We start from the raw sequence: 72,089 nt of genomic DNA, 5'->3' as shown, positions 1-72,089 counted from the left end.
AAATGTTGATTCTTACAATTTTACGATTTTATGATTTTGGAAAAAAAATGAGGTTTTTGGCATATGATCTCCAAATTTCTTTATTTGCACTAAAACTAAAGTAGGAGATGCTTGAAGTTTTTAATAGCAGTAGAAATGATATTTTACAAATCAGTTTATATGAAATGTATATTTGATCAAATAGGTGTGACATATTTAATGAAATGACATGAAGTGGAATATACTGAATTGTTTGGTATATTTATGAAATAGGAAACTAAAGTTCCGAATGATTTTCAGGAAAAGCAGAAAATAGGTCCGGTTAGATACCGTGCCAAGTATGAGAAAAGGGTAAAACCGAGAGGTCACGAGCTAGTTTTTACCACAATATGAATGAAAGTATGCATAAATGAGATTGTGAAAATGCTAGAATTGCACACATTATTATGTTTTAATTTACATTATAGATATGATATTGGGACTGTAGCTTGTTACTCAAAGCATAAGAAGCTCAATAGTATATGAAGCCTTAAAAAGTTTATATTAACTATAAGCGCGGTACCGTTGCTAAAACAGATAGGTATAGTGCGACCACACGCAGTTATTTTTTAGTGTGGGTATCTAGTAGTCGGCTTGGTAAGAAGGGCCATCGGTTAAAAGGGATCAGGGTGGTGATAGCCAAGTTGAGCTGCAGTATGCTATGATGCTTGACAATACCTGCATGAACAAGGTTCGATCAGTGCATAGTTATCGCACAACCCTTGCTATAGGGAGTTACTGGTTTAGTTATGATTGTTTCAAAGATGGACGGTGTTGTAATTATGCATATACATGATTTAAAAGTTTTAATGGGCAAAGTCACAGGTTTGAGTACCGGGTGGAGGGACTATGCAGAGTATGGACCTGTACCCTTCCCTAACTTCCGAAACTCTTGCTTGTTACAATGCTGAATTGTCTATTGCAGGAGCTATATTTATGTATCTCCTATATTATAGGATTAAAAATGCTTAAAATATATAACTACTTTCTAATGGTTAATCACAAGTTGTCACACAGTGATATAATATCTTCGTCCTTACTAAGAAGTGTCTCACACCAATCTTACAACCTTTGTTTCAGGAGTTACAGGAAATCGGTCCTAGTCTTCTAAAGAGACTGTGAAGCCTAGAGTCTTGTTAGCTGACGTAAGTTTTGTATGAGTTCTGGGTTTTTAGCCAGGATGGGTTTCTCTGAATGTAATACAGTTTATGTTTTACATATGGATGAATGTATGCAAGGAACAGTTAGATACTCTGGTACATCTATTAGAATCCATATGGATGTTTTTGTTTTCCACAATATATGAAAGTATAGATCAGTATGATATACCCGTATGTCCTTATTTAGGGCAGGTATTTGATGTATGTTATATGATTGAACATGTTATGTATGTATAGTAGCACTCTGGGACCATATAAAGGGTCGAGGAGTTATAGACACAGTCAAAAACATCGAAGATTCGAATTCCTAATTTCTCACAAGTCTTAACCAGGGCGCACACAAGGGAAGCATGGGAGCGACTTGGTCGACAGTGATGATCTTCGACATGAGATTTGCTATAAACTTTTCTAAATTGTAAAACAAACTTTGTAAACCCTAGAGCCTATAAGTATTCGCTATGAACACGAGCTTTGGGTTCCTCTTTGGCCTCTCTTATGTTAGTGATAGACTTAAAATGTCATTGAGAGGAAAGTTAGATTAGGAGTAGTCTAGATTTATGGATTGTGCAAGGTGTATTCGACTACTTGTGACAACCGGTGGAGCTCTTGTGTTTTCTAGTTTATATTACATAATCATTCAGTTGTATTTTCTAGCGTTAGTGACAGACATATTGATTGCAAAAGGATGATCTTTTTACATGCTCTCTTTCTTTACTGCTTTCATTTACTACTTTCATTTATTGTTTGGATGGTGATTATGTTTAGTGACAAGATTAGCACCTTTATTGCTTCAATCAGGTACACGTATCCTATAGAGGTTCTCGTGATCATTTGTGATATAGTATACTTTGGTTCCTGACCATGCTCCAGACGGCTGGTGCACCCTTGCTACTCTATGCCATCAAATGGCTCCTTAGATTATTTAGTTGGATTCTAGTTAGTTTAGTACGATAAACTCAATGAACTTAGATTATGCAAAAAATACATCCTAAATTATACTCATGTCTAAACATTGCTTTGTAGGAGTAGAAAAACTTAGATTTAATTGCTTTCTTTTATATGCTTTCCAATAGTTAGTTATATTCCATCCATTTACCATCTTTTACTTCTCTTTTTTATAAGGCTATAGTAAACTAATTTGTAAGTAGCTTAATAACTGCGCTTTAAGTGTAGTAATCGGGAAAAATAAAATTTTAAATAATAATAATAATAATAATAAGATAATAAAATAATAAAATAAGATAAATTAATTAAATTAACAAGTAAAATGAATAGTATGATAAAGAAAATATATATATATGTGTGTGTGTGTGTGTGTGTGTGTGTGTATATAAGTAAGTTATTATGATATACATTTAATATATAATATAAAGTTATATATATATATATATATATATATATATATATATATATATATAAAGTGTAAAAGCTTCTCCAAGAAGCTTTACTTTAATTAATAGTTAGTATGATATTAATATTAATATATATATATATATATATACATACATACATAATAATGCAAGCTTCTCCAAGAAGCTTGCTTTAATTTGGAAGTGCTCTCTCTCTCTCCTCTCTCTCTCTCCTATGACTCTCTCTCTCTCTCTCTCTCTCTCTCTCTCTCTCTCTCTTCGATTTCAGGCCAGTTTTACACCGGATCGACAAACCGAAGCCACCACGACGCTCCTAACAAAGTTCTCTACAAGTCTGTCGGAGCGGATCGTCAAGAAAACGAAGTTGGATTTCATCCCAAATCCATGGTAAGACTTTATACTCAATATTTAGATTTTTGACAGTTGAAGAAAGTGATATACTTGTTGAAATAATAAAGTTTAATGCTGGAAGTTTTCGTTTCCAGGGGTGTTGATTGGGAACGTTGGGAATCATCCCTAAGTTGAGGTAAGACTTTTTAAACCGAATTTGACTTAGTGGTAGTTATAGAAAGTGTTGTACGTACGAAAATACTGAACTTTAATTCTGTGAGTTTTCATTTTCAGGGTGTTGAGTTAAGAACCCTGCAGGTGCAGGGGAAATTTTCTTAGGGGCATTTTAGGAATCAGGTAAGGGGATAAACTAAGCTAGTTTTTTTTTTTTTTTTTGAGAAAATATATGTGTACATATATATTTAGCATCTGATTTGCAGAAAATGTATATATATTTATATATATGTTTTATATTTGCAAAATACTGTGAAAATGATCATATGATTAAATATTTGAAAATCCGTTTATGTGGCATGAGTATAAAATGTATGAAAAACTGTTTTCTGGGAATGTGATTATGGCACGGGTTTATATGATGGGAAAACTAGCATACGGGCCGAGATATTTTTATATGTATATATGATTTGCCAGCATACGGGCCGTGCAATGTGGATGAGATTTGCCAGCGTACGGGCTGTGCTATGTGATTTGCCGGCATACGGGCCGAGCTATGTGATTTGCCAGCGTACGAGCTATGCTATGTGGTTTGCCAGCGTACGGGCCGAGCTATGTATTTTGCCAGCGTACAGGCTGTGCTATATGATTTGCCGGTGTACGGGTCGAGCTATGATAAAATGTGTAATACCGATATACGGACCGACAATTTTCATGATGCATGTATATATGCAAAATGATATGATTGATGTGAAAATAAATGATATGAGATATCTATGTATCACGATTTTAGTATATGTTATATGATATCAGAACCTGGTTAGCTTGGTGTTGGCTAGCACTTGCACGGTACCGTTGCTATGTCCATGGTCCTCGTGATCATGATATCTGTGTTAACGCCTCTATATGGAGTGGTGTGAGATTTGATGGTCAATGTGGTTATTTTCAAGAAGTGTGCTGTTATCGCCCCTAGTATATGGACTAGTCTGGGTAGACCCATCAGACCTATAGACTAGACTATTGACTTGGTAGTGGTCGGGCAACCATTGTCAGGTCCTGCCTTCGGGCCACACAACCCAATCATGTAGGGGTAATACATGACAACAGCTAGCTAACCTACCAGGACAGTTTTTATGTTATTATTATTGTGATATGAGATGAGAAATGTTTATGAAAATGCAGTATGTTCTGCCATGTTTTGATATACTTATGTTTTCCCTGATTTGATAAACAGTATTGATTATGTTATGAATGTTATATATATAGAACACGGATTACTCATGTTGCCACACACTGGTATTAGTTTATTTTCCTTATTGAGAGATGTTTCACCCCTAAATCTTATACATTTTTTAGGAGCCCCTGATAGGAGAGTGGGAAAAGCCCCGCTGATCTAGAGCAGTGTTTACCCTCTTTGGAAGGGTAAGTTTTTGGTAGGGTCAGTTAGGTTTTGTGAGAATGGTCCCTAGATTTTATTTTTGGGATGTATTTATGGAAGTACAGTGATTGTAGTAACTATGGTACATTGTGATGTATGATATGATGGTATGAATATGATTGTACAGTTTCTGCTACATAGGTTTCTGCTATATGCTTTGATGTATCCCTGGTACCTATGGGTCCAGGTGAATTGTGACCTGCTGAGCTGGAATGTGAGATGTGTAGTATTGATTTTATGATGATAAAAAAAAATATATGGAAAATGAGCAGGTTGTGACAGCTTCAAGTCCCTCGGGATCGACGCCCAACTTCCCCACTTTCTACTAAACTTGGGATTGTTAGGTAGTATAAATTTTATCTTTGGTAGTTAAGGACCCAAGTCTTGGCGAGCCTACCAAATTTTGGCGCCATTGCCTTGCGTTTTTTATTTGCTCTCCTTTTGTTTTCATCTTTCTTTATTTAATTTCATTTTTTCTTGTTCTCTCTGAAATCTTGAATCCTAAATTGTAAAACAAACTTTGTAAACCCTAGAGCCTATAAATATTCACTATGAACACGAGCTTTGGGTTCAACCTTTGTGAATATTCACCAACTTGAAAATTTGAAAGCATAACCGCTGCTCCTCCCAGACCTATAGATTGTGTCTATCTCCTATCTAACACTTGGAGATATTGATCAAGTTCAAACAATGCTTGAACTTGTCCATCATAACCGTCTTTGTGAGCATATCAACTGCATTGTCATATGCATAGACCTTCTCAGAAAGAAGTTTCCCTAAAGTAATCAGTTCCTTGACCCTCTGTTACAGCACATCAATGTGCTTCGTATTCACATTGTACACCTGATTCTCCGCCAAGTAAACGACACTCTTACTATCACATTGTACCTGAACTCCATCTTGCTGGACACCCAGCTTTCTAACCAATCCTATAAGCCACAATGCTTCCTTGGTAGGCACAACCACTACCATGTATTCCGACTCAGTAGTAAACAATGCCACGAGTGACTGCACCATAGACCTCCAACATATAGGTCCTCCCACAAGGGTAAATGCATACCATGTGATGGACCTTCTGTCATCCAAGTCTCTTGCGTAATCAACATCCACATACCTTACTACCAACGAATCACTCTATTGTGCATTGAACTTTATGCCATACTCAATTGCACCCCTCAAGTACCTGAGAATCCACTTCACAGTATCCTAGTGTTGTCGACCAGGATTTGAGAAGAACTTGCTCCCCATGCTAACAACATGTACTAGGTCCAACCTCATACACACCATGACATATATCAGACACCCCACTGCATTTGCATAGGGGACCCTCGACATATCACAAACCTCGTCCTCTTTCATTGGGCATTAGGCTGTAGATAGCTCGAAATAACTTGCCAAAGGCGTCCTCACCGGCTTAGCATTGGCCATGCTAAACCTCTTTGGCACCTTCTCCATATAGTCGCCCTGAGATAACCATAGTCTCTCTACAACTCTGTTGCTGCGAATCTCTTTGCCAAGTATCCTGTTGGATGCACCTAAGTCTTTCATGTCGAATTCCTTTCCCAATAGAGTCTTCAATTGATTTATCTTGGTCATGTCTTTAACAGCAATCAGCATATCGTCAATGTATAATAGCAAAAATATAAGATACCTACCCATAAGTTTCCTCACATAGACGCAGCAATCGTACTCACACTTCCTATAGCTGATATAGGTCATATAGGCATCAAAACTCTTATACCACTGCCTCGGAGACTGCTTTACCTCGTACAGTGACTTGTTCAATTTACAGAAAAAGTGCTTTTGTCCAGGTTGGCTAAACCCTTTTGGTTGTATCATGTAAATTAACTCCACCAAGTCACCATAGAGGAACGTCGTATTTATGTCCATCTGCTCCAGATGCAAATCATGTTGCGCTACTAGTCCCAACACTACCCTGATGGAAGTGTGCTTGACCATAGAGGAGAAGATTTCATCATAATCTACTCCCTTCCTCTACGAGTACCCATTCGTTACCAAGAAATCCTTGTACTTCTCTTTTTTCCTTCCTGAAACTACTTCTTTTTTCCTATAAACCCACTTGCATCCAATTGCCCCCTTCCTAGCTAGAAGCTCCAAGTCCCATGTCTGGTTCTTATGCAATGACTGCATCTCCTCCACCATAGTGTCTGTCCAGTTATCTTTCTCTTGGCTATGAATTGCCACTTAATAGGTAGTAGGATCCCCTCTACTCGTGAGAAGTGTATAAGACACCAAATTGTAAAAATTGTACCTGAGGTGTGGCTTGAGGACGCATATGGGTCTGTCTACAGCTATGCGCTGACGCAGTTGCTGGTCATCCAAGCTAGAACTCCTTATGTCATCTCCATGCTAGGTTTCTCACTCCACCTGGACTGCTGGTTGATCTATCAGGCTAAGACTCATTACATATCTACCCAGAGTCCTTAACTCCACCTGAGTCCCACGCTTATTGCTGCTGTGATTTTTTGGCATATGTTTCTCTACTTCTTCCTAAGTACACTGCAACATAGTTTTCTCATCGAAAACTACATCATTACTAATCACCACTTTGTTTACCACTAGATCCCACAACATGAACCCTTTCACACCTTTCTAATATCCCAGAAAGACGCACCGTCTAGATTTCGCCTCAAGCTTAGATCTCTCCTTATAGAGAATGTGTGCATAGGCTGGACACCCAAATATTCTAAGTCCAGAGTAGTCTACCTTTTCACCGATCCACACCTTCTCAGCAACTTTCCCATTCTGTGATGCCCTAGGTGATCCATTTACCAAGAAACACGCTATATTAACCACCTTGGCCTAGAAATTCATGGCGAGCCCAGCTTGAAACCTGAGGCACTGAGCCCTTTCAACCAAGGTTCAATTCATCCTCTCTGCCACATCATTTTTCTACAATGTCAGACCCACGGTAAAATTCCTCCTTATGCCTCGCTGCTCTTAGAACTCTCTAAATCTCGAGTTTTTGTACTCGGCCCCATTGTTTGTCCTAAGTAATTTGAACTTTCTTATGGTCTGGTTTTCCACTTAAGCTTTCCACACTTTGAAACTGCCAAACGTTTCTAACTTGTGACACATGAAGTAAACCCAGACCTTTCGTGAGTAGTCATTGATAAAAATTAGGAAATACATATGTCCCCCTCGTGATGCCACTCTCACTGGTCCCCAAAAGTCAAAATGAATGTAGTCCACTACTCCCTTAGTCATATGGCAGGTTGTCATGAATTGAACTCAATTCTGCTTCCCAAGTGCATAGTACTTGCAAAACTCAAGTTTGCATGATTTTACCCCCTTCTGAAGATTTCTTTTGTGAAGTTCCTACATCCCACGCTCTCCTATATGTACTAAACATGTCACGCCCTGAACCCCGAAATGGGACCTAGAGGTGAGAATGTAACCTAACCTGTCCCTGTATCATACAATCATCAAAAGATACAGTACAATGGATGAGGGTCGGACCCTGTGAGGTTCCCAGGCACCCTAGACGCATCCAAACATAATCATGTACGCAGCGGAAAAAAGTCATACTAGAGTCTATACAAGAGCAGAACATGGCTCTAACAAAATGTACAAACTGGGTGCCCAAATGCAACTCAAAATGGCAACCTAACAAAACTACAGTCTTAGCACTAACGCAGTACACCAGCCACTACGCTCCCCACAGCAAGACGCTAGTTCTGGTTACTCGAAGGACCTGTAAAAATGTACGTACAGTAGGGGTGAGACACCTCTCAGTAAGGAAGAACACAGGTTATATCGGTGTGTGGCATTTGAGTGTTATCATGATACAACATACACGTAGTTAAATACATTCCAGTACTAATTTACCCAGTGCATACACTCACACATACGAAGGCTATTTATACGCAGCCCCGTCATAATACACACACATGATCAGTAACTCGGTGTCGTCACACCCATCGGCCTAAAGCCAGTCCGACATTCCGGTGTTGGCTCATTCCCAACCTGCGAAGCACGGCACCACCGGCACATGGCGAGTCCTCCACTCCCATGGCATCGTACCGGCGCTAACTGATGGATCCACACCCTTCGGCCTGATCTGCTGAAATAGGCTCACGCCCTCAGATATAGAGCCGGCCACTCTTGCCTATGTGGCAGGCGATAAACACATGCCCTCGGATATAGAGCTGGCCACTCAGTACCTGGAACAATTTCAGAACCGCGTTCCTACTAGCACTTCAACATCTCACACACACATGCATACTCATATAACCAAACAAACCACACTCATTTGGTAATCTAAATCCTGGTTTTCCAAAAAAATACAGTTTAAACAAAGTCAAGGTACGGTCATCCCAATATCACAGTATAAATCACACATATACTCAATTTTCAACAAAACTCGAGATTCAGCTCGTCGCCCCCCCCCCCTTTTTTCCAAAACTATAATAATGAAAAACCCATAGTTTTCCCCATTAGATCTCCCCAAATGAGTAGCCAAAACACACACAGAAGGGTGGACCACAGTTCCACCGAATCTGATTTCAAAAATAACCAATATAAACATAGTTCCCCTTACCTTAACCCCGTAAGCAAATCCCAAACTCCAAGGTCCCTAAACAGCGAACCGAGTTTCAAAACCTACAAATCATAGTACAGAATATACTTACAAGACTGATACCTACAAAACTACCAGATCAGAATTAAAAACCGAACCTTACCTCGATTTTACACCAAAACCCAAAAATCTCTGAAACGAGATTCCGATCCGTAGAAGTTGTAGAGAATCCTTCCACGATCCTCGTTGTAGCTTCCTTTTTTCGATTCCTATCAACAATCGGCGAAGAATTCTAGAGAGAAGGAGAGAGTAGAGAGAGTTTAGAGAGAGAGAGAGAGAGATAGGATTGAGTTTACTTAATGAAATGTAATAGAAATTTCCTTATATAGCCCTTGACCATAAAATTTCCAATTTTTCCCTTCTTAATATTTAAACCCATTTTTCATATTTTGGGTTTTTACAAAACGTATATGCCACAGAATAATACTTTCAGACTTAGACTCTACGGTTGTAGCTCCACCTACAATAGTGGTACCCAGTAGTGTTTAAATATTACCTGACACTCTCTTCCCTTTCATCATGGTCAGAACTCCCTTTCTCACCTTCATTACAATCCAAGGTGCCCAACGAAACTAGATTCTTCCTAAACTCTAGGATGTGCCCACATCACACAACATTTGCACTATACTGTCACACATCCTCATTTTGATATTCCCTATCCCGATCACTTTGCACGTAGCATCATTCCCCATCAGAACGAAACCAGAACTGACCAATATGTACATTGTGAACTAGTCCTTATTCGGTGTCATATGATATGAACATGCACAGTCCAAAATCCAAGAATCTGCGAACTCATCTGACCCCGATGAAATTGAGAGCATATCACCGTCGCTACTCTCAAAGTCTCCTTCTTCTACTACATTCGTCATTGTTGACGAACCTTCTTTGTTTTCAACACCTCCCTTCCTCCTCTACGGACATTCAGGTTTTATGTGCCCTTATTTTACGCACTTAAAACACTGCACGTCCTTCTTCTTCCTACAGTTGGACCAAGCCTTATGGCTACTGGATCCACTTCGTAAATCGCTCCTCCCATAATCCTAATTTCTCTTTTCCATGAGCCCTTCATTATTTTGACCCTCGTCGCTCGCCTTCTTCCTTTGGTGGAACCCCAGCAACACACTTATGATGTCCTCCAACTCCAGGGTTTCTTTTCCTCAAGTCAACGCTGTAGTCAGGTTTTCATATCCTCTAGATTCTGAGTACACCAACAAACTTGGGGACGACCCTTCTAATTGTAAACACCCCATTTTGTTTGGTTATTATATAAAAAAAAATTTAGGGGTTTTAATTTTCATTCTTCAGTCATTTAGTTAGTGGTTCCACCGAAGGTCTTCACCAAATTGGATCTTTTATTTCGATTCTCTAGGCCTCCTAATGTTGAAATGTGTTTCCATTAATTGGGCTTTCATAAAATTTTTTTCTTTTCACGTTCATTTCATTCATAAGTATTTACAAGTATAATATGAAAGAAATACAAAAAGAAAAGTGGATCTTCATTTTGAGGCTACTTGCATTGGACCTTCTTCATCACCTGCATGCACAAATAAGCTTTCAAGTTAGTTTTATGGCAAAGCATTTTGGGTCCATTTTGGGCTAATTTTGTAATTTAAAGCCATTGAGAGCCTATTACTTGTGATGTATCCCAATTTGGGCTAATTGGTGACTTAAGGCCCACTTTCGGCCTTATTTTGAAGTGGTAGCCTTTATGGGCTCATTTTGAGTGAATTAAGGCCTTTTATGGGACTTGCTTTTGAATTAAAGCGTAGTTTGGGAGCCACTAGTTGAAATTGGTAGCCTCTCATTTGAGTGTTCCCTATGAACAACCTTGGCACACCTTCCCCTTTCCCATGCACTATTTTCCAATATGTTTGGTTTACAAGGCTAATCATAGTCTGTATTTCCCATGAAGTTGGTTCCTAAGCTAGCTTTGCCTATAAAAGGGAGGGACTTTGGATTGAACAAGCCAGCAAGCTAAAAAGGAGAAATTAGAAGAGACTTCGAGTAGAAATCATTAATAGATTTGAAATAGTTTTTGGGTAGAAATTACTAAAGAGGAAAAAAAAAAAAGGTAAGAAATCAGCATAAGAGACATTTAGAGAAGGAAACAATGGAAAATTTTTAGGGCACAAGACATTCAGAGAGAAATTAAGAGGAAGAAGAGGAAAGAAGGGTGTGACAACCCAAGTAAAAATGGAATTTGAATAATTAAGAAAGAGAGAGATAGAAATAGAAATAGAAGGAGGTCGTAGACTTCGTCGACGAATAGAGGGGTTCGTCGACGAGTGCATAAGAAAATTCGTCAACGAATACAGGGCCTCGTCGACGAGAAAATACCGAGAGGGGTTTGAGGTAGCCTAAATTTCGTCGACGAATACAAGGTCTCGTCAATGAATTTAATGAAGGACTCGTCGACAAGGTGACGTGTCTCGTAGACGAATCTGGCCCTATATATATCAAAATCCAATTTTTATCTTCATTCTTAAGCAATCAGCGCCTCTCTCTCTCTCCTTCTCACTCCTACGTCTCTTTCTCACTTCTCTCTTCGATTTTGGCCCCACCAATCACCAGATCAAAGATTTGAGGCTACCACAACGTTCCAGGCGAAGTTCTCTACGAGTTTGCCAGAGCGGATCATTGGGAAAACGAAGTTGGAAATCATCCCTAAATTGAGGTAAGGCTTTTTAAGCCAAATCAGACTTTATGGTAGTTATAGGAAATAATGTACGAGTGAAAATACTGATGTTTAATACTGGGAGTTTTAAGTTTCAGGGTATTGATCAGGAAGTTATACAGGGGTTAGCCTAAGATATTTTAGGGGCTTTCTCAGTAGACGGGTAAGGGAATAAACTAAAGCAGTTATTTTCCACACAAATTATTATTAATTATAAGTAAATTTATTTTCAGAAAAGCATGTGTTATATTGATTATTACGAATGAAATGTATGATTGGGAAAATACTGCTATGATGATTAACAGCACATGTGTGGCACGAATATTATTTTACATAAAATGTAATATGATATGAAAGATTTTACGAGCAAAACATGTTTTCAGGTATTATGAGAAGATGTGTTAAGTTACGATGATTTTGATGAATATATATATATATATATATGATGATTGATTTATCTTCGGAATGTATATACCTGAAATGATTTCGGTGCGAGGCCGTATATATATATATATATATATATATATAATATATATGTGTGTGTGTGTGTGTTCTGCACAAGGCCGTATTTATGCTATAGGCACGAGGCTGTATTTACGTTATCGGTACGAGGTCGTATTGATGTTATTGACACGAGGCCGTATTTATGTTATCGGCACGAGGCCGTATTTATGTTATCGGCGCGAGGCCGTATTTAAGTTTTTGGCACTAGGTCGTATTTATAAAATTATGAAAGATGCTATATTACCATGTACTATATGTTATCAGAACCCGAATGTTAGTTTAGTTCAGTTCAAGAGCTTGGTACCGTAGCTATATTGTATATCAGATATCTACGTCAGATTAGCGCTAACCATCCCACGAGGGGATGGGAGATGGATAGTCGATGTGGCTTTCAGTAGAGTGTGGACGTCCACCTAGCAGTCTGGACCAGGGTGTGGCGAGCCCATCGTACTTACAAACATATTTGACTCGGCAGTGGTCGCCCAGCCATTGTCGGGTCCCACCTTCGAGCTGCACAAGTCGTCATGGGGGGTGATACATGACACCAGCTAGTTATTCATCCTGGGTATATGTTTTCAGTATTATCAGTATAACAGATGTTTTATGTGTGATATGATTTACTAGAAAATACGAAAGCATGTGATTATTCAGTATGATATGATGAACATTTGTAAAATCTGAAATGTACTGTATACGTATAATTGCATTAAATATTCATGTTGCCAAACAACTGTATTTAGTTTATTTTCCCTTACTGTGAAGTGTCTCACCCCCAAACTTAATTAATTTTTCAGGAGCCCCTGAGAAGCTAGTGGGTCAAGGCCACCGTTGAGCTAGTGAGATTACCCTGTGAGGAGGGTAAGACTTTGTAATAGGGTCAGAGTTATTTTGTATTTGACCCTAGAGATATTTTGATGTATATAAGGATGTATAGAAGTACAGTTTTATAATGTTATCAAAAGCTCTGGTATTATGCTTTATGGATGGATGTTTGGATTTTATGTTTACTACTGCTAGGTTTTCCGCTATGCTTGACAGGTGTCCCCGCTACCCACGGGTACGGGTTGACCACCATTTTATCTATTATGTGACATTTTATGTTAAGAAATTGAGAGACATTACATTTGGTATCAGAGCCTAGGATACTAGGTTCTGTAGACTCTAGTGCAGCAATAATAATACCAGAGTATAGGATAAGGGGATTTGAGGTCTGGTTTTGTAGTCTAGATGCAGGACTTCCATGGTGGTTTGTATGATTTTCCTGGGGTGACGACTTTAGGAAATTCATTATAAACTATTGTAGGGTTGGGTATCTAGGTTGCAGGATTGAACCTTGAATTGAGATCAGGAGAGATGAATTGATTAGGAGAAAATACTCTATAAGTTGGATGATATGTATAAAGAAGAAGGTTTTGAGTTAAGTTACATGTTTTTCAGGATAGACCTTGGTGGCAATAGTGCCCATGCTAGTGGGAGTGAGGGTGCTGGACCCTCAGGCACTGTGGGTAGTGATTTAGATGCCGTTTTACGCAGTGTACCACAGCAAGTGATGGCAGAGATTGCCAGAAGTTCGAAAGAACAGGGTGGTCCATTGACAGGCCGCGGTAGCTTGAATGAGAAGTTCATAAAAATGAATCCTCCAACTTTCTCAGGGGGAACGGATCCTGTAGTCACTGAGAATTGAGTGCAGGAGATAGAGAAAATATTTGCAGTGCTACAGTGCTCAGAGGAGCAGAGAGTACTGTTTGCCACCTATAGACTGACTGGGGAGGCCGAGAGATGGTGGTCAGCAGTGAGATTGTTAGAGCAATTGAGGGCTGTTCCTATGGAGATGACATAGGAACGGTTTAAAGAGATATTCTTTGACAAGTATTTTCCAGCCTCTTCTAGGGAAGCTAAGATTGCAGAGTTCCTGAATCTGAAATAGGGACCGCTATCAGTGCAACAGTACGCGACGAGGTTCATTGAGCTATCTCGCTTCGCCCCATATATCATCCCAGATTAGGCGAAGAAGGTACAACAGTTTGAAAGAGGCCTGAGCAGAGAAATTTATAAATAGGTATCGATTTTGAAATTGCAAGACTTCACCGAGCTGGTTAACCAAGCCACTATAGCAGAGATTGGTGATCGATTGGAGGCTGAAGAGCAAAGGCAGAAGAAAAGATTCACACCTTCTGGTTCCCAGCAGGGAGTCGGTCGTGCTGCATGGAAAAGAGGTGGCAATTATAGGGACCGAAGACGGGAGACCGGGAATCGCAGTTTCCAGGGTGTGCAGCCATCTCCAGCTTGCCCATCTTATGGGAAGAGACACCTGGGGGAGTGTCGTGCCAAGCAAGGTCTTTGTTACACGTGCGGGGAGCCAGGGCATGTGATGAGGGAGTGTCCGACACAGATGGGTACTGCTCCTAGACCTGCACGAGGAGGTTACCAAGCACCACGAGGAGGCCAGCAGAGGAATACAGCCCTAGCCAGAGTTTTCACTTTGACGCCGGGCGACACTGAGGTGGCCGGTGACGTGGTGACAGGTACTGTTAGTATGTTTTCATTTAAAGTTATTGCACTTTTTGATTCTGGTGCCACACATTCGTTTATGTCCTTGTAGTGTGTTAAATTATATGGGGTAGAAATGCAACCATTAAATGTCGAGTTATTAGTGGCTACATCGACTGGGTCAGCAGTGAGATGTAGTAGAGTACTTTGTGGCTGTCCAGTTGATGTTCAGGGGAAGATTTTATCTGTTGATTTGGTGGTATTAGATATGCATGGATTTGACATTATTTTCGGCATGGATTGGCTAGCGGCTAATTCTGCTATTATAGACTGCCGTACTAAGGAAGTGATATTCAGACCTTTAGGGAAACCAAAATTTAGATTTATAGGGTCACGAGTCCAATCCTTACCTCAGATGGTCTCACCTGTTCAGGCGAGAAGACTGCTCCAGAGTGGCTGTCTGGGATTCGTGAATTTTGTGAAAGAGATGACAGAAAATGAATTGAAGCTTATGAATACGCTTGTGGTGAAAGAATTTACAGATGTGTTCCCATATGAATTACCAGGTTTGCCACCTGATCGTGAAGTAGATTTTTCCATTGATCTACTTCCAGGTACAGCACCGATTTCTAAGGCACCGTATAGAATGGTGCCGGCAGAGTTGGCAGAATTGAAAGACCAGATGCAGGATTTGCTTGATAAGGACTTTATACGACCTAGTGTATCGTCGTGGGGAGCTCCAATGCTATTTGTGAAGAAAAAGTACGGGTCTATGAGGATGTGCATAGATTACAGAGAGATTAATAAAGTTACTATCAAGAATAAGTATCCTCTACCCCATATCGATGATTTGTTTGACCAGATCCAGGGTACACGGGTATACTCTAAAATTAACCTCAGATTAGGTTACCATCAGGTGAAGGTGAGAGCAGAAGATGTATCAAAAACGGCTTTCAGGATCAGGTATAGGCATTATGAGTTTCTTGTTATGTCATTTGGTCTGACGAATGTTCCTATAGTATTTATGAACTTGATGAATAGAGTCTTCCACCAATACCTAGATCAGTTCGTGGTTGTTTTTATTGATGATGTACTGGTCTATTCGAGGAGCTATGAGGAGCATGAGATACATTTGAGGCGGGTGTTATAGATGCTCAAGGAGAAGAAGTTGTATGCAAAATTCAATAAATGTGAGTTCTAGCTCGAGAAAGTTGTATTTTTGGGACATGTTATCTCAGGAAACGGAATTTCTAGAGATCCCAGTAAGATTGAGGCGGTAGTGAATTGGGTTAGACCAAGGAATGTCCAGGAGATTAGGAGTTTCTTGGGGTTAGCCAGTTATTATCATCGTTTTGTTAAGGGATTCTCAGCTTTGTCAGGACCTTTGACATGACTGACGAAGAAGAATGTTAGATTTAAGTGGGACGACAGCTATGAGCAAAGTTTTCAAGAACTGAAACAAAGATTAGTCACAGCACCAGTATTGATTATCCCATCAGGGGGCGAGGGGTACGTTATTTATAGTGATGCGTCCCTAAAGGGACTTGGCTGTGTATTAATGCAGCATGACAGGGTAGTGGCGTATGCATCCAGGCAGTTGAAAGAATATGAGAAGAACTACCCTACATATGATCTTGAATTGACTGCAGTGGTGCATGCATTGAAAATTTTGGAGACATTATTTGTACGATGAGCAGTGTCAGATTTTCTCCGACCACAAAAGTTTGAAATATTTCTTCACCCAGAAGGAATTGAATATGAGACAGAGAAGGTGGTTAGAGTTGATTAAGGATTTTGACTGTACTATCAGTTACCACCTAAGGAAAGCAAACGTGGTAGCTGATGCACTGAGCAGGAAGTCTGGAGTATCAGCGTTAGCAACTATGGAGATCCAGCATCCGATCATGACGGATCTTGAGAGACTTGGCATTGAGTTGATAGAAAGTAATACCCCAATATGTATTGCCAACCTAGTGGTACAGCCTACTCTGTAGGAAAGAATTAAAGCTGCTCAGAAGAAGGATCCAGAATTGGTAAAGGTAATCGACAGAGTGTAGAGTGGTCAAGGAGATGAATTCTGCATTTCAGACGACAGAGCTTTGCGGTTCCGTTCTAGACTGTGTGTTCCTGCTAATATGACATCAGGAGGACCATTTTAGATGAGGCTCACATATCCTTGTACACAGTTCATCCAAGTAGTAGGAAAATGTACAGGGATCTGCGAGAGTTTTACTAGTGGAGTGGAATGAAGAGGGAGATTGCTGAGTATGTAGCCCAGTGCTTGACGTGCCAACAGGTAAAAGCTGAGCATCAGAGACCAGCAGGTCAGTTGCAGCCGCTATTTATCCTAGAGTGGAAGTGGGATAATATTTCCATGGATTTCTTTTCAGGGCTGCCATCGACATCACATGGCCAGAATGCCATCTGGGTGATTGTTAACCGTTTGACGAAGACCGCCCACTTTATTCCTATCAAGATCAATTATTCCCTCAGCCATTTAGCGGAGATTTACATTCAGGAGATAGTCCGTTCTCATGGGGTGCCTGTATCTATTGTGTCAGATCAAGACCCACGATTCATATCATGATTTTGGAAAAGTTTGCAGGAGGCTATGGGGTCTCAGTTATCGTTTAGTGCGGCATTCCATCCTCAGTCAGACGGGGAGACTGAGAGGAAGATACAGATACTTGAGGATATGCTCTGAGCATGTATATTAGATTTTGGGGGCAGTTGGACGCAGTTCATGCCACTGGTAGAGTTTGCGTATAATAACAGTTACCATTCTAGCATTGGCATGACATCGTTTGAGGCTTTATACGGTAGGAGATGTCGTTTTCCTCTGTTTTGGGATGAGGTGGCTGAGCGGCGAGTAGTGGGGCCAGAGCTTGTGTAGCAAGCATATGATAAGGTTCGTTTTATGAGGGATAGGATTAGTGCAGCACAGAGCCAACAGAAAAGTTATGCTGATAATCGCCGCAGGAATCTGGAGTTTGATGTGGGTAATAATGTGTTTTTGAAGATAGCTTCAATGAAAGGGGTTATGCAATTTGGGAAGAAGGGTAAACTTAGTCTTAGGTTTATCGGTCCATTTGAGATTCTAGATAAAGTAGGGCCAGTAGCCTACAGGCTAGCTTTGCCACCTGTGTTGTCCAAGATCCACGACGTATTCCATGTTGCTATGTTGAGGAAATACGTCCTAGACCCTTCTCATGTCATCAATTATGATGAATTGGAACTTAGTGATTCACTGGTGTATGAGGAGGTACCAGTACAAATTCTGGATAGGAAAGTATAAGAACTACGTAACAAGAAGATTCCTAAGGTAAAGGATTTGTGGAGGAATCATGCGGTAGAAGAGGCTTCTTGGGAATCCGAGGAGCAAATGAGACAGAAGCATCCGCATCTATTCCCAGAAGTTTGATTCAGTAAAATATATGTAGTTAAGTTATATTTCTTATTGCAGGTACATGTATGGTTTTAGTAGTATAGTATTTTAGCATTTGGGAGGAATTTTCTTTTAATACATGTATTCTCCCAAGACTTGAGTTGTAACCACGGTATTCCCCCGCCATAAGTGAGGGTAAGTAATAAAACGAGTAGACCATTTTGCGTAATAAGGGATGATGAATTATATGAATAGAAAATTTTGAGGACGAAATTTTATAAGGAGGGGAGAATGTGACAACTCGAGTAAAAATGGAATTTGAATAATTAAGAGAGAGAGATAGAGATAGAAACAGAAACAGAAGGAGGCCGTAGATTTCATCGACGAGTGCAAAAGAAAATTCGTCGATGAATATAAGGCCTCGTCGATGAGAAAATACCGAGAGGGGATCTAAGGCAGCCTAAATTTCGTCGACGAATACAGGGTCTCGTCGACGAATTTAATGAAGGACTCATTGAAGAGATGACGTGTCTCGTTAATGAATCTGGCCCTATATATATATCAAAAATCCGATTTTTATCTTCATTCTTAAGCAATCAGCGCCTCTCTCTCTCTCCTCTCTCACTCCTACGTCTCTCTCTCACTTCTCTCTTCGATTTTGGCCCCACCAGTCACCAGATCGAAGATTTGAGGCTACCACAACATTCCTGGCGAAGTTCTCTACGAGTTTGCCGGAGCGGATCGTTGGGAAAATGAAGTTGGAAATCATCCCTAAGTTGAGGTAAGACTTTTTAAGCCAAATCAGACTTTATGGTACTTATAGGAAATGATGTACACATGAAAATACTGATGTTTAATTCTGGGAGTTTTGAGTTTGAGGGTATTGATCAGGAAGTCATACGGGGGTTAGCTTAGGATATTTTAGGGGCTTTCTCAGTAGTCAGGTAAGGGAATAAACTAAAGTAGTTATTTTCCATACAAATTATTATTAATTATGAGTAAATTTATTTTCAGAAAAACGTGTGCTATATTGATTATTACGAATGAAATGTATGATTGGGAAAATACTGCTATGATAATTAAAATGTATACGTATGTATGAGATACCAAAAAACCACGACTTTAGAATATGAAGTATGACTTTTAACAGCACAAGTGTGGCACGAATATTATTTTACAAAAAATGTAATATGATATGAAAGATTTTACGAGCAAAACATGTTTTTAGGTATTATAAGAAGATGTGTTAAGTTACGATGATTTTGACGAATATATATATATATATATATATGATGATTGATTTATCTTCGAAATGTATATACTGAAATGATTTCGGCGCGAGGCCGTATATATATATATATATATGTGTTCGGCACAAGGCCGTATTTATGCTATCGGCATGAGGCCGTATTTACGTTATCAGCACGAGGCCATATTGATGTTATTGGCACGATGCCGTATTTATATTATCGGCACGAGGCCGTATTTATGTTATCATCGCGAGGTCGTATTTATGTTTTTGGCATGAGGCCGTACTTATGAAATTATGAAAGATGCTATATTACCATGTACTATATGTTATTAGAATCCAGATGTCAGTTTAGTTCAGTTCAGGAGCTCGGTACCGTAGTTATATTGTAGATCAGATATCTACGTCAGATTAGTGCTAACCATCCCACGAGGGGATGGGAGATGGATAGTCGATGTGGCTTTCAGTAGAGTGTAGACTTCCACCTGGCAATCTGGACCAGGGTGTGGCGAGCCCATCGTACTTATAGACGTAATTGACTCGGCAGTGGTCGGCCAGCCATTGTCAGGTCCCGCCTTCGGGCTGCACAACCCGTCATGGGGGGTAATACATGACACCAACTAGCTATTCATCCTAGGTATATGTTTTCAGTATTATCAGTATAACAGATGTTTTATGTATGATATGACTTACTAGAAAATACGAAAGCATGTGATTATTCAGTATGATATGATGAACTTTTACGAATCTGAAATGTACTGTATAGGTATAATTGCATTAAATATTCATGTTGCCACACAGCTGTATTTAGTTTATTTTCCCTTACTGAGAAGTGTCTCACCCCTAAACTTAATTAATTTTTCAGAAGCCCCTGAGATACCGGCAGGTCAAGGCCGCCGTTGAGCTAGTGAGATTACCCTGTGAGGAGGGTAAAACTTTGTAATAGGGTTAGAGTTATTTTGTGTTTGACCCTAGAGATATTTTGATGTATATGAGGATGTATAGAAGTACAGTTTTATTATATTATCGAAAGCTCTGGTATTATGCTTTATGGATGGATGTTTGGATTTTATGTTTACTGCTGCTAGGTCTTCCGCTCTGCTTGACAGGTGTCCCCGCTACCCACGGGTACGGGTTGACCACCATTTTATCTATTATGTGACATTTTATGTTAAGAAATTGAGGGACGTTACAGAGGGCAAGGATCAAAGGATTGTTGCTATATTTATAGTAAAATAGTGAAGCTTAGTGGGTGGACGTAGAGAAAAAGGAGAAGAAAAAAAAAACACATACACACACACACACACACACAAGGGGTAAGTACCCTAGTGCTCTCTCCCTCTCACTTTTTCATTTAAGGCATAATTTGTTCTAATTATGTGTTTTGGACAAATGTTATAGGATGTTATTACTAGATGTATGGTTGGATATAAATTATAAATAAATCAAAAGTGCAATTTGAAAAATTGAAACTGATTTTACAAAAAAAAAAAACCCCTCAAATCTCACAATAAGAACCCAAAAATAGACCTAAAAAATTTATCCTAAAGTGCCCTATATCTAAACCCCAAAATCCAAAGCCAAAAGCCCAAAATTTGAATTTAAAAGCCCAGCAAAAACCCTACAAAATCTTGAAGCAGACCAAAAAATTTTACCCAAGCACCCAAGTCAAACTATCCAAACTCTGGTCAACATAACCCAAAAACCCTAAAAGAGACCTAAATCTGAGTCGACCTAACCTGGATCAAAGTAAACTTAATACATACTCAAATATCTAGGTCAACTTAACCCAAACCTTGGTCAAACCAACCCAAAGACCTGGGTCAACATGACCCATATCCAAGTCAACCCAAGATGTGGCCTAATTGAACCAAATCCCTAACCCATTGTAGCCTAACTCAAGCCCTAACCCAACCTGATACCCAACTACCTATGGCCCAACATAAACCTAAAGTCCTTGAGCCCAACTTAACTTAGGCCTTAAGCCCACAAAACCTAAACCTCCCGAGCCTAATTGATTCATGCGCAAGACCCCGTGTCCCAAACGTAAACCTAATCCCTTATGCCTAATTCAACTTAACTTAGGCCCAAAGCCCCTCAGCCCAAAGCTTGACTCTAAACACCTAGGCCCAAAACCTAATTTGACCCAAGCCCAAACAACCTAAAGCCTAAACCTGATCACCTGAGCCCAAGTCAAACCTAACCTAACCCTATTCCTAATTTAACACAACCTGAGTCAAAACCTATGTCAAACCCGAATTTTGGACCCTATTTGGCTTAAGGGAAAAGAGAAGAAAATGAAATAAAATCCTAGGAAAGCATAAAAAAAAAAAAAAGAAATTGAAGAGAGTGGGATTTAAGTTCCCTTTCCTAGATATAGATATGACTGTCCAAGCTTGCAACTAATTGACCTACAAAAAGGAGAAAGCAAAGAGAGGTAAAAAGTTAAAAAGTGAGTCAAGAGACCGAGAGATTGAAATAGAGAAAGAATCAATAAAGATAGAAAAGTGAGATTAGGAGAGAGACTAAAAGGAAAGAAAGAGAGAAGTTTTACCTGAGGTGATGTCCACCGAAGGTGGAAGAGGTTGCGTATGGTAGTGGCCATGGTAGCCAAAGGAGGCAAAAGAACTGAGAGAGAAGAGAGACAAGGGAAGGAGGAGGAGGAGGAGGAGGAATAGAGAGAGAGAGAGAGAGAGAGAGAGAGAGAGAGAGAGAGAGAGAGAGAGAGAGAGAGAGAGAGAGAGAGAGAGTATATTTAAATTTTAAAAAAAATCATAATGAGCCATGTGTCACCCACCGGTGCGGTGACACATGGCACGTCTTGGTCCACATGTTCGAAGTGACGTCACCTGGTGACAAGCCATCTATTTTGTGTTTTCTGTGGACAATTGGATCGCTACCACATCAACAATCCCTATTTTTTATCTAGAGCCAATAGCAAAATTCCACGTGGCAGGTGACATCAATCACCCTACCCCATGTCATTTCCCTATGTTGACCTATAGGTCATACCCTATTTTGATTATGATAAATAATCATGGATTTAATGTCTATCAAGTTTGTGTGCAAGTTCATATTAGTAAGATCACTTCATGGCATATAAAGACTTGAAGAATAAAGACCCAAAAAATTCATTTGTTGTAATTTATATTATCTTCATTTCAGTTCTGTAATAGTAATATAGGATAGGTCTATAATAATGAATGCATATCTTGCATGTAGGAATCAATAAGCTCAAAGACCTTAGAATGACCCTAGGTCCTTGCACTTACACATAAAATTGTCTCCAAAATCACATATAATATCAGGGGAATCAATTGAATTAAAATAGGACTTAAAGGGCTAAAAAGAATAGGCTTTAGGCGACCGAACCTTAGTGTTCAAAACACCTCGATTGATCGAACCGTTGAAAGATCAAATAGTTGACCTAACTTTAGGCAACCAAACCAAAAATAACTTCATTGTTCTCGGTCAACCAAACCTGCACGCTTGAATTTTCACCAACTCAACAACTTGAACTTTCAAGTTCAAAACTGTCTCGGGCTACCGAATGCTCAATTTCAGTAAACCGAACTTGATACTGGGCTACCGAATCGCGGACTTTTGGAAAATCGCCTAGGTTTAGCAAACCGTCCTCTTTCATGACCACCCGAACTTCAAAAACATATTTTTTTCTTATGTGTCTGTTCGGGCGACTGAACCACAGGTCAAGTGACCAAAACTCTCAGGTTGCACATTTTTTTTACCATGATTAAGAAGGATTGAACAAAGTTAATTTTCCTAAATATTTTTAAAACAAATATAATAATACCCTATGTATCCATAATGGTTATAAGATTGAGCAAGTCTATATATAGGGGCTCATTTGCTCTAATTAGGAATTAATTAGCAAATTGATTAAGCAAAAAAATTCTCTGAAATTTCTTGAGCCCTATTTCTTCATACAAACCCTATAAGTATATACTACCATTCCTTTGAGAAATCAAACTTTATGAGTGTTTTATTTATTGTTGGTTGTTGCTAAAACCCTCACTTGTTTATTATATATTTGATTTTTTGGATAGAGGGTTAAGCTTAGTTTTCCCCTAGATTTAATTTAATAAATCTTTTGTGTGGGAAAACGCAGAGCTGGTGGGTCTTAGCACTCATATTGCACAACACCTTAGCTCATATTTTGTGTGTGTGCAAAATTCCTATTACAAGCTAATATTTGAATATTTTTTTGTACTTTGATATTGAGAAAATATTTTTTGAGATATTCTTAATACTCTTGGTACAAATCTTTAGAACCCTAAACTTGATTGAGATTTTTGTCTATATATAGTTTCAAAGATTAGCTTGTAGATACACTGTTGTGCTTAAATTTGAGATAAACATTTCTTGAGTGTTGATTGCACACATACACCATTGAGCTTATTGTTCTTACATTACTGGCGTGCTTTGATTATTATTGGTGCAAATCTGTTTGATTAAGAAGCATAATATTTGTACGCAAATTGTATTGTGATTTTGTTGTATTTCAGGTGTGGCCTGAGGAGACGATAATCAAGCTCAGAAGGATTGGTTGTAAAGGTTGAAGTCAGCCCGGTGCTAATTGACCTTGTTGCATTAAGGTACCGCTCCACCCATTAAAACATAATTTAAAATTTTGTTTTTAATTTCTCAAAATATTTTTTAATTTTTTGAAATATTACAGAAAAATCACAAAAAAAAAATAAAAATTAGGAAAAATTCTATGAGCCTTTTTTGACTTAGGGGCTCCAAATAATAATAATAAATTATTATTATTATTATTATTATTATTATTATTATTATTATTATTATTATTATTATTTTAAAAAGGAGTACAATTGATATTTGGAATCAATTGGGGCAATAGAAATATGGCATATGCAATGTTGTAACTATTTGCGGAATGACTTGTGGAATATTGTCAAGTTTTTAATCTATCATAATTAACATAGATTTTTTAAAGATTCTTTTAGGGCTCGGCTGGATGCATGGATGTTGGTAAAGAGGAAAACACTTATTTCTTGTCCACCATCATATTCTCCATCACCTACTGATCCCATACAATTGTTATTATTTTCTCCAAGTCATTCAAAAGTAATTGATTTAAATTATTTAAACTAAAAGTTTTGCACGTCTCCTCCTACACATTAATCTCAATAATTAAGGCTCTAGACTCATGATAAAAGTCTTAAATTTAAATTTCTCGGAACGAATATTGGATGGGCAATATGATGAATCGCATGGACTAGGCTTGACTATAGAATGCGATATGATGAATCGCACGGAGTAGGCCTGACTATAGAATGCAATATGATACTCGTCTCTTATCCTATCTTACTCCGCTTTCACACTCTTCTCAAGATTCGAATTTGAAACTGTCAATATAAAAGTATCAAACTCATGTCCGATTCATGAAATACATGTTCATGAGAATAGGATGAAAAAGAATGAGAATGTTGTAATGAAATATATAGGAATATAATGGTTTATAAAGAACTCACTCTTATAAAATCTTATGTGATTCCATGGAACATGACATAGAAAAAGAATGGAAATTTATTGAATGAAATTTAGTAATAGTTTTTTATTAACTATTTTGAGTTGTGGATGCATAAAAATTTTCACATTGTTATAAACCATCAAAATTTTTTACTATAATTATTATTTTCTAAAAAAGTATATTTCACAAGTCAAGCATAATATTAGGATTTCAACCTTAATTAAAATGAGACAAAATATCTAACCATGATATATATAATCTTTCTCACAATTTTTTTTCTAAAAAGAAAAATTAACTGAACAAAGACGGTTTATTCTTTTGCATAATTTTTATTAAATATTTTTAGATAATGGACAACTTTAAATGCATTACTTTTATAAACTATAATAGGCTTCTTTATACACCAAAAAAGAAGAAAAGAGTCTATGAGTACTCTTTATCTGTTTAATATTGAAAGCAAAGAAGGCTTTATTTGGTAGAAGAAATGAAAAGGTAAATGATAGAGATTAAAAATAGGGAATAAAAAAAAAGTAAAAAGTAAAAGAATCTTCTTTTCTATTGTTCTGTCCTAACGTGTGGGTATAAATTTGGTATAATAATAAAGTTAGTGGCTAATAGCTATCATTTTGTTGGGAAGGCTTTGACTGAGGCTTATTAGTTGGGAATTCTGTTGAAAGGTTTTGAAATGAAGGTTTTAGGTACGGTCAAGAAGAGTTTTGGTTTAAAGATTCGCATGGATAGAGCTAGAGGGATATTGGTGTTATCTCAAGATGGTTTTGTGGACAAAACTGTAAGGAGATTTTGTTTGTCATCTCAAGATGTTTTTATGGAGAATCAATATAAAATATCTACCACTCGGTATCGAAGGATGGACGGTGATGTTCAGGATATGTCAAAGGTCTCTTATGCTAGCGCAATGGGGTGTTTTGACATGCAAGAGAGTGGTCCGTCAATTATGAGGTATATTGATATAGACTATGCAGGGGGCTTTGATGACAGAAGGTTTACAATAAGTTTTGTGTTTAATGTTGTGGGAAGGCCTACTTGTTGGAAGCCTATGGCGCAGTCTCAGGTTGTTACATCTACAACTGAATCAGGGTTCATGGCAGAAGCCGAAGCTGCCACAAGCAAGTTCAAGTCTTGCTTGGACTTGGTGTTTGTCTCTAGTCAATAGAAGGGAGACAGTCCCAAACTAATGCCCCAAAGTCAAGATGGAGCAATAGTTTTATGTTTTTATTTTCTCCTAAGGGGCGTACGTTCGCCTAGGTGGAGATTGTTGTGATATGTTGCTTACGTATTGAGTGGAAAGCATGCACAAAAGGAAAACATGGAGGAAATTTTGCAGCACTAGGGAAAACCATCGATGGTAAGGCTCTATAGGCATTGTCGAACCACATAATTCCTTGTGTATTTGTTGCTATTGCTTTCATATAATTATTGTGGATTGTTCTTGTACAGTTTACCATTGAGTGTTGCGTTTGTATGTGTTGGGAAAGTAACAAAACAACTAGCACAACAAATAAATCTTTCACAAAAATTAAATCTGTGACGAACAAAAATAACCAACCAACAATAATAATAAATCACACACTACAATAGGAATACCATGATTTTTAACATGGAAAACCCCTCCAATGTGAAGGGTAAAAATCACAGGCCTATGACACTTAATAAAATTTCTTCTATAATAGAGGCAAAAATTACAGCAATACAATCTCAAAAAATTTTTACAAACTTAGAGTAAAAAAGGATTCCCAAAAGAATCGCAATAAAATAAGAATGAACGGAAAGAAGTCACCCGAACGCAGTTATCGTCAGTACTACAAAATCAGGTCCTTCAAAGCTCTGAAATAGAACTCCATCATCCATATTAAAGGTCGACAAATCCCGAACGTGCACTCCAAATTTTAGCAAAATCAGATCACAAAAAACCTTTCGATTGTCGAGTTGATAAAGACTACACAACACACTACTGCTCCTCACATATTGCCACACACACTTCATTTTCACTGTTGCGGCGCTCTAATTTTGTTCTCCTTGTAGTGGCACTCCACATTTCCGCCTCCTTTAATTGCCCTAATAGGCTTCAAGCACATGGGCTTCCCTTTTTTTTTATTTACTTATGTGGGCTAGACCCAACAAATCTCCCCCTCCAACCCATATGAGGAAGCAGACATTCATTAAGATTATCAAACAATATTGATACTAGCTGCCTCAACACACAACTCATGCTTCACACAAGGCATCACCTTTGTCATCAAATTAGTAGCATTCTTATTAGTGTGGATCTTATCAAGCTCAAGCAACTTAGAATCCAAAACATCTCAAATCCAATGATGTCTCACATCAATATGCTTTGATTTACCATGAAAGGTTGAATTCTTACTGAGATGAATAGCACTTTGGTTATCACAAAATAACACATACCTCTTCTGAGTGGATCCAAGTTCACGAACCAATTTCTTCATCCACAATAACTATTTACATGCCTTAGTAGCTGCAATGAACTCAGCTTCTGTAGTGGACAAAGCAACACAATTCTTCAACCTAGATTGCCAAGACATAGCTCTCCCTGCAAAGGTAATCAAATAACCTGAAGTAGATTTCCACGAGTCTGAATCTTCAGCCATGTCTAAATCTATATAGCTAACTAGAACAAGTTTTTCAAAACCAAAACAGAGTTTCGTATAAGTTGTACCGCGGAGATACCTCATAATCCATTTCCCAGCATTCTAATGTTCTCTACCTAGATTAGAGATAAATCAACTAACTACACCAACTGCATGAGCTAAATCTGACCTTGTGCAAACCATGAAATACATTAAGCTACCAACTAAAAATGCATATGGAACACTTTCCATGTCTCTCTTTTCTTCATCATTAGAAGGAGACCGTTTACTACTTAACTTGAAATGTGTAACAAGAGGAGTGCTTACGACTTTGGCTTTTTTCATGTGAAACCGTTGAAGTACCTTCTCAATATTCTTTTCCTAAGATAACCATAACTTATTATCACTTTTGTCACGTGATATTCTCATGCTAAGAATTTTTTTTCTGGTCCCAAGTCTTTCATGGCAAAAGACTTGCTCAACGCATGCTTTAACCTGTCAATTCTACAAGCATTGTGACCAATAATGAGCATGTCATCAACATAAAGCAACAAAATAATGAAATCATCATTAAAGAATTTTTGAACAAATATACAATGGTTTGAAGTTCTTACTATAGCCTTGTTGTTGACCTTATAGGTCATACCCTGTTTTGATTATGACAAATAATCAAGTATTTAATGTCTATCAAGTTTGTGTGCAGGTTCATAATATCAAGATCATTAGATGGCATGTGAAGACTTGAAGAATAAAGACCCAAAAGATTCATTTATTGTAATTCATATGATCTTCATTTCAGGTATGTAATAGTAAAATAGGAAAGGTCTATAATAATTAAATGCATATCATGCATGTAAGAACTAATAAGCTCAAAAACCTTATAAAGACCCTAGGTGTAACACCCTGAACCTGTAAACCCAGTCTGGTGTGTTGTACCTAATTAATTGTGCTTTGTGGTGCCCCAAACCCTCCTTGTGGGACTTCGGTGTCACGTCATTCATTTTCCTGTACCTATTATTCCATTAATAATTACGCAGCAAAAAATATAACTACAATCCTTAATCAATATAATACCAAAGTTTTTTATATCTATCTACATTCCAACATAAATCACACATCCACCTGTATCAACATATATATACATAACTCCAAAAAAACATAATATACAACTTCTAGTATTCACAATCATCCATTTCTTAGAAGACTTAAAACATAAAACACAAAACATAAATTTATACAACCCAAAAGTATGATCAAGTTTATACCTTTTTTCCTTTCTATAACAAAAAATGTTATAATAATCCCAAGCTCTTTAAGCACGATCTCGTGGAGGTCCTAAAAAAGATAAATTTGTATTCGGGTAAAACACATCTCATTAAGGGAAGAAACAATATATTAAATCAGCGTGTGGCCAACATGAGGTTTGTAAATAACAAATAAAGTCATCATTGGCATTTAATCATAATTTCTAAAAACCTTTCTTGAGCCTGATCAAACACATGCAAGGTATTTTACCAAAAAGATTTCCTAAGGATTAAGGTGATTACCCGCCCATACAAGTAGCACCCCTCTACTATGATACTTTAGGCAACCAAAGGTAACAGCTAAAGCATATCAGGATACTTACCTTACTCAGTAAGCCCTCAAGTGAAGAAGTAATCTCGTACCCATACAATTCATACAAAAGTTTACCAATGAAGGCTCCCAAGAATAAGGAAATTTACCCACCCATACAAGTAATTTCCCTCTGTTTTATTACTTTATGCAACCTACTACTACATCTGATACCTACTAGGGTACTCGCCTTTCTCAACAGGCCCTCGGGTGAAGAGTTTGCCCTACCCAAATAAGTACATATCATAATAGCATGAATACTGATACTGCAATATACAATTCATTTTTACTTTACTTGGTATCTGTTATCTTTGTATATATATTTTTCATGTTCTCAATAGTTTATATTACATAGATCACTTTCATAGTTATCATTGCATAAATCTCATGTAAAGTCCACCTTGCATGGATCTCATGTAAAGTCCATCCTACGTGGATCTCATGTATAGCCCACCTTGTGTGGATCTCATGTATAGCCCACCTTGTGTGGATCTCATGTACAGTCCACCTTGCATGGATCTCATGTACAGTCCACCTTGCATGGATCTCATATCATATATTTTCGTTGTAATAGTTCACATCACATGAATCTCATGTCGTATCAACTAATGCACATGCAACACATATTTTATCACATTTTAGGATTCCCAATATCTCATAGTTGTACATATCATAATTCATCACATAATTTCCATTTTTACTTATGCCACACAATTTAGCAATATATTTCAAACATGTTCGATAAAATAAGCCAACCCTCATTTATCATTTATATACCGAAAACATACCCTTCATTTCTTATACAATTTCCCTAAAGAATCCTTTCATTAGTCCATTTTCATATATACATAACTAATAAAACAGCGTTAGGCTCAGAAGTCATAATTTAAATGTTTGGTATTTTTAACCCATAAGGAAAACATATACATATGCATAAATTATCCATTTTTTTTATCTATTTAAATCATAAAAACTAGTTTAATATATTTTCCCCCCTTACCTGCTTTCTTGAACTACGCCAACAGGAACCCCCAAAAGATACCTATGACGCTCACCTGGACCCTGAATCAAAAACCCTAGTTTAATCAGATAAATCCCAAATAGTTTACTATTTCTACATTTTCTTAACCTATAAATCTTAAATGAACCTTTAGAACCTAAAATCTAAGAATCTTAGCCCTTAACTCAACTTAGGAGCATTTCCCGAAAAGTCCAGTTTAGAAAACTGCTCCGCTAGATGTGTAGAGAATCTTCCCTAGAACACTGTAGTAGTCTCCGATCGTCGATTCAAGCTGAATTCGGGCCAAAAAAATTAAAGAGAAGGGAGATAGACGTTTTAGAAAGAGAAATTAGGAGGAAAAAGGAAGCTTCCCCAAACCTTTTTATACACGTTGCTACCACGTGGCCTCGTCGACAAGTCACAGAAGAAACTTCATCGATGAGGAGATTCATTCATCAATGAGTCTTAAAATCTAGAATTTGCTCATTTGGGATCTTCTCATCGATGAGGAACTGAACTTCATCGATAATCTTTAGAGAACACTCGTCAACGAGGACATGAAACTCGTCGATGAGGTCTGTTGTTCCCTTCTTTTGAAAATTTTCCCCTTTTCCTTTATTCCTTATTTATCTATTCCATTTGTCATTTTCTTAATTATTTAACCATTAAAATTTTATGGGTCATTACATTCTCCCCTCCTTTAGAAAATTTTGTCTTTGAAATTTCATTAATCATTCATTTCTACATTCCACTAGATTACATACCATTCCATAATATCATCAGATAAACTTTTACATCATTCATAACTAAGTAAAATCATCATGTAGACTTTCAATTCATCCATAACTAAATTAATTTATAATTATTTTAATCATAAACCCATGCCTAAGCCCCGACATTATTTGGCTCAGGCTGGATCAATGAGTAAACTCTTGTTGGACCACCTCTTCTTAGTGGTACTTGTTGTTTCCCCTAGTTCTAACTCGGTGCAGGTGTACTCGACAACAGCACATGACAATTCTGCATGGTATGCCCCAGCTTACCGCACATGTAGCAATTAGGACCCATAGCCCGACATTCACCTCTATGTCTCTTGTTACATCTATAGCATACATGATAAGATAAATCATTCTGAAACCTAGAATAGCTCTAATCTTTCACCTCCAGCCTTGGAGCCACCGCATCCCTTTCTCTCTTCCATGAACCTTGACTACCCTTAGCCTGAAAACTAGAAGGTGCAGACCTTTTCCTTTGCTTTAACAATCCTGAACTACCCTGCAAGCTCTTTTCTAGTATTGAAGTCTTATCTACCAAGTTTGAGAAGTTCTAGACCTAGAATCCTACTACAAGCTCAAAGATCTTCCATCCGAGGCCTTTTTTGAACATTATGGCCTTTCTTGCCTCATTTGGAATCATAAAAGGTGCAAAGTGAGATAGCTCTACAAATTTTTTCGCATACTCTCCAACAGTCATATTTCCCTAGGTCAAATTGGTAAACTCCTCAACCTTTTCCTCTCTAGTGGACAAAGGAAAATACCTGTCAAAGAATAGCTCCTTGAATCATTCCCAGGTTAGCGCCACTTTCACTTCCCTCTAACCCTCTAGCAGTTTCATACAAAGCCACCAGCGTTTTGCGTCTCCAATCATCTTAAATGCAGTAAAGCAAACCTTCTGTTCATCCGTGCAGCCAAGTATTTCCATTATTTCTTCAATTTCTTAACCCAGTTCTCTACTGCCACTGGATGAGGTCCTCCCTCAAAATTCAGAGGGTTCAACCTCATAAACTCTTTGATGCTACTTTCGTGATCTACAATTGGACAATTCTGCTATCTAGGATCCTTCTTCATTTCTGCCCTAACTTGATGGGCTCTACCCTGCAACATTATGGACATATCAATTTCCTCTTCACTGGAAGTCGTCGAATCATCCCTTCCTTCTGCCTCTACGTCCTCATCTCAAGGATCCATCTTGAAAATAGGAAAGGAAAGAGATAAAAATTTCATATCATAAACCCAACAACACAATTATATAATTTAAATCTAATATACATACAAGTTCCCCATATAAGGATCAGTCTCACAGCTCAGAAACGAAATCATCTAAGGGTTATCGTGGATTTTCTAAGGTCGTCGATTGCTTCAAAAAAATCACAAGAAATCAACATCGTATTTCCGCCTCCAAACTACAAAACAAAATCTTATACTTCTCAACACCTAACATATCCATCTAGTATCATTATCCTAACTAATTCCTATACTCTGGTATAAATCATCCCTAAGTTCGTAGAACCTAAAAACTATTGCTCAAGTTCCAAAATGTAACACCCTGAACCCGTAAACCCAATTCGGTGTGTTATACCAGATTAACTGGGCTTTGAGGCGCCCCAAACCCTCCTTATGGGACCCAGGTGTCATGTAATTCATTTTCCTATACCTGTTATTCCATTAATAATTACATAGCGAAAAACATAACTACAATCCTCAATCAGTATAATACTAGAGTTTTCTACATCTATCTACATTCCAACATAAATCATACATCCACTTGTATCCACATATATATACATAACTCCAAAAAAACATTATCTACAGCTTCCAGTATTCACAATCATCCATTTCTCAAAAGACTTAAAACATAAAACATAAAACATAAATTTATACAACCCAAAAGTATCATCAAGTTTATACCCTTTTTTCCTTTGTATAACCAAAAATGCAATAATAATCCTGAGTTCTCTAAGCTCGATCTCGTGGAGGTTCTAAAAAAGATAAATTTGTATTCAGGAGAGACACATCTTAGTAAGGGAAGAAACAATACAATATATTAAATCAGCATGTGGCCAACATAAGGTTTGTAAATAACAAATAAAGTCATCATTTGCATTTAATCATAATTTCTAGAAACCTTTCTTGAGCCTATTCAAACACATGCAAGGTATTTTACGAACAAGATTTCTTAAGGATTGGGGTGATAACCGCCCATACAAGTAGCACCCCTCTGCTTTGATACTTTAGCCAACCAATGGTCAAAATTGACGCATATCAGGGCACTTACCTTACTTAGTAAGCCCTCAGGTAAAGAAGAATCTCGTACCCATATAGTTCATACAAAGGTTTACTAGCCAAGGCTCCTGAGAATAAGGAAATTTACCTGCTCATACAAGTAATTTCCCTCTACCCTAATACTTTATGCAACCTACTGCTACATTTTAATAACTACTAGGGCACTCGCCTTTCTCAGCAAGCTCTCGGGCGAAGAGTTTGCCCCACCCAAACAAGTACATATTATAATAGCATGAATACTGATACTACAATATACAATTCATTCTTACTTTACTTGGTATATGTTATCTTTGATTATATATCTTTTCATGTTCTCAATAGTTCATGTTACGTAGTTCACTTTCATAGTTCTCACTGCATAAATCTCATGAAAAGTCCACCTTGTGTGGATCTCATGTAAAGTCCATCCTACATGGATCTCATGTAAATTCCATCCTATGTGGATCTCATGTACAGCCCATCCTTGTGTGGATCTTATGTATAGTCCACCTTGCATGGATCTCATATCATATATTTTCTCTATAATAGTTCACATCACGTGAATCTCATGTCGTATCAACTAACACACATGAAATACATATTTTATCACATTTTAGTATTCCCAACATCTCATAAGTGTACATATCATAATTCATCACATAATTTCCATTTTTACTCATGCCACACAATTTAGCAATATATTTCAAACATGTTCGATAAAATAAGTCAACCCTTATTTATCATTTATATCCCGAAAATATACCCTTCATTTCTTATACAATTTCCCTAAAAAGTCCTTTCATCAGTTCATTTTCACATATACATAACTAATAAAATAGCCCTAGGCTGAGAAATCATAATTTAAATGGTTGGTATTTTTAACCCATAAGAAAACATATACATATACATAAATTATCCATTTTTTTATCTATTTAAATCATAAAATCCTGGTTTAATATATTCCCCCCCCCCCTTTACCTGCTTTCTTGAACTACTTCAACAGGAACCCCCAAAAGATGTCTGTGATGCTCACCCGGACCCTAAATCAAAAACCCTAGTTTAATCAGATAAACCACAAATAGTCTACTATTTCTACATTTTTTCAACCTATAAATCTTAAATAAACCTTTAAAATCCAAAAACTAAGAATCTTAACCCTTACCTCAACTTAGGAGCATTTCCCAAAAAGCCTAGTTTAGAAAACTATTCCGCTAGAAGTGTAGAGAATCTTCTCTAAAACACCATAGCAGTCTCCAATCATCGATTTGGGCTGAATCTGGGCCAAAAATTTAGAGAGAAGGAGAGAGATGTTTTAGAGAGAGAAATTCGGAGGAAAAATGGTTTTCCTTTACCAAGAAGCTTCCCTAAACCCATTTATACACACTACTGCCACGTGGCCTCGTCGACGAGTAGATAGGATTCGTCGATGAGTCATAGAAGGAACTTTGTCAACAAGGAGATTCATTCAATGACGAGTCTTAAAATCTAGAATTTGCCCATTCGAGATCTTCTCATTGACAAGGAACTGAACTTCGTCAATGATATTTAGAGAACATTCATCGACAAGGTCTGTTGTTCCCTTCTTTCAAAATTTTTTCCCTTTTCCTTTATTCCTTATTCATCTATTCCATTTGTTATTTTCCTAATTATTTAATGATTAAAATTTTTCGGGTCTTTACACTAGGTCCTTGCACTTACACTTAAGTTAGTCCCCAAAATCACATATGCTATTAGGGGAACTGATTGAATTCAAACTGAACTTAAAGGGTTAAAATAGTAAGGCTTCGGGCGGCCGAACTGTGGTGTTCAAAACACCTAAGTCGACTAAACTATTAAATGGTCAAAAAGTTGACCTGACAGAATTCAGAATGAATTGAGTGTCCATGGCCAACCGAACTCAAGTCCTTACTTTTTCCACCAACTCGGCAACTTAAACTACACGTTAAAAATACCCCTAGGTGACCGAATGTTCAAGTTCGGCAGTCCAAGCTTGAGGTCAGGCAATCAAACCTCGAACAGAATGGAAAATCGCCTAGGTTAGTAAACTGAACCCTTATTCAAGCACCCCGAACTTTGAAAACCCACTTTCTCTATTGTGTCTGTTTGGGCGACTGAACCAAGGGTCAAGCGCTCGAAACTCTTGGGTTGTCTTAATTTTTACCATGGTTATTTTGAGTTAAATAGGGTTAATTTTCCTAAATACTTTTTAAAACAAATTTAATAGTACCCTATGTATCCCCAACGATTATAAACTTGGGCAAGTCTATATATAGGGGTTCATTTGCTTGGATTAGCAACTAATTAGCATATTGATTAGGCAAAAAATTTTATGAAATTTCCTAAGCCCAATTTCTTCATACAAATCCTATACACTTATATACTACCATTCTTTCTAGAAATCAAGTCTTGTGAGTGTTTATTCATTGTTCTAGTGTGCTAAAAACCCTCATTTTTCTATTGCATATTTGATTTTCGGATTGAGGGTTTAGTTAGATTTTTCCCCCAATTTTATTTAATACATATGTGTGTGGTAAAAATCTTATAGCTAAGTAAGTCTTTGCATTATTATTGCAAGACGTATTGAGCTCGTATTTTTATGTGTGCAAAAATATTTTTACAAGCCTATTTTTGAATATCTCTTTATGCTTTGATATTGAGAAAATATTTTTGAGATATTCCGATTATTCTTGGTACAAATCTTTGAAACCCTAAATTGTGATTGAGATTTTCATCTTTACATAATTTCAAATATTAGCTTGTTGATACACTCTTGTGTTTGAATTGAGATAGTCATTACTTTGAGTGTTGATTGTGCATATACACCATTGAGATTATTGTTCTTACATTATTGGTATGCTTTTATTATTACTGGTGCAAATCTTCTTGATTTAGAAGCATAATATTTGTACGCATCTAGTATTGAAAATTGGTTATATTCCAAGCGTGGTCCAAGGGGGGCGTTAATCCATTCCGGAAGGATTGGTTGTAAAGGTTGAGGCCAATCCTGTACTAATTGACCTGGTTATATTTAGGTGTCATTCCATCAATTAAGTGAACCTTAATGTAATCCTTGTGCTTATGAGTAAGGGCGAGGATGTAGGCAGTTTGTCGAACCTCGATAACATATCTGGTGTCATATCTCCTTACTGCTTTATTGTGCATACTTAATTAGATTACTTTTGAAGTTTAATTTTTGCTGAATATACATTGATTTATTTTATCCGCACTAGGTTGACCTTAGGTTTGTGTAATACTGCTACTAGTTGATTGACCTAGGGGATTAATTTTTAAATACCAATTCACCCTCCCCCCTCCCCCCTCCCCCACCCTCTTAGGATTATAGTAAAGCTAAAAATTGGTATCAGAGCCTAGTAGCTTAGACTTAATAGTTATTTTACAAAAGATCTAGATGGCTCATAACACTGTAACCCCTATCTCTGAGAGGATAATATGAAAGCTCTTAGTATAAATGCTACTGCCATGAACAATCTGTATTGTGGTCTTGATGTTAATGAATTTAATAAAGTTATGGCATGTTCTTCTGCTAAAGAAATATGGGATAAGTTAGAGGTCACCTATGAGGATACTAGAGATGTAAAAGATAGTAGGATTTATATGTTGACCAGTGAGTATGAAGCATTTAGAATGAATACTGGTGAGTCCATCCAGAGCATGTACACTAGATTCACACACATCATTAATTCATTGCATGAATTAGGTAAGACTTATCCTACATATGAGATGATTAGGAAAGTCTTTAGGGGTTTGCCTCCTATTTGGGAAGCAAAGGCTATGGCCATATCTGAGGGTAGAGACCTTAAGGCTATGTCACTAGATGAATTGATAGGTTCAATTATCACCTATAAGTTAGCTATTAATGAGAGACTAAATGAGCTCAATAGGATGAGAAAAGTGATTGCATTAAAAATGTCTACTAATACATCTAGTGAGTGTAGTGAACCTGAATTGGGAGATGAGATGGCTATGCTTACTAGGAAGTTCAGTAGGTTCTTCAGGAAGAACAGCAGGCTATACAAAATGTTGAGAGATTCAATATCTAAGAAGGGAAAGTCTACTAAAAGAAAAGAAAAATCAAACGCTCCCACGTGCTACAATTGCAACAAGGTCGCATATCAAACCTAACTGCTCGTTGCTAAAAAAGGAGTCTAAGAAAAAGAAGAAAGCCATAAAAGCATGTACCTCATGGGATAGACAAAACAGCAGTGATTCAGGTTCAGATTGCAGCGACTCTGAGATTGCTAACTTGTGCTAGATGGCACGGGACGATGAGGTATTGTCTTCTTGTTCCTTATCTTCGTATTATTTTGATGATGATTGTGATTTTGATAGCGTGCCTACTTTTAAAGAATTGCAATATGAATATATTCGTGTATCTAAATTGTTAAACAAAATGACCAAGGAGAATGATGTTGTGAAAAAGAAATGTGAAAATTAGTCAAAACTATTTGAAATTGTAAAGAACTCTCATGCCTCAATTCTTAAAGAAAAAGATTTGAAAATTGGCAAGCTTGAGAGAAAATTGGAAGATAGCTCCAATTTTTTTAAAAAATTTACTGAGGGCCAATGCAATTTTAAAAAACTACTTTGAGTCCAAAGAAATTCTCTTAGATTACCTAATCTTTATTTGGATTTAATGGTGCTGAAAATGTAAGACGGCCTAATCTTTATTTGGGATATTTTACTCAAGAATCAAAATTTCAAATTCCACCTAAATATCCTTGGTGTCAAGTGATATGTTTTAAATGTAAACAAATTGGTTATATTCACTTTGAATGTCCACTTAGAAATATATATGTAAAAGTTAAAAGGGTGTGTAGTGTCAAATGTGATCCAGGCACTAACCCCTATGGACCCAACAGAATTTGGGGACTAGCGTGAGTTACTTAGATTTTCTTGTATGTGTGCTTGAGATCGTCCTCTTCCATCTATAGTACTGGTAAATTTGTTTACTGTATACCAGGCATAGTAAGACACATAGGACTGAGTCTTCCATCTGATGAAAGTGAGACATTTGATTGCATTTCATTTGAATTCCAAATTGTTTCTAAACATTAAGAAAGCTAACCACAAAGGGTCCTTGCTGAGAATGCAAAAACGACCAAGATCAACCTCAGGCAAGCAAATACTAGGGCAGACTTCAAGCGCTTGCTGCGAGTGTGGCCAAAACCAGTAAACTAGGGGCAGTTCTTGTGTCAAAAACATAGCTAGAATTAGTGGCAAGTAAACACTGAGGCAGACTTTGAGCGCTTGTTAAACCTAAAAGATGACCAAAATTAGTGGTAACTAAACACTGGGGTAGACTTTGAGCACCTGTTGAACCTGAAAGTTGACCAGGATCACTGGCAAGTAAATACTGGGGCAGATTTTGAGCACCTTTTGGAATTTGAAACATGGGTCAGATCAGTGACAATTTGGAGTTTAAAAATAAACCCAAGGCTAGCAAATAGACAAATGCAAAAAAAAGGCAAACTCTGTGTTAAGTGCAAGTTGATCCAATTCAGGTGCCCTCATGACAAAGCCAAATATGAAGCCAAGACTAGTGACAAACAATGGTAACTAGGACTGATTTTGGGTTGAGTTTTTTCTGAACTGATTTTGATGCCTTTATATTAGAGCATAAGATGAAAACATAGCCAAGATCAATAGCTGAGGGCTGGAACTAGGGCAGTTTTGGAGTTCCATTGGAGCAAATTCGGGAGCTTTCATGGCATAATAGAAGTCAAAAATAGGGTCAAGACCAGTGAATAGATGAATGAAACTGGGGCAGTTCAAGTATTACCAAGATAAGAGATTGGAAGGTCATGCACCCTCATGCATTTCATGCATTGGAGAAAGACATTCGCATTTTGGGTAGCGGCATGCATTCATGTCATGAAACATGCATCATGTACATGTAGCAACATATCCCTACATTCTAGCATCACAAGTTAGCAACATGCATACACATAGCCACAAAAAGCATTCATGCATACTCATCTTGTGAAACAGGCTTTTGAATAATCCTTGGGCATCTTTGACTGAACCATTCTTGCCTTGCTGATATCTGAACTAGGGCAACTGACCTTAGACTTAGTTTGACAGACTTTGAACCTAAGGCAACGGACCTCACGCAAAGATTGACATATATTGAAACCAGGGGAGCAGACCTCAGTAACCAATTAAGGCATTGGTTGTTGAATCGAGTAACCTAAAGACAGTCAAAGAATCTCGGGACTTCGTTCTCGATTGATCATCCCTAGTGAAGCAACTTTTTCGGGACCTAGAATTCCACACTTGAATGCTCATTGTCCAAAATACCTCGGGATTTTGTTCCAACTGATCATCCCCAGTGGAGTAACTCTGAGCCTTACACTTGGGGACATTTTCCAAAAGAATCTCGGGATCTCGTGTCCAATTGATCACCCTCAATAGGGTAATCTATCCTCGATTGATATCCCTAGCGAGTCAACTATGTTTCAAATGTGAAAATGTAAACTACACTTAAGCACATTTTGAAATGTAGGTTTGGCTCATCGTACCCCCACTGCTTGGATTCTCCACATCCGTAGTAAACTAACACAGAGGTTTGGGTCATCATATCCCCATGGCTCAGATTCTCCACGTCCATAACAAATCAATGCAAAGGTTTGGGTCATCGTACCCCCACAACTCAGATTCTCCACATCTATAACAAACTAATACAGAGGTTTGGGTCATCGTACCCCCATGGCTCGGATTCTCCACATTCACATCAAACCGACATAGAGGTTTGGATCATCATACCCCCACGACTCGGATTCTCCACATCTAAAGCAAACTGACATAGAGGTTTGGGTTATGATACCCCCACGACTTGAATTCTCCACGTCCGCAACAAACCGACATAGAGGTTTGGGTCATCGTACCCCCATGGCTCGGATTCTCCACATCCTCGGCAAACCGACACATAGATTTGGGTCATCATACCCCCACGACTCAAATTCTCCATGTTTGCAGCATACTGACATAGAGGTTTAGGTCATCGTACCCCCACGGCTCGAATTCTCCATGTCTGCAACAAATCAACACAGAGGTTTAGGTCATCGTAACCCCCACGGCTCAAATTCTTCATGTCCGCTGCAAACCGACACAGAGGTTTAGGTCATTGTACCCCCATGACTCGAATTCTCCACGTCCGCAGCAAACCAACATAGAGGTTTGGGTCATCGTACCCCTACAACTCGAATTCTCCACGTTCGTAGCAAACCGACACAGAGGTTTGGGTCATCGTACTCCCACGGCTCGGATCCTCCACGTCCACAACTAATCGACACAAAGGTTTGGGTCATCGTACCCCCACGGCTTGGATTCTCCACATCCACAGCAAACTGACACAGAGATTTGGGTCATCGTACCCCCACAACTTAGATTCTCCATGTCCACGGTAAATCGTACTCCCACGGCTCAAATTCTCCGCGTATGCAGCAAAATGACAGAGAGGTTTGGGTCATTGTACTCCTATGACTTAGATTCTCCATGTCTGCAGTATTCTAACACAGAGGTTTGGGTCATCATACCCCCACAGCTCGAATTCTCCACGTTCGCAACAAACCGATATAGAGGTTTGGGTCATCGTACCCCCACGGCTCAAATTCTCCACGCCTGTAGCAAATCGACACAGAGGTTTGGGTCATCGTAGCCCCACGACTCAGATTCTCCACGTCCGCAGTAAACCTATATAGAGGTTTGGGTCATCGTACCCCCATGGCTCGAATTCTCCACATCCACAGCAAACCAATACAGAGGTTTGGGTCATCGTACCCCCACAACTCGGATTCTCCACGTTTGTAGCAAACTGACACAGGGGTTTGGGTCATCGTACCCCTACAGCTCGGATTCTCCACGTCTGCAGAAAACTGACACAGAGGTTTGGGTCATCGTACCCCCACGGATCAGATTCTCCACATCCACAGCAAATCGACACAGAAGTTTGGGTTGTCGTACCCCCATAGGTGGGATTCCTGCATCTACAGCAACTCGTCATTGAGGTTTTGGTCGCTATACCTACACAGCTTGGATTCCCCATGCTCACAGCAAATCGACATAGAGGTCTGGGTCATCGTGGCCCCCATAGCGCGGATTCTTACACCCACATCATACCACTTCACATCTCTTGCAATTCTTGCACTTGATACTGATCATTAACCCCGGCTAACTCCTAACTTTTAACCACTAAAAAAAACGACTCCGTCTTTGATAGAAGCCAGTTGCAGTTGATTGACCAAAGCTACGACCTGGTTAAAATAAGTTTCTTTTATCTTTGCATACTAGTTGCTTCAAATAATATAGGAGAGATCCTACTGTCACATTAAAGCAATGAATCCTACAAAGATGGGCAACTGTTGACACCCCAATTTTAACCAGGCCAACCCAAGGAAACCCAATGAAACAGGAATTGACTTTGAGACCCGAATGATCATGAGTTTTGGATTTAAGTCCCTAATCCCCCAATCGAGTCCTTCTAATTTTAGTCAAGTCTCTAAAAAATTCAAAAAATATGGTTTAGAATTGGATCTTGTAAATTTTTAGTCCGCCTTAGGTTTTCTTTAAGCCAATTGTTAGAAAATGTGTAGGGTAGTTTTAATCAACTCTTTTAGTTGCAAAATTGATCTTCATGCTTATATATAACCCTATAGATTCAAAATCGGCTTCCTTTAGGTATTTGGGTTTGAGTCTTAGGAGCTATAAAATTGAGCCCCTTTGAGCTGAGTGCTTTTGATTTCAAAATCGATTTTCCCTAATCGAGCCTTGTAGTTTCCAAATCCATTGCAGGTTAGACTCTAAGACCCTTTAATTTTAGAATTATTGTTCTTCACAATAAGCCTAGGACTTATTCTAAGTTTGTAATTTTAGACTCAAAATCCAAAAACTAGTTTGGGGTCCCCAAATAAAGAATGATCATTTCATTTCAAAATCAGTGTTCTTCATAATAAGTTCGAGCCTCATCCTCTAAGTTTTGATTTTAACTTCAAAGCCTAAGAATTAGATTAGTTAATTAAGTCCTTTAAGTTTGTAGGAGTCCAAGAATTTTCAAAGAGTCTCCAAAATCTTAACCCTTTTTGAAATCGAGTCTTAATTTTAGGATAGGTCACATTGGGTCATTAAAGTCATATTCATTGTTTTCTTGGTATTCAAAGGTGGTCAACTCTGAAGTCAAAATTATTGGTCAAACTTATTGGTCAAAATTGGTCAATGCTGGGAGTTGTGACATTAGCGGCTCAGTAAAGGGAGCACAGATGTACACATGCACAGATGGGCATTTAAACATACAAATGATAAAACAGTGAATGAATGTAAGATGAAGCAAAGTATCACGATACAGGAAATTTTGAAAATAAAATATGTAAAAAGATTGTACAAATAAAGATCTCAGAACCAGTGACCCGAGGATACATGCAGAAATAAAGACAATAAAATAAAACTAAATTTGATTCTCCAAGCCAGGCTTGCCAAGCTGGAGCGGCCAAAAAGCCCGTCATTCCCCTACACCCACCTTGCACTGCTTCCATCACTTGCGCATAGGAGAGGAAAAGAACCAAAATCAGTTAGCAATAAAAAAATAAAATACAAAAACAAAAGGAAATAACTGATACCCATGCCCACCTATCTGGTGCTACTAGCTAAAAGCCCCAAAAGCCCTCCTCTCCTGCGTTGATACCTGGACTTTCAACTGCGCACAGAAGGGAAAGATGACACAATTTGTTAGCAGCAGAAAAATCAAAAAAATAAAATAAATCAAATAAAATCACATGGGGAGAATAAAATCATTCCCTGATAGTCCATTGGTGGGGACCACGCTGGAGAATTGGTGCCAAAATGCACCCCCCGGACTCCCTATAAATAGGGAGTCCCACCATTGTAGCAAGCAATGGAGAGAGAGCACAGAATTACTCTATGAAAATTGAAAGAGAAGAAAAAGCAAGTAAGAGTAGAGAAGTTCTGTCCAAATAGAGAGTGAATCAAAAAGGGAGAGGGGAGGTTCTGCAAAATTGGAGAGAAAGATTAGAGTGAGAATTAGGAGAGGCTCTGTAGTATACAGTGTGGAGAGCATAGGGAAAACCCTGAATCACTAAGGTTCAGAGACTCAAACCAGAACCAGGGAGCCAAAAATTCAAGTAAGATCCACCCGGAGTCCAGAACAGATAGCCATAGGAGGAGGAAATCAAGAAGGGGGAGAGAGGAGGATGAGGTAAAACTTCAATGTCCTTTTTCTATTTAGCTTGATCCATGCTGCGAATTGTGTATACGATTTGAACACAGGTACTCCTCCCCCTCGGATTTTGAATCTGAGCATAGACCTCAATCCCACAACTTAGCTTGCACTCGGGTTTGAACAACCCGAACTAAACCCCTCTAATGGATCCCTCAAAGCCCACTTAAAATGTTTTAAACCAGGCCCAAATTGTTTTGAATGACTCGAACCCACTGTTAAGACCCCGGGCCTTTGTTTTACAAACCGTCCAACCCAATTCCCCTTTTAAGCAAATCCCCAACCCAGAGCCTGTTCTAAACAAAGCCCCCAACCCATTTAGTTAACCAAACCTGACCTTCAGGCCCACACCCAAGATTAGAGCCCACTGTTGCTTTAAAAACTAACCGAACCACTAACATTTGAAAAATGAGGCCCACTCTCACTTTCCAAAACACCCCGCCCCTAATACAATCTGTTTAAATTCACCCAAGCCCAACTCCTTGTTTTGAAAACACTCGAAGCCCATTTAAAAAAAAAAAAAACTTAATCAAGCCCATTTTTCAAAACAAGCCCATACCCAGTTTTCAAAACAACCAAGCCCACTTTTTAAAATCAAACCAAGCCCACCTGTTTTAAAATTTTAATTCAGACCCGCTTTAATTTTTTAAAACACCAGGCCTAATTTAACTTTCAAAACATTAGGATCGTTTCAATTTTCAAGTCTAGGCTTATTTTAAATTTTCAAAATTCAGAGGCCAGCTTTCAAACTCAAATCTGAGGCCCATTTTCATAAAGCTAGCCAAGCCCACATAGGCTTACTCCCTACACATGACTAAGGTCATGTGGCTTGCCTAACCCCCACACGTGCCTAACCCATAACGTGCCCACAAACTCACTCGGGTCTACTCGAGTTTACATTGACCCCTCCGAGTTGACTCACACGAGTCAATACACACACCACTCATCGAGTTGAGGTGATTCCACTCATCTTCAACCTGAAACCGAACTTGATCCACACCTGAAACCGTAACTCAAAAACGATCAATACATCACAAACCCAAAATCACCATATATAGATTACATTATAAAAATCAAGATAGGAAAAGGAAAAACTTATCCTTGTTTTTTTTTTGGCCATCCATCGGTTCTGTTCCTTAAGATGAAGACTTCGAAGCTAGAGCTAGAATCGAGATCAGGGTCTCTAACGACAGCGAGGTGTAAACCCCACGACTCTTTAGTCCTCGAATAAGGATCTGAGAGAGGAAAGCTAAAATGATGAAGGATTATGGTTTTAGGCCACTCGAAGAGAAGAATTGAGAAGAAAGAAGAGAGAAAGGAGACAGAGATACAAAAGGGAACAAGGAGAGGGAGATTGGGATAGGAAGCTGGGGTTTCTAGATCGGGATTTCAAGATCTAGGGTTTCATAGGGGAGTTACAGAGAAGAGAGGGGAAGAAGGTTACAAAAACCCTAGGGTTTCCAAGAATAATTAGGAAAGAGGAGAGGGAGGGAGAGAGAGAGAGAGAGAGAGAGAGAAAGAGAGAGAGAGAGAGCATTTGAAAGAGATAAGTGAAAATGGGAAGAAGCAAAAATTTGGGGATTAAGTATGTTAAAGTTTGGAGCCTCGGGATCATGTCGCGTGGCATCTGATCCTCACGGATGTGCGACACGTGGACGAACAATCTCCCACACCTGCTAAGATGATGCGACCCTCTTGCAACGATCGGATCACGCCCCTCACCAACAATCCCGATCACTCTATGATAGTGTTGTCAGCACGGGGCATTCTTGCGCCTTCCCTAGCCATCCGATCTCTCCATGCTTCAATGGACCTGATCATCTATGTTAGAAGCGTTAATTAGGATCCATCCTTCCGAGCGACACGTGGCGAACTCACCACCATTGTCATTAATGCAGGGAGGCACCTCATATCTCAACTGTCGAATCTCCATACTGCACCAATGACAAGGATTACTTCATGTTTCATCCTTCCAACCACCCACTAACATGCGTCCATCCGGTTCTGTGGGTAATAAATGCTAAAGGACACCCCATTCCTTCATTGTTTGATCCCTGGTCTCATCAATGGTGGTGACTTTCTTGAGCTAGAAGCCTTCTTAAATGCCCGCAGACATCCCCATTCAATAGCCAACACGTGGATTCATCTTCCCCATGAACACGACACTACCCACGTTTCACCATAGACGCTAGATTGCTCTCTCATCAACAACTAGAGTTAGGCCATGTGGCTCAATCCTCACTCACATGCCAGTGCCTCTTACCACACGACACATGGCATTGGCCCTAACCAAGCCTTAAACCAGTTTTCTCTGGATCGGTCAAAGTTTGACCAATCCGCCTCCTTGAACCGAATCACACCGGTTCTTTCAAATAATACATTTAAATTTCACAAAAATTCATAAAAAAAACTCAGAAAAACCACCAAAAAATCTAGAAAATTGGGGAAATTTTCTAAAAAAAAATGTTTTAAGTCAATTTTCATCTATTTGAAATAATCCCATGTTTACAAAGCACATTCTAAAAGTTGGGAAAATATGTTCACACTTGGAAAATCACAAAAAAATTCAAAAGATCTAAGAACATTTGTGTGGTCTCGACCAAGACCCTAAACTAGTTTTCCCCATGAACCGGTCAGTGCTCAACCGGGTCCTCCCCTGAACCGGTTCATGGTAGTTTTCTCCATTTCACTTGTTTATTACTATTTCGATACCCATAAAATTCTCAAAAAATCCATAAAAATTCAAAAAACTTAGAAATTTTCTAAAAAATATTTTTTTTGACTTATCTTCATGGTTTTTGTCTTATTTTTATTTTTGTTATTTTGAGATTTGGGAAAATATTGAAAAAATCACGAAAAATTGCAAAAAAAAAAAATTGTTTTCACACTTAGAAAAAATCACAAAAAATATTTTTAGGTTCAAAAAATCGTTTTCATCTCGAACAAATTTCAAAAACCTCCTGGAATATGAGTTTTCACTTAGAAACTTCTATAAAGATTTCAAAACCCTAGGAGTGTATTTTTATAAAATATTTTCTGGATTTTCCATCCCAATGATTGTAACAAAGGGCATGGACTCTTCGGAGTATTGGATTTCCCCGATTTTGAGCAAATACCTATATAATATCTATTTTGTGCATTTTCTTTGATTTTTGGAAGGGAGTAATTTTGAAAGGCTTATTATATTCATTTTGGGATAATTTTCAATTAATCTGGTACCATTCGTAAGAATGGACCCGTAGGGGGTGCTAATACCTTCCCCTTGCGTAACCGTACTCCCGAGCCCAACTCTAGTGACCCAAATCGATTCTACCCCTAACAGGGTAACAATCAAGTGTTTTAATCGCACTCCAAAAGGTTAGTGGTGACTCTATCACACATTATATTTCCATGAAAAATACTTTTTCAAAATCACACATCCATTTTTCCCCGTTCGCAGTCGCACCCATTGTCAGAATGGTTTCTAGCCGGATCTGGGACGTCGCGACAATGCCAACTGCTTTCCTATACATTTTTTTCTAGTCAGCGTCAGTTTGTTTTTCTGGCTTATCACTACCCAACTCAATCGGATCAAACAAATCCTTACAATAAAGAATATCCTCCATCTTTGGTTTCCAAATTGAATAATTTGAAGTTATGAGCTTGCACATAGTACCTACATTGTCTTCCATATTTTATATGAACCAAGTTCTGATACCACTTGTTGGGAAAGTAACAAGACAACTAGCACGGAGAATAAATATTTCAAAAAAATTAAATCTATGACGAGCAAAAATAACCAACCAACAATAATAATAAATCAAACACCACAATAGGAACACCACGATTTTTAACGTGGAAAACCCCTCCGATGTGAAGAGTAAAAACCACAGGGCCTATGAGACCCAATAAAACTTCCACTATAATAGAGGCAAAAATTGCAGCAGTACTATCACAAAAAATGTTCACAAACTTAAAGCAAAAAAGGATTCCCAAAAGAATCGCGATAAAATAAGAATGAGTGGAAGGAAGTCACTAGAATGCAGTTACTGTCAGTACCACAAAATTAGGTCCTTCAAAGTTCTAAAATAGATCTCCACTTTCCATATCAAAGGTTAAAACATATAGATGTTAGGCTGCATTTTGTGAGAGATATTATTTCTAGTGGAGAAATAGAAGTAAGAAAATTCCAATGGAGGATAATCCTTTGGATATGATATATGACTAAAGCAGTACCTAAATCCAAGTTTGAACATTGTTCGAACTTGGTTAACCTTGGAAGTTTCTAGTGTCGGAGATGCTAAGGAGGTGCAAGGGTCACAAGCTTGCCAAGGTGGAGAATTGTTGGAGTGTCGAGCTAAGAAGGATCCAGACCGTCCATTCCTAAAGAGATCCAGTAGCAGTTTTTTTGTTTTGGTTATGGGGGAGGGCTTTGTTGTAATTTACTCCTATTTTAATTGTAAAACAAAAACAGCAGGGCTGTGAGTTTCCTTCCAAGGCTTCAGAACAGATTCAGTTTTTTCAGCTTCTTGGAGAAAAGGAAAAAGAGGGGCAGCGCAGGAGGGTTTCCATTCCCACGAGTCTTCACCAACCGCAAGCCTTCACTAGCGTGACAGCAGCTTGCAACCGCAAGTCTTCTTTTTCAGCAGCCATGAGAGAGAGCATCTGTAGAAGGGAGTTCCTTCAGCCGCGTGGGAGAGTGAGGCTGCACGAGAGAAGGAGACGGCAGCAGAGGTTCGACGTTGGGGGGTCTACAAATCCAGCGGAGGTTCACGCACTAATAAGGGAAGGTAAAAACACAGATTTAGTTTCTTGGGAGGGTTTTCTTCTAGGAAAATTAGGGAGAAGGATAGGGAGAAACCTAGGGTTCTTCGCAGGTGTGAAGAGGGGGTTTCTTGGGTTGTTCTTGGGCTGATTTCTAGAGGAGATCGGTAAGATAAGAAAGGGTAAATCTTTGTGTACTTATATTTATTTCCACCGATTTAATATAGTGTCTCTAGAGGTGAGTTTCTGCAGTGGATGTAAGCCAATTTTTGGGCTGAACCACGTAAATGTGTTCTTGTGATTGTGTGATTGGCATGTTTATATTTTTCTGGATTTATTGAGGTTTTGCTGAATATTGGATTGGTGAACATATATTTTTCTTGATCAGAGTTAGCACACACACACGCGTCAAAATAAACAGGTTTAAGTTTAGGTGTGATTGTGGTTGATGCTTTGACAAAATCAAATTGTTATTGTGGTTTGTTTGAAATTAATTAAAATCTGAAAAATAGAATTAGCAATCAGCTGAATTACACACAACACATTGCTACACACTTCTTTTCCACTGTTGCGGCACTCCAATTTTTTTCTCCTCGTAGCGGCACTCCACACTGCCGCCTCCTTTAATTGTCTTAATGGGCTTCTCTCTCTTTTCTTTTCTTTTTTATTTACTTATTTGGGCTAGACCCAATATTATGATCATATATTCCGCTATGCAATTCAAATTTATACACGTACATAAAGTTGTCCCATATTAGAAAATTAGGTAAAGTTTGTGTCTCCCAAAAGCAATGCTTGCACTGACCCAAGCATATACATGAGGTAATGTATTGTAACTTAGTAGTTTCATGCAGTCACTTTAGTGGAGCACTTTGCGCAATATTCACAACATGCAAATGCAAGGGCCAGATGAGGCCTTAGCTAATATTAATTATTTAGGCCACCGTTTAATTAAATTGATTTGTCCATTTTATAAGCTGGGTTATTCATTTTATTATGGGTCATCTTAAATTTAAAGTAATACAGGAAAATTTGAATGCGTCATCTTAGAAATATAATTAGTGTTTGGAATGATTTTAAAATTTAGAAAGTAAGGGAGATCTGTTTTGCTATCCCAAACTAGTAAAGTTGGCCCATTTTACTCGTCCCATATAGTTTCCCCTCAAATGATCATGTGGGGCTGCTACGCATTAGTGTTCACCAGTAAAACTGGTTTACTCATTATGTTAAACTTGTCAAATTGTTCAGCTCATCATTTGATTAATTTGATAAGTTCATCATATTTTGCACTAGAACCTTTAGAAGCAATTGACTAAATAACATCCCCCTCGTATGATCGTACTATAGATATCTACATATATCTAAATACATTGACCTTCCATTTCATACATATGACGATCCTAACGAAAATAACTATAATACACATACCTATATTATGAAACCCTCACAGGAGTTTATGGACAAAGAATGGGCAAACCTTTATGGTTTGTATCTCAAGACATGGAAAGGGATGTGGTCAATTAAGTGCTAATAGCTGATAGCATGCGCTCATTTAGTCAAATCTTTCATACTTAATTTACTTTGATCACCCAACATACCTAATTCCATTGAGAAAACTATTAATTCCTGATGATTGAAGGGAGAGATCATTAGGCCAGTGTCAAAATCCCCTTGTTCAAATAAAATTCAAAACGTCTTGTTTGATTTTTTTACCCGATGACTTCCTGTACCACCTCCCCCTTGCTTTTTTGAATGTGTATTTTGTTGCCCTGTTAGATAACGTGCAGCCGCAGGTTCATCCCAGTAACGCGTCCAATATTACTTTAGGACTTCAAATGTCTTCTCCAAAACCACAAAATATATTTTATTTGATATATAAGATAGAGATAAAGAAGTAAGCTTTTAATTAACCAGATTACCACGCAACATGGATTGGTTGTGGATTTTAATCTTTAAATATGCAATAGAGAATGGAGACCAAAAGGTAGAAGACTTTTTTCGGTGATCCGGTACTGCTGGTTCTCAGAAGAACCCTCCCATAAAAATTTAGATATAAAAGGAACCTCCCCTTCTCCGATTAGCCTCGCTCTCCACCTTCATTTTCATCTTCATCTCTTATTCCTTGTCATCACTGATCATCAAGTCTTTATTTGTTTTTCTCTCTTTCAACAGCAGAAATGGCACGTTCTGTGTGTTTGGTAGCAATTGCATGCGCTTTTGCCCTTCTCATGGCTTCTTCAATGGCTTCTGCCGGAGTTGTCGAATACACGTTCCACGTAAATTTCCGCCACGCCCATTCATCATTTTGTTTTTTATGCTTTTTTTTTTTTCTGCTAGGTCAAGGGTTTTGCATAGGGAGTTCGTGATGCGCTCTTGCGTGCTACTGGTCTATTGCGTGCTTCTGTCATTTTGGTTTAAAGCAAAATGAAGAATGCAGTTACTCTATGGTGTTGAGTGCTGTTTCTTAATTTTGTTTCCTTTTTTTTCTGTTCCATGGCGATGAGGCTCCATACCCTGGTACAACGAGCTCCGGGGTGAGCCATCAACTCCAACATTAATGGAGTTCAGTTCTTCATGCATGGGGCATATATATCAAATATGTGTTTTCGATTAAGTGAACATCTAGCTATAGCATGCAAAGTGTTCGGTCAATCTGATTATAGCTGAACCCTTATAATAGATTTTACGGTTGTATAGGCTCTTTTAGGCATACTATATCTAGCTTGGGGGGTATCTGAACAGGACATAGAGTCTATGTGGAGGTCTATAATACTATCTTTTTGATATACCTCTGAGATGCAAACCCTAGGAAGGGTAGCATATTTCAAATTGTTATTAATATTTTGTTTGTTTACTATATTTGTATTGTTACATAATTAATGGAATTCTTCATAATCGAAGGAAATGTGTTTGGAAATGTCAAACTATACATGTAGAAGAGCAACTTGCTTTTATATTTTGTCCACCCGACCTTAACGTCGGTTCAATATTTGTCAAAAATAGTTTTTATTTTTTATTTATATCTTTTATAATTTTATACAAATACTATTTCTTGTTTCAAATTTTTAACATTTGCAGGCATAGAAAAATTGAACAACGTGGTTCGATTAACTTTCAAGTTTTCTACTTGAGTACTAGAAAAACAGAAAAAAGAAAAAATAATAGTAATGGTTTTCCGAAACCCCTTGACTAACTTCCATCACAAGGAAATAACTCACCAAAGTCAACCGAATATGTATACTTGTGTATTGGGCATATCTGCATATACATATGGTTGTACGAGCTTAAAATTTTATTTATAGCAGCTGATTATTAATCAATTATATGTATACATTTATTTTGTAGCTAGCCAGCAATTATTAATAATGAATGAATTAATTATATGTATGTAAATATGGCGGCAGGTATCAAACATGACATTAAAGCGACTGTGCAATGATCGAGTGATAACTGCGGTGAATGGGAGCCTCCCGGGCCCAACCATCCATGTCCGAGAGGGCGACAACCTCCTCATTCACGTCAACAACAATTCACCCTACAACCTCACTATTCACTGGTCTCTCGCTCTCTCTATCTATCTACTAATTTAATAATCTAGCTATAATTAATTGTTATTGGGCTCAAATTAAAATGAAAACACGTGCATGCACGTACCATGCATTGCATTTCTCTAATTGCATTGACCTTAATTGGGCATCATTATACTTAATAATCTTAATCAAGTCATCATCTATTCCACCCATTTAATTATGACTTTGACTTCTTCCGCATGTGCGCCTTTCCAATTTCAACTTTCTTTACCCTTTATGCATTCTAAATTTCAATTCTTGTTTGCATTTTTTCTTAATTGATACTATTATCTATTAATAAAACGTAAACTATAAAATAAAAGGTGATTTATCTTTTATCTCATATTTTTTTTATTGACCTTTCGAAACTTTAACCTAGAATTCCCTATTCTATGAGTTAAAAATTTCTTCAATAAAAAAACATGTTAGTTTATTATACAAAAATCATGCCAGGTGTTATAAAGTAACCAGAGATGTTGAAAAGATTGAGCATGGTAAAGAATACATAAACCAAAGTTATTGACCAGATTGAGAATGAAATTATTCTTTTTTAATATGTTCAACAATAATTATTTCCTGGCATAATATCAACAACATTAATATGTAATTCAAAAAACAATGCTAACACAATCATGATAGAAAAGGACATCCTACCACCATTAAGCTTAGCTTAATATCGCATTTAATTATTTAAATAGCTAATTAGATAGAACCTAATAAATAATTGAATTGACCTTTTATAATTATTATTTATTTATATTTTACGTGTGAATATGCAGGCACGGAATTTTTCAATTACTAAGTGCGTGGGCGGACGGACCTGCATATGCAACTCAGTGTCCGATACGTCCTGGAAATAGTTATACCTACAATTTTACTATCACCGGGCAGGAAGGAACACTTTGGTGGCATGCCCATGTTCAATGGCTGCGGGCAACTGTGTACGGGGCACTCGTCATCCAACCACGGGCAACCCGATCCTACCATTTCCAAACCCCGTATCAAGAAGTTCCCATTCTCTTCGGTAATAAGATATATACACCATGCTTTCAGTAAGTAATCCCATAGGGGAGAGCCATCATACTTACATGCTTGGTTGCAGGAGAATGGTGGAATGCTAACGTTGTCGATGTGGAGAACCAGGCAATTGCCAGTGGCGGTGCGCCAAACAATTCAGATGCTTTCACCATTAATGGCCTCCCGGGCGATCTCTATCCATGCACTTCCCAAAATGGTATGCAATGCAATCAATGACCCATTTATATATTTTACTCACCACATCAATAATGGATGCACAGCTCAAATCCATCCATTCTGTTTCTTACCATATGTCGACTTATACCTTCATTCATAATATTCATCAGAAACATACCAGCTCAAAGTAAAGTCCGGGAAAACCTATCTCCTCCGCATTGTCAACGCTGCACTCAATAACCAACTCTTCTTCAAGATCGCTCAACACAACTTCACAGTCGTCGCCATCGACGCCTGTTACACCAACCCCTACAGTACAGATGTCGTCGTCATTGCCCCCGGCCAGACCACCGACGTGCTCCTCACAGCGAACCAGTCGCCGGGAACTTACTACATGGCAGCCAGACCCTACGCCAGCGCCCCCATCCCATTCGATAACACCACCACCAGAGGCATGCTCGTCTACGACGGCGCAAACTCAAGCCAAACCCCACCAATGCCCATCCTTCCAGCCTTCAACGACACCCCGACGGCCCACAAGTTCTACAGCAATCTCACTGCGTTCGTAAATGGGCCTTTTTGGGCCCCTGTACCAACGCAAGTGGACCACAACATGTACGTCACTGTTGGGCTGGGCCTGGTCCCGTGCGGAGGCAGCGGGAACGGGTCCACCTGCCAAGGCCTGCTTGGGCAGAGATTCGCTGCAAGCATGAACAACTTCTCGTTCCAGTTCCCCACAACAAGATCGATGCTGGAGGCCTTCTTTTACAATCTCAGTGGGATCTACACCACTGGATTCCCCGACAATCCCCCGACGACGTTCGACTACACCAACGCCAACATCAGCACAGATCAGTCGTTGATCATGACCACCAAATCAACCACCGTTAAACAGGTGGAGTACAATTCGACGGTCCAGATCGTGCTCCAGAACACGGCCTTCGTGACGGTGGAGAATCACCCCATGCACCTCCACGGTTTTGACTTCTACGTGCTGGCTCAAGGGTTTGGGAATTACGACGCGAACAAGGATCCGAAGAAGTTCAACTTGCGGAACCCGCAGGTGCGAAACACCATAGCCGTGCCGGTGGGAGGATGGGCAGCCATCAGATTCAGGGCGAACAATCCAGGTGTGTGGCTGATGCACTGCCACCTGGACACGCACCTGCCATGGGGACTGGCGACAGCATTCGTGGTGAAGAATGGGGGCACTCCTGGGTCGACGCTGCCGCCGCCGCCGGCGGATCTTCCCCGCTGCTAGGTGTTCTACCAGAATTCTTCACTTACCCATTGCTTCGATTTGTCATTTATTATTTGTTGTTTATAATTTGATTTGTTGTGATGAGGTTCAGGTTCATTTCTTTAGTTAAATAAAAGCAGCTTTGAACTAAGCTGAGCTGGGTATTAATTTTTCATCTTTGAAAATAAACTAAGGGTAGCATTTTTTTTTTTTTTTTTTTTTTTTTTTTGAAGTTGTCAAGCGATGTAATGAAGTTTCCTTTTTTTTGTTGTTGATATGGTATTGACATTCAAGCATTGGAAAGCTTCCACTTGAATTAAGTGAGGATCTGGAATGGGCCGGACCCAGTGTAGGCTACATAGATAGATAAGAAGGAATACTTCCAAGGGTACATGACATTCTTCTTCTACCAGTTTCGTAAAAAGAATGAAACTTTCCCGTGATTTCAAAATACCATAAACCTCACCTAAAGTGTTTCAAAAAGATACAAACCTTCACCTGACAAATTTGTTCCTTTACAAAAAATAAGGAGAGATTTAAGTTGTTTTTGGAAACCTTAGGGGAGGCCTTTGAAATTTTTAAAACCTCACGTTAGATCTTTGAAATTTTTAAAATCTCACGAAAGACTATTTTCTTTTTTGTCAAACATCAGGTTAGTATTTTTTTTGCCTTATACTTAATGCATCATTGAAATTGGTTTTACAAATGAGAAGAAGCAAGTCTTCATAGACTCCACGTGTCCTAGAGATTTTGGAGTTAGATCACTTTAGGTCAAGCACTTAAATTCGTTTTGGTTTTCTTTTAAGAAAATTACCAAATGACAATTCAATCAGTTTAGGATACCTCTTGAAAAATATAAAAGTCGATCAAAACTGTCAAATGACGCCTTATCACACACACACACTCTCTCTCTCTCTCTCTCTCTCTCTCTCTCTCTCTCTCTCTCTCTCTCTCTCTCTCTCTCTCTCTCTCTCTACATATGTATATATATATTAGTTAGATACATGAGCTATGCACGTGATCTAAATTTTGGCCATCATAAAAAACTTTTTATCACTACTTGCTATGCATTGAATATACCTTTATAAAGCCAATTAGTTTTAAGATACATTATTAGTCATGAACTATCAAAATTTGAATAATATGTCCTATGTATTTTGAGCATCTCATAAATATATATATATATATATATATATATATATAAACAAAGAAAAGCTGGAAGATGGTTTGGTGTAGACCAAACCGTCGACGGTTTGGTGGGAGGCCAGAAAATCATCAACGGTTTTGTGTAACTACAGTCCAATAACGGTAAAACAGTGAAAAACGGAAGGGTTAAAATCCCAAACCATCGACGATTTCGTTTGGCAGTGCTTAATAAAAGGAAAATCTTGCAGCTTGTTTTGGTTCAAAAAAATAAATCTCTCTCTCTCTCTCTCTCACTAAACCTACAAAAACCCTGTTGAATCAAGTGTAATCCCAAGAGAAGGGTAAATTGGGTATTTAAAAAAAAACTTTGAATCTTTTTACCACTTAATCTCTACTTATGTATTTACCAATGAGTTCTTATTACTCAATTAATTTTTTGCAATGTTATCCAACCTATACATGCAATATAAACAATTTAAATGTTGTGCTAAAAGTAAAGAGTAAAAGGAAGAGAGAAGACAAACACAGTTTTTACGAGTTCAGCCGACTTGGACTATGTCCTCGCCTTGAGCAACCACTCAAGGATTTCACTAAATCCCGGCTCCTTAAATTGGGACGGAGCTTCTCTTACAAGCCGCTACTTACAAGAGATACAGCTCCCTCCTAATCCCCTGCTTACAAAAGATACAGTTCTCTCCTCAAATACCGGTTCACACGCCGAACCATGTATACAATAGAATCTGAAAAATAAAAAAAAAAAAAAAAAAAAAAAAAAAAAACAACAACTCAAAAATGCTTCCAAACAAAAGCTCGTGACTACAATTCAAATTCCTAATACATTAATATACGATATAACTTGAAGCTCAGAATGTATGAAAATGATACAATCGTTTAATGAATGATTATGCTTCAACATACAATACTCTTTTTATCAGATCTCCCAAATAAATATAAATATTTAAGCACTTTGAAAAATTTTAGGATTCTAGTTCACTTTGCTAAAATACACAAATATATCTTTTGTGAACTTATAAAAAGGCTTTGAAGATTTTATCAATTACAATCAAAAAGTTCCTTTCAAATATTCAATCTCAACACAATCTTTGTCATATGCAAATATGTATATATCTATATATATATATATATATATATATATATATATATATATATATATATAGATAATGATGTTCAACACTCACAAACTGAATATATTGTTGTTCAGAAAAATATCCCTCAATAAAATGTATATTTACAAAGCACCAAGGATATTTAATCAAACGTTAATATATCTAAAATATAGATCCTTGAACAATCACACATAAGAATCAAATCTTTTTAACCAATGAAGAAAAATAAATCTTTTACCAAGCAGTGAGATTATCTAGATATAGCGTTTACTTATTCTCTATCTCTCAGCACCTTTTAACTAGAGATTTCTAAATGAGTGATTATTTGAAATATATATATATATATATATCTCAATGACAAAGTAAACTTTTTCAAGTAACGAACTTGTTAAACAAAATCTTTATATGGTTAAGAATGCTCAAGATCAAATTCTCTAAAGATATTCAATAACAAGTGATGAGATGAGAAGCTCTTAAAAAAAATAACTTGAATCATCAAACCTCAATACCAAGAAGAAATAAAGTTGAATGAATGAATGCCCTTTGATTTCCGGAGTAGATTTGCCCAAAGAGGATGAATGAAGAATGAAGTGCATGTAATCGTATAGCAATCAGCTCAAGTTTCTTTATGTTCTTGCAATAAGATATGTTCTTCTCTTGTTGTGTGTCTTAGCTTCGTTCTAGGGTTTTGATATTCAGTATATATAGTGTCTTACCCTTAGAATTGCTATCAACCGTTGGATCAAAGAAATAGCTCGCGAGTTATTTTAATAAAAATTAAATTTTTAAGTTTTCCTGCAAGTTCAGGCGACTGAGGTCGAAGCCCAGGCGACTGAAGTTCCTTAAACCTTTGAAAAATTAACTTGGAAAATAGGGTCAGGCGACTGAAGAGTGGTTCAGGCTCATGAAGTGGCGAGTTTAGGCGACCGAAGTTCCTCGGCCAACTTGCTGTGTTTCCCATTAATTTTTCAAGCTACCGAACTTAATCTTCAAGCTCCTGAAGAAATTCTTCAGGCGACTGAGGCTGAGTTCAAGCTACCGAAGTCTCCTTTTTCTTAGTTTTTCCTTTTTTAATTTAAAAAATTGTTTTACTTTCTTTCTTGGCTCTTTTATAGAAACATTTTCCAAGGTTTTGACAATATTTCTAAGTCCATGAAAGTCTCCTAGTGATGTTCATGAAATGCATGAAACCTAAAGTCATTCTAAGTATATGTTGAGCCTCAAATTAAATCATACGATAATGTAAATACATAAGTTCTAAATACTCATTCCCAAGATGTTCGTGAACTTTGCCTCTTACATCTTGATTCTTGTACTCTTTGATTTCCATGGAGCTTGCCAAAATGTGTCAACTTTACTTTATGGCTTCCATGACTCGTTATCTTTCCGTGCATGCTTAATATAGGTCCTGTTCATAAACTCAATGCACATGTCAAATACCAAGTGATTTGTCATTATCAAAACAGGATTAGACTCATAGAGTCAATAATCTCCCCCTTTTTTATGATGACAAATACACGAGGAAAAATACATAATAGGTTACGCCTAACAATATGTTCATGCTCATGTTTATACACAAAGTGTTTACACTGAATCCAAATGAAATGTGAAAATAAGTTTGTGTGTGCATTTTTCCTTCTCCCCCTTTGCATGTCTTAATAACAATTTTGCTCATTCTTCTATTTCAATGACAATTTTATTTTTGCTCATTCTTCTCCCCCTTTTGACAGCAACAAAAAGGTGTAAAATAAGAAGTCATGAATGGACATAACCTTATGTTCTTCTCCCCTTTGAAATTTTAACGTGTTAATCTTGTTCAACCATTAGATTTTGGAAAAAATTTACTACTCCCCTTTTTACATCAAGCATTTCCCTTGCTAAGGCATAAGTTTTAGTGATTATGTGAGAATACCGAATATTGATTGATGTGATACCAACTGTGGACTAATATTATGTCGAATGCTCACACAAGTTGATTGATTGATTTGATATCAAATGTTAATTAATGTGATGCCAAAAGATAATTGATTTGATATCAAGTGATTACATCGTAAGTGACGTTACTCCCCTTAATATAATTCTACGCAACTTCTTGACTATGCATCAAACCTAATTCTCACCTAATTAGGATAAACCTATCCTCTGCAAGTGGTTTCATGAATATATCTGCGCATTGTTCATCTGTGCATACAAACTCAAGTGTCACATCCCTTTTTTGTACATGATCACGAAGAAAGTGATGTCGTATCTCTATATGCTTAGTTCATGAATGTAATATGGGATTCTTTGAGATATTTTTTGTACTCGTATTATCACATCTTATAGGGATGGTTTCATAACTTAATCCAAAATCCTTCAGTTGTTGTTTCATGTATAGCGTTTGAGCACAACAACTACCTGCTGCTATGTATTCAGCCTCAGCTGTGGAAATAGCAACTGAATTTTGTTTCTTGGAAAACCAAGAGTGTGACGACCTCAAAATTTACATCATTTATATATATATATATTAACTGTTCTGATACCCCCTGCTATGTAACTCAAGCCTCGAAAGGCACCAGGGTAAATCTGAATATCAAATTATACCTATGCAGCAGAAACGTAATCCATACATCCATACACATCATACAATACCAAGGATCTGTATTTCAAAACCATACTATATAATACATCTCTCTCCAAAATATCTGTCCCAAAACACAAAACCCTGCACAAACTTACCCTTTAATCCAGGGTAATCAAATAAACTCTCTATCCACGAGCCTGATCAGCTCACCCAGCTGGCTCACCTAAAAAATGTTAAAGTCATGGGGTGAGTCAACGCTCAGTAAGTGGAAATATGCTATCTCTAGTGTGTGGCGACTAAGTTGCATACTGTTAAAATAACAACTGAACTGTAATGAAATAGTAAATCTGTAAAACATGTCCATCATTTTCGCAATTTAAAATATAACTGTATCATCTGTATTTTCTACTTTTCATATTGCTAATATCATACTATACTCATCAGATACTATAAAACTGTATACATATACATAACTATGCTTTATCCTTGGAACTCTGTATGTCATGATTTGACCCCTCATGACAGGGTTGTGCGGCCCGTAGGCGGGATTTAATTTGGTCGGCCCTCTAGATAAGTCAATATACTCTACACTACCTCAGTTCAGCCAAACTGCATACTCTCCTAGGCACGGGACTGGCTGCTACCTTGTCAAACTAGCCCCCTCAACCTAGCAAATTGGGGAGCTACATCTTCTCCGAACATAGTTTGACGGTACCCACACACTATCTGAGATATGTGGTTGCATTTTATCTGTAAATAGCGACGGTAGCATGCTCTATATTCTTTATCTGTATTTGTCTGTAATCATTCCTCAGGGATCTAATACTATATATATACATATATATTCTTTTAATGTTTTCATCATGTTTCCAAAATTACCATAACACTATCTTTTGTACTGTAAATATTGTAATCTCTATATGCTGTATTTGTAGCATCTTGATGCTATCTCTGTATATATGTTTGTATACTCTGTATGTTATGGTAATAGGAAACATGACATACTATAAATACTGTATATACTGTTCTGAATAAAGTTGTAATATACTGATCTGAGTAAAATTGTAATATACTATTCTAGATAAATATTTGTGATATACTAGTCTGTATAAAACTATAACATACTGATCTAAGTAAAACTATAATATATTGTCTATATCTGTGTATTCAATATAGTAGAATATACTGTAAAAAAAAAACTATATAAGTTCTTCATCACATAAATATCTACTTAGGCCACACAAGCATTTAAAACTCATATTCTGTAAACTGGGTAATAAGCTGGTATATACATATGTGTAAAATCTCTGATAACATTATAAAAATTCCTAACATAGCATATTTCCCTTACCTTATCTCTGAAAGGTCCCTACTGTACTTTAACCCTATACCCGTAAGGTTCTCCACTCAACACCCTGAAAACAACATCCCCCAGAACAAAACATCAGTATTTCTTCATGTATTGTATTTCTTATAACTGAGGGAAAGACAAATACCGAATAAAATGTCTTACCCTGAGATTGGGACGAAATCCAAACCAACTCCACCAGCGATCAGCTCCAGCAAACTTGTAGAGAACTTCACTAGGAACATCGTGGTGGCTTCAGATCGTCGATCCGGTGTAAAACGGACCCAGAATCGAGGAGAGAAGGAGGGAGATGCGTTTTAGAGAGAGAAAGGGGATTTGCACTGAAAATTCATCTAAAAATTCAGGTTTTCACTATTTATAGAGCCGGATTCGTCGATGAGACATGTCACCTCGTTGATGAGTCCTTTAATAATTTCATCAACGAACTTCCTCCCTCATCGACGAATTTCAGACTGTCCCAAAAACCCTTTTTAGTATCTTCTCGTCAACAAAGCGTGGCTTCATCGACAAGGTTCCCTTATGAGCTCATCGAGGAACTCCCCGTGTTTGTCAATGAGACCCTGTGTGTTACTTTCGGGTTATTCCATCCAAAGTGCAATGTCGTCGATGAACGCTTCGCATTCTTACCTAATTCTATTTTGTTTCCATTCCCCCCCCCCCCTCTTTATTATTTAAAAATCATTATTTTTAGGGTCGTTACAAAGAGACTAAGGAATGTCCTAAGAAATGACAAGTATCACTCGTGTTCTTTCTATCCACTTTGCTACCTACAAAATCAGCATCTTAATAGCTGATAATCTCAAAAGATGTGTACTTAGGGTACCATAATCCAATTTCCACGATTCCAATCAGATATCTAAGTATCCGTTTAATAGCTAGCAAATGAGACTCTTTTAGTGCAGACTGAAATCTTGCGCACAAACATACGCTAAGCATTATATCAAGTTTACTAGCAGTCAGGTATAACAAGCTACCTATCATTCCATGATATAGCTTGACATCTACTGGTATACCTTGTTCATCTTTGTCTAATTTCAATGAAGGGCTCATAGGTGTACCTAGTATTTTTCCATCTTCCATATTAAACTTTTTGAGTAAGTCTCTAATATACTTTGATTGATTTATGAATATTCCATGTTTTGCTTGTTTGATCTGAAGTCCTAGGACGAAATTTAGTTCACCCATCATGCTCATCTCAAATTCATTTTGCATGGTATTGGCAAATTCGTTACACAATTCTTTATTTGTAGCGCCAAATATGATGTCATCTACATATACTTACACTAGGAGAATATCATCTTTCTTAGACTTTATGAATAGGGTTGTATCTATCTTTCCTCTTATAAATCCATTTTCTAATAGAAAACCGCTTAGCCTTTCAAACCAAGCTCTAGGAGTTTGCTTTAAATCGTACAAGGTTTTTGTCAGTCTATAAACATGATCAGGATTTTTATGGTTTTCAAAGCCTGGGGGTTGTTCTACATACACTTCTTTATTTATATAGCAATTTAAAAATGCGTTTTTTACGTCCATTTGATATAACTTGAAATCCTTAAAAGCAGCATTTGCTAAAAGCATTCGTATGGCTTCCATCCTAGCTACAGGTGCAAAGGTTCCTTCAAAATTTATACCTTCTTCTTGATTATATCCCTGAGCTATTAATCTAGCCTTATTTCTTACAACTACTCCATGTTCATCATTCTTATTCTTATATATCCATTTGGTCCCTATGATTGACTTATCCTCAAGTCTGGGAACTAATGTCCATACTTTGTTTCTCTCAAATTGATTTAATTCTTCTTACATAGACAACACCCATGATACATTCTCTATAACTTCACTCACATTCTTAGGTTCTTCTTGAGATAGAAATACGAAATGACTTATCATATTCCTAAGTGAGGATCGAGTGGCTACTCCACATAATGGTTCACCTATTATTTGATCTATGGGATGATTCTTCATATATTTCCATTCTCTAGGTGGTAGATTAACCTCATTTTCAGTTTGATCAATTTCAATGGATGGTTCCTTAAATTCATTTTTCTTTTCTAAATCATTCTCAATTGATAGTTCTTCAAATTCCTTGTTTAATTCAATTTCATCCTCATCAGTTCTTTTAGAGAAAGGATTTAACTTATCGAACACTACATGAATAGATTTTATGACCTTCAATGTTCGTTTTTTATATACTCTATAGGCTGTACTATCTAAGGCATACCCTAGGAAGATACCTTCATTTGATTTCACATTAAACTTTCCTAGCTGCTCTGTAACATCCTGCTATTTAACTAGGTTTTTTTTTTATACTATGACATTTAACATACTTTAATACCATACTGGATTAAACACAATCATCAACCTAAGCAGCGAGAAGCAGAAATTACATAAACATAACCATATGTAAATATATACAATACTAGAGTGCTAAATTGTTTTCCAAAATATACATGTACGACTGTTCCCCAAATTACCCTCAATTGGGCTAGGGCTATATAAAAATACTCCAAAAACATGCTCACTATCTACTAACAGGGCAGTACTAAAGCCCCTTTACCTGCGAGCCTGATCTGCTCGCCTACCTGGATCACCTGAAAAATGTTAAAATAACTGGGCTGAGCCAACGCTCAGTAAGACGAAATATGCTATTGCTAGTGTGTGGCAGATGAGTTACAATATTATATAAATCTGTTTCTATAAAATCATGTATAACTGGATCTGTAAATACAGTACAAGTAATAGAAACCACCACCATTTCCATGTTAACATATCAGTACTTTAGGTTACTATTCAAAATACTTTTAATGTACATAAGTATATTCTCTAATTCTGTAAATCTGTATATACATAATAATAACTGAAAACTTCCCTATGGATAACTGTGTGTCATGATTTAACCCCTCATGATAGGGTTGTGCGGCTCGTAGGCGGGATCTATCATGGTTGGCCGACCAAGATAAATCATTATACTCCCTCGGTCTGATCTGCCCTCCTCAACCCATATATGATGGGGAGCCTGTCCACGTCAGGGTACTATACGATCGACCTACTACCATGTATTATCTTAATAGGTTCTTGCACTCTATAAACTATATGTAGCTACGGTACCGTGCTCTATAATTCTATGGTCCAACAAGGTCTGATACTATATAATATATTTCTATATACACTAGCAGTTTTACCATGATTCTGTAATAACTGTATAAACCATGACAATGAAATAAACTGTAACTGTATCTTCTGTATCTCTGAACTGAACTGTAATCTGTAAGTCATGGTACTGAAAACTGTATAGTCATGGTACTATAAACTGTATAATCATAGTACTATAAACTGTATAATCATGGTACTGAAAACTGTATAATCATGGTACTGTAATTACTATAAAACATAACCACTGGCTGTATATTCTGTAAATCATATCCTGAAAATACTGTAAAACATGTTTCTTTACTATACCCATATCCTCAAGCCACACAAAACTTTTAAAATATTATACATAAATAATAAACTGAACAAATTTCTATCGTGAATAATCATCTAATAAAAACGTATAATTTATACTGAAACATAGTAAAATTTTCCTAGCATAGCATATTTCCCTTACCTGATTCCTACTAAAATCCTTTACTGAGACGAGTCCTACACCCGCAGGGTTCTCCACTTAACACCCTGAAAATCATAAATCCCAAAATAAAATATCAATATTTCTTTGCTTGCATCATTTCTTACAACTGTTGGAAAGTCAAATTCTGAATAAAAGACCTTACCATGGATTTAGGATGAATTCCAATTTCGTTTCACCAACGATCCACTCTAGCAGACTTGAAGAGAACTTTGCCAGGAACGTCGTGGTGGTCTCAGATCATCGATCCGACGACTGACAAGACCGAAATCAAAAAGAGAAGGGGGAAGGGCCGTAGGAGAGAGAGAGAGGAGAGGGTTTGCGGCCAATTTTCTGCGATTAAAATCAGTTTAGGGCTATTTATACTGCAGGATTCATCGACGAGCCACGTCATCTCGTCGACGAGTCCTTAAGTAATTTCGTTGATGAACCTTGCCCTTCGTCGATGAATTCAGAGTAGCCCAGATTCCTCTCTCTGTATTTTCTCGTCGACGAGATGGGACCTCGTCGACGAACCCCTGTATTCGTCAACGAGGCCTGGAAATTCTTGAAATTGTTATTATTTCCAAAAGTGCGATGTCATTGACGAAGTCTACTGCCTCCTTCTGTGCTTGTTTCCATTTTCCTCCCCCTTTATTATTAAAATACTATTATTCTTCGGGTTACTACATTCTGCCCTCCTTATAAAATTTTGTCCTCGAAATTTACTGTTCATATAATTCATCATCCCTTAAAGAAAAATGGTCTATTTATTTTATTACCTTCCCTCACTTATAGTGAAGGAATACCGTGGTTACATGGGTAGTTCTGCGAGATTACAACTATAAAAGAAAATTCTCCCAACACCTAAATACTACCTAACCTATGCTCTACATTACAATTACACTGGACCCAACAAAATAAAATTACCATCTTAGTATATACATCAATACTATAATTCATCGAACAAATGGGGATATTTCCGTCTGATTTCATCTTCAAGCTCCCATGAGGCTTCTTCAATCACGTGGTTTCTCCATAGAACTTTTACTAATGGTATCTTCTTATTGTGCAATTCCTGATCTTTTCTGTCTAAGATCTGAACTGGAGCTTCCTCATATGCTAGATCACCCCTGAGTTCCAAGTTTGCATAGCTAATGATATGGGAAGGATCGGGGACGTATTTCCTTGACATAGAAACATGAAACACGTCATGAATCCTGGATAGAGATGGTGGTAAAGCCAACCGATAGGCCACTGACCCAATCTTCTCGAGTATCTCAAATGGACCAATGAACCTAGGGCTCAACTTACCCTTCTTCGCAAACCTCATGATCCCCTTCAATTGTGCTATTTTTAGAAATACATGATCACCTACTCCAAATTCCAGTTCTCGGCGCGTAGTTTTCTGTCAACTTTACGTTGCACTGATCCTGTCTCGAATAAGTCAGACTTTATCACACGCGTACTGAATTATTTCTGGCCCCACAACTCACCTCTCACCTAGTTTACTCCAGTATAAAGGGGAACGACACTTCCTACCATAAAGTGCCTCATAAGGAGCCATACCTATGCTTTCCTGATAACTATTGTTGTAAGCAAATTCCAACAATGGCATATACTGAGTCCAGCTACCCCCAAAATCTGAAACACACGCTCGCAACATATCCTCGAGTACCTGAATGGTCCTCTCTGTCTAACCGTCAGTCTGAGAATGGAAAGCGGTGCTAAATACTAGTTGAGTCCCTAGTGCCTCCTGCAAACTCCTCCAGAACTGTGATGTAAAACATGGATCACGATCTGAGACTATGAATACTGGTACTCCATGGGGTCGAACAATCTCATGTATATAAATCTCTGCTAACTTGTTCATATGGTAGCAAACTTTAATGGGTAGGAAGTCTTCATCAACCTATCAACCACCACCCAAATGGCATTCTGACCATGCGGCGTTGGCGGCAGTCTAGTAACAAAATCCATGGATACGTGGTCCCACTTCCATTCAAGACTGAATAATGATTACAATTGACTAACCGGTCTCTGGTGCTCAGCCTTAACCTACTGGCACGTCAAACACTGTTACACAAATTCTACTATCTCCCTTTTCACGCCACCCCACCACTCTCACAGATCTCTATACATTTTCGTACTGTCAAGATGAACAATCTATAGTGATCTATGTGCCTCCTCTAGAATCGTCCTCCTAATGCTGTCATCTACAGGCACATACAATCTGGTGCGAAATCTCAGAGTCCCATCATCAGAAATACTGAATTCATCCCCCTGTCCCTCTTATACTCTGGCTATCACTTCTTCCAATTCCGGATCATCCCTTTGAGTAGCTTTAATTCTCTCATAAAGTGTAGGCTATACAACCAAACTGGCAATAAGCGCCTGAGGATCATCTTCCACTAGCTCCACATCGAGTCTTTTCAAGTCCATCAGAATTGGGTGTTGAACTACCGCTGCTAGTTGTGCTATGTCTCCTGATTTACAACTCAAAGCATCAGCCACCACATTTGCTTTACCTAGGTGGTAACTGATGATGCAGTCGTAATCCTTAATAAGTTCCAACCATCTCATCTGCCGCATGTTCAACTCTATTTATGTGAAGAAATACTTTAGACTCTTGTGGTCAGAGAATATTTCACATTTCTCACCATATAAGTAATGTCTCCAGATCTTCAGTGCATGTACAATCATAGCAAATTCCAAATCGTGAGTAGGGTAGTTCTTTTCATATTCTTTCAACTGCCTGTACTCATATGCTACCACTCTACCATGCTGCATCAGTACACAACCGAGCCCTTTCAAAGACGCATCACGTAGATAACATAACCATCACCTCCTGATAGAATCGTCAGTACTAGTGTAGTGACGAGCCGCTGTTTTAATTCCTGAAAGCTCTACTCACACTCTTCATCCCACACAAATTTGGCATTCTTCTTAGTCAAACGCATGAGAGGTCCTGATAAAGTTGAAAACCCCTCAACGAATCGTTGGTAATAGCCTGCTAGTCCCAAGAAACTTCTGACTTCCTGTACGTTCTTCGGCCTAGCCCAATTCACAACCACATCAATCTTGCTAGGATCCACTGAAATACCATCCCCTGAAATCACGTGGCCTAAAAATGCAACTTGCTCAAGCCAAAACCCACACTTGCTAAACTTGGCATAGAGCTTCTCCATTCAAAGTGTTTGCAGCACCTGCCTCAAATGCACCTCATGATCCTCAAAACTCCTCGAGTACACCAGTATATCATCAATGAAAACTACTACAAACTGATCAAGATACTAGTGAAAAACTCTGTTCATCAAATCCATGACCACGGCTGGGGCATTCGTCAGACCAATTGGCATAACGAGAAACTCGTAGTACCCATACCTGGTCCCGAAGGCTATCTTCGCGACGTCCTCTGCTTTTACTCTCACTTGATGATACCCGGATCTGAGGTCCATCTTGGAATATAACCGTGTACCCTGGAGCTGATAAAAAAAATCGTTTATACGGGGTAGAGGATATTTATTCTTAATAGTAACCTTGTTGATTTCCTTATAATCGATACACATCCTCATAGACCCATCTTTCTTCTTTATGAGCAACACTAGGGCTCCCCACGGCGATACACTGGGTCGTATAAACCCCTTATTTAGCAAGCCTTACAACTGTTCCTTTAATTCTCCCAATTCAGCTAGAGCCATACGATAAGGAACCTTAGAGATTGGCGCAGTCCCTGGAGGTAAATCTATAGGAAAATCCACCTCACGCATAGGAGGCAATCCAGGTAACTCCTCTGTAAAAACATCTAGGAATTCTCGTACTATTGGGGTGCTGTCAATCTTCAAATCATTTTCATATACTTCTTTAACAAATGTTATAAACCCCTGACCTCCATCCAAGAGTAATCCACTCACCTGCACGGTTGACACTAGCTGCGATGGAGCACGCACCCACGAACCAATGAATTTAAATTCTTGCTCTCCAGGAGGTCTGAAAATTACTTCTTTTTTATGATAGTCAATACTGGCGTGATTGGCGGCTAACTAGTTTATACCCAATATTATATCAAACCCACACATATCAAATGCAATCAAATCAGTTGGTAACACTTTCCCCTAAATTTCTATCAGATAGCCTCTAAGTACCCTCTGACATCTGATCACTGACCCTGATGGTGTAGCTACTGACAGCGTTATATCTAATGACTTGGTCTCACTCTCAAATAACTTAACATAAGATGTAGAAATGAAAGAATGAGTAGCACCTGAGTCAAAGAGAACAGTAACTATATATGATAAAACAGTAAATGTACCTGTCACCACATCCGTAGCAACCTCTGCATCACCCGGCGTCAGAGCATACACTCGCGCTGGGGCCACATTCCTCTACTGGCCACCATGAGGCGCCTGGTATCCTCCCTGAGTTGCCTGATGTCCTTCCTGATAGGGCCTGGGAGCTAGGACTTGGTCTGGCTGACCTGGGCATTCACGTACCATGTGGTCGGGTCTCCCACAACTATAACATACACCTCTACCTACCCGGCACTCCCCCAGATGACCTCTCCCGCACGTCTGACATACCAGGACGATCGGCGCACCCTAATTTCCCCAAGGTCCAACCATCTGCCTCTGGTCTCCCCTATCGTGACCTCCTCTCCATGGACCCTTATTGGAGTTAGCTTGAAAACCCTGAGGTGCAGATCTCTTCCTCTAACTTTGAGCTGCTACACCCCTCTGTATGTCACTCTCAATTATCCCAACTCTATCTATAACCTCTATAAATGTCTAAGCCCTGAAACCAATCACCTACTCAAAAAAATTCTACCTCAGTCCCTCTTCAAAATTCCTTACCTTTTTCTCTTCATTAGGTGCTAGATGTGGAGCAAAACACAACTACTCTATAAACCAAGCCGCGTACTAAGATACAGTCATTTGCCCCTGCACCAGATACATAAACTCTGTTGCCTTCGTGCTCTAAACGATATTAGGGAAATACCGCTCGAAGAATAGCTCCTTGAAACAGTCCCACGTCAGTGGTATTGGAACCGGCCTCTGCTCCTCTATCAGTCGCGCTGATCTCCACCAACGCTTCGCCTCCCCTGTCAACTTAAATGCTGCAAATACTACCTTCTGTTCATCCATACAAGGAAGCACAGCCAATGTCTCTTCGATATCCTGGACCCAATTCTCAGCTACAATCAGGTCATCTCCTCTAATAAAGGATGAGGGCTTCATCCGCGCAAACTGCTCGATTGAACAGCCACACTCCCCAGAGCTCCTGGCCATCTCAGCCATCACCTCCTGAGTGACACTATGCAATACAGCATTTGTATATCCTCTACCTATGCTGTAAGGTCTTGGCCTATCCTCCCCAGCATTCGTGCCGCTGCTTCTTGGGTCCATCCTGAAAACAAGAAACACACTTAAGCACTTTATCTCCTATACGGACCTATCCTGCACCAATTCCAAATTAATTACCTTCCCTAACCTTAACTCAATATCCAGTTCTGTCACCTAGACACACAACCCGAAAATAGTTTACTATGATTTTCCTGAAATCGTCACCTTAGGAAAAACACAGAAACCACCACGGTAATCCTGTATCCAAACAACAGAACAAACCTCAAATTCTTTCCTATACTCTGGTATTGCTTCCGCTACATTCTAAAGTCTACAAAACCTAGTAACCTAGTCTCTGATACCAAATTGTAACGTCCAGCTATTTAACTGGGGTTTTTTTTTCTTATACTATGACATTTAACATGCTCTAAGAGTATACTGGATTAAACTCAATCGTCAACCTAAGCAGTAAGAAGCAGAAATCACATAAACATAACCATATGTAAATATATACAATACCAGAGTGCTAAATTGTTTCCCAAAATATACATGTACGACTGTTCCCCAAATTACCCTCAACTAGGCTAGGGTTATACAAAAATACTCCAAAAACATACTCACTATCTATTGAAAAGGCAGTACTGAAGCCCCTCTACCTGCGAGCCTGATCTGCTCGCCTACCTGGATCACCTAAAAAATGTTAAAATAATTGGGATGAGCCAACGCTCAGTAAGACAAAAAATGCTATTGCTAGTGTGTGGCAGATGAGTTATAATATTATATAAATTTGTTTCTATAAAATCATGTATAACTAGATCTGTAAATACAGTACAAGTAATAGAAACCACCACCATTTCCATGTTAACATATCAGTATTTTAGGTTACTATTCAAAATACTTTTAATGTACATAAGTATATTTTCTATATCTGTAAATCTGTATATACATAATAATAACTGAAAACTTCCATGTGGATAACTGTGTGTCATGATTTAACCCCTCATGACAGGGTTGTGCGGCCCGTAGGTGGGATCTATCCTAGCTGGCTGACCAGGATAAATCACTACACTCCCTCGGTCTGATCTGCCCTCCTCAACCCATATCTGATGGGGAGCCTATCCACGTCAGGGCACTATACTATCGACCTACTATCACGTATTATCTGAATAGGTGGTTGCACTCTGTAAACTAAATGTAGCTACAGTACCGTACTCTGTAATTGTATGGTCCAATAGGGTCTGATACTATATAATATATTTCTATATACACTAACTGTTTTACCATGATTCTGTAATAACTGTATAAACCATGACAATGAAATAAACTGTAACTGTATCTTCTGTATCTCTGAACTGAACTGTAATCTGTAAGTCATGGTACTGAAAACTGTATAATCATAGTACTATAAACTGTATAATCATGGTACTAAAAACTATATAATCATGGTACTGTAATTACTATAAAACATAACCACTGGCTGTATATTATGTAAATCATATCCTGAAAATACTGTAAAACATGTTTCTTTACTATACCCATATCCTCAAGCCATACAGAAGTTTTAAACATATTATACATAAATAATAAACTGTACAAATTTCTATCGTGAATAATCATATGATAAAAACGTATAATTTATACTGAAACATAGTAAAATTTGCCTAACATAGCATATTTCCCTTACCTGATTCCTGCTAAAATCCCCTTATTGAGACGGGTCCTACACCCACAGGGTTCTCCACTCAACACCTTGAAAATTATAAATCCCATATCAAAATATCAATATTTCTTTGCCTGCATCATTTCTTACAACTGATGGAAAGTCAAATTCTGAATAAAAGACCTTACCTTAGATTTGGGATGAATTCCAACTTCATTTCACCAACGATCCGCTCCGACAAACTTGAAGAAAACTCCGCCAAGAACGTCGTGGTGGTCTCAAATCATCAATCTAGTGACTAACGGGGCCAAAATCGAAGAGAGAAGGGGGAAGGGCTGTATGAGAGAGAGAGGAGAGGGTTTACGGCCAATTTTCTGCGAATAAAATCAGTTTAGGGCTATTTATACTACGGCATTCGTCGACGAGCCACGTCATCTCGTCAACGAGTCCTTAAGTAATTTCGTCGATGAACCTTACACTTCGTCGATGAAATTTAGAGTATCCCAGATTCCTCTCTCAGTATTTTCTCGTCGACAAGACGGGACCTCGTCCACGAAGTCTTAAAGAACCCTCGTTGACGAACCCCTGTATTCGTCAACGAGGCCTGGAAATTCTTAAAATTGTTATTATTTCCAAAAGTGTGATGTCGTCGATGAAGTCTATTGCCTCCTTTTGTTCTTGTTTCCGTTTTCCTCCCCCTTTATTATTAAAATACTATTATGCTTCGGGTCACTACTTACTCATTGTCTCTAAGTACAAAACACTTACAGCCAAAGACATGAAAATATGATATGTTTGGTCTATGGTCATTCCATAATTTGTAAGGAGTCTTATTAAGTAATGGTGTAGTTAATACTCTATTTAGAACATAGCAGGCGGTATTCACTGCCTCGGCCCAAAAGTACTTAGGTAATTTATGTTTGTTAAGCATAGTTCTGGCCATTTCTTGTATAGACCTATTCTTCCTTTCAACTACACCATTTTGTTGCAGTATTCTAGGAGCTGAAAAATTATGGGCATTTCCTAAGGAATTACAATAGTCTTCCATGCCTTGATTTTTAAATTCTCTACCCCTATCACTTCAAATTTTAGTAATTGTATATCCCTTTTCATTT

General features: G+C 38.1%; 1 protein-coding gene across 1 annotated transcript; it reads left to right on the top strand.

Annotated features, from left to right (window-relative positions):
* Nucleotides 1-27,409: 27,409 nt before the first annotated feature.
* On the top strand, nucleotides 27,410-54,317 carry LOC131167599 (laccase-7-like). Its single transcript, XM_058126393.1, has 7 exons — nucleotides 27,410-27,487; nucleotides 47,874-48,189; nucleotides 50,336-50,439; nucleotides 51,568-51,719; nucleotides 52,512-52,756; nucleotides 52,835-52,966; nucleotides 53,097-54,317. The coding sequence occupies exons 1-7, from the start codon at nucleotides 27,410-27,412 to the stop codon at nucleotides 54,185-54,187; spliced, it is 2,118 nt and encodes a 705-aa protein (XP_057982376.1). The 3' UTR covers nucleotides 54,188-54,317.
* Nucleotides 54,318-72,089: the final 17,772 nt, after the last annotated feature.

This window comes from Malania oleifera, chromosome 11 (assembly GCF_029873635.1).
Source record: "Malania oleifera isolate guangnan ecotype guangnan chromosome 11, ASM2987363v1, whole genome shotgun sequence".
NCBI classification, from domain to species: Eukaryota; Viridiplantae; Streptophyta; class Magnoliopsida; order Santalales; family Ximeniaceae; genus Malania; species Malania oleifera.
Note: the sequence above shows the minus strand (reverse complement) of the source record. Positions and strands in the feature narration are given on the sequence as shown.

Bases quoted from the DNA above. Each gene is read 5' to 3' on its own strand.
- LOC131167599 (XM_058126393.1), top strand. From the start codon at position 27,410: ATGAACTCAGCTTCTGTAGTGGACAAAGCAACACAATTCTTCAACCTA. The intron at 48,190-50,335 runs GTAAAAACACAG...CTCTTTCAACAG, and splicing joins TCACGCACTAATAAGGGAAG to CAGAAATGGCACGTTCTGTG. The intron at 52,757-52,834 runs GTAATAAGATAT...GCTTGGTTGCAG, and splicing joins AGAAGTTCCCATTCTCTTCG to GAGAATGGTGGAATGCTAAC.